At 43.4% G+C, this 72,089-nt stretch overlaps 1 protein-coding gene across 2 annotated transcripts; it reads right to left on the bottom strand.

The window, feature by feature from the left end:
- Positions 1-14,219: 14,219 nt before the first annotated feature.
- dvl3b (dishevelled segment polarity protein 3b) lies at positions 14,220-69,896 on the bottom strand. 2 transcript variants are annotated; one of them, XM_031797895.1, is made up of 15 exons: positions 69,397-69,896; positions 42,870-42,939; positions 37,714-37,841; positions 36,841-36,980; positions 28,189-28,333; positions 27,690-27,783; positions 27,502-27,571; positions 26,559-26,698; positions 24,618-24,694; positions 23,604-23,671; positions 23,251-23,400; positions 22,580-22,711; positions 22,292-22,459; positions 20,414-20,629; positions 14,220-15,456 (listed from the first exon to the last, which is right to left on the bottom strand). In XM_031797895.1, the coding sequence occupies exons 1-15, from the start codon at positions 69,555-69,557 to the stop codon at positions 15,035-15,037; spliced, it is 2,181 nt and encodes a 726-aa protein (XP_031653755.1). In that variant the 5' UTR covers positions 69,558-69,896; the 3' UTR covers positions 14,220-15,034. The 2 variants fall into 2 exon arrangements, with proteins under 2 accessions (XP_031653755.1, XP_031653756.1); XM_031797896.1 differs by having other exon boundaries at positions 23,323-23,400; positions 69,397-69,888.
- Between the last annotated feature and the right edge of the window lie 2,193 nt (positions 69,897-72,089).

Below are 72,089 nucleotides of genomic sequence, written 5' to 3'. Positions count from 1 at the left end.
GGCCTTCCTAAGCCAGGATTCAGACACGGTTAGGACATCGGGAGGAGGCTTCTGATGTTAACATGCATGAAACCAAGGCTTTTACGGTTACAGAAGTCAACAAATGAGAGCACCTGGGAAGTGGGAGTGGAGCTAGGCGCTGCAGGGCCTGGATTAACCTATACATCACCAGAGGAACAGAGGAGGAGTAGGATAAGGGTATGGCTAAAGGCTATAAGAACTGGTTGTCTAGTGCGTTCAGAACAGAAAGTAAAAGGAGCAGGTTTTTGGTCTCTAGGGGCACCATTTAAACCAGGTGAGGTCACCGCATGTGTGGGAGGTAGAACAAAAGAGCTAGCTAAGGCATATTGAGCAGGGCTGGAGGCTCTACAGTGAAATAAGACAATCATTAACCAAAACAGCAATGGCCAGTGCATATTGACATTTGGGAGAGGCTGAAAGTCCTGCTCCTCCTTCCCTCGTCTACCAGCAAGCTCCTTGCGCAGTGGAAAATGCTGTACCTAATCGGAAGGAAGATGGGCCCGGTGACCTACGAGGTGCTGCACTCAGACAAGGGTAAGAAGAAGCAAACCGAGCATGTGAACCTCCTCAAGGCCTGGGAGGAGAAAGAGGAACTCTCCAAGGGAAAGTCCTTTCTGGTCCGCAGAGTAGAAGAAGAGGATGGGGTCACAGAGGCATGGAAAGGACGAGCAGAGGTCATACTGGCTCACCTAGAAGAAAACAAGCAAGATGAGCTGAAGCAGCTGTTTGGCAAGTATCCTGCCCTCTCCAGTCAGAGACCAGGAAGAATCAGAGTCCTGGAACATTTCATCCGTTTGAAGCCTGGCCAGAACCCTGTCCGACAGCATCCTTACAGTGTGCCTGAAAGACTGGTAGCCCTCAAGGAAGAGGTCCACACCATGATTGAGATGGATGTTGTCGAGCCATCGTCAAGTGAATGGAACAGTGAATTGTCATTGTCCCAAAGATGGATGGCGCTTTGCATGACTGCATGGACTTCCGTAAGGTGAATGCCATCTCCCAGTTTGATGCCTACCCCATGCCCCGCATTGACGACTTACTGGGGAGAATAGGTAGAGCTCATTACATCACTACATTGGATCTCTGCAAAGGGCACTGGCAGGTGCCCCTGGACAAACAAGGTTATGCCGTTTGGCCTTCAACAAGGTCCTCAAAGACTGACAATTGCTGTGCTGCTTACTTGGACGATGTGGTGATCTACAGCAACTCGGACGAGGAGCTCATACAGCATCTTAGCAGAGTCCTGGTTAAGATCCATGATGCAGGCCTCACGCTTAACCTCCTGAAGTGTGAGTGGGCGAAAGAGGAGGCAAAGTACCTGTGTTACCTGCTGGGTAAAGGTGAAGTTCGGCCTCAGGTGGACAAAGTAGAGTCCATCAGGAACAGCCCTCAACCCAGAACCAAGACACAGGTGAATTACTTCCTAGGTCTGGCAGGGTGGTGCAGTTCGGGAACATGCAGTTCGCTCTGATGAGAGGGGTCTGGCCTGTTTTTACTGCAGGCAGCAAGGGCACAAAGCTTCAGTGTGTCCACTACGTAAATCCAAACGCTAAGGTTACTGTTATGTGCCCAGAGAGGGGGATGGTGTTCAGAATAGACAGAGTGGGGAAGGGTCAGTCTTGGTACCTGTAAAAGTGAATGGTAAAAGTCTTAGAGCAATGATTGACACCGGCAGTTCCCTGTTGTTGATCACAGAATGTAATGCACCTGTTAATGATATTGATTGCGGTCACCAGACACTGATCCAATGTGTCCATGGTGAACAGTCACAGCATCCCACCACTGCCACCATATGTCACGTAGAGTGGGCCAGAAAGCTAAACTGAAAAACCTAACCTCTATCAAATAAAAAGATGGTGGAGCCGCAGAAGTACTTCTGTGCAAGGGTGTTTATTTACAGAGTGAATCCGGAAGAAAAACAACAGTACTGCCATCCAAAGTATCCATTATGGGGACATCCTAAAAACATTGCTGCCCCCATCACCAGCTCAATCCCAAAATGGCTCCCATTTAAACTGAAAGAGAGGCTCCTTTTGTAGGGGAAGCCCCTCCCATCAGAACATAATCAGCACTAATTATTTAAGCAATTATGTCACGCCTTGGTCTTAGTATTTTGTGTTTTCTTTAATTATTTGTTCAGGCCAGGGTGTGACATGGGTTATTGTGTTGTCGTATTGTTTTTTTTTGTAGGCATTGGGATAGTGGTTGATTAGGGGTGTGTCGAGTGTAGGCTTGGCTGCCTGAGGCGGTTCTCGATCAGAGTCAGGTGCTTCTCGTTGCCTCTGATTGGGAACCGTATTTAGGTAGCCTGAGTTCGCTTTGTATTTCGTGGGTGATTGTTCCTGTCTCTGTGTAGTGTTCACCAGATAGGCTGTAATAAGTTTCACGTTCCGTTTGTTGTTTTTGTATTTATTAGTTATTTCATGTATCGTCACTTTTTCTTCATTAAAGACATGAGTAACCACCGCGCTGCATTTTGGTCCGACTCTCTTTCAACAAACGAAGAACGCCGATACAGAATCACCCACCACACACGGACCGAGCAGCGTGGTAACAGGCAGCGACGGCAGGAGCAGCGAAAGGAGGACGTTATGGACAGCAATGGAATGGAGTATACGACGTGGGAAGAAATCGACAGGTGGGCGGCCGACCCAGAGAGAGTGCAGGAGCCCGCCTGGGATTCGCTAGATCAGTGCGAAGAAGGCTATAGGCGAATGGAGTTGGAGAAACAGACACGGCGGCGCAGAGCGAAACTCGAGAGTCACCCCAAAAAATGTATTGGGGGGGGGGGGCTCAGAGGGAGAGTGGCTGAGTCAGGAGATGGACCTGAGCCAACTCTCCTTGTTTATCGTGAGGAGCCAAGGAGGAGACCAGAACCAGAGCCGGTGTTAGAGGTGAGCGAAGCAGAGACTGTGAAGGAGTTAATGGGGAAAGTGGAGTGGAGAGTAATGAGGGAGTTGCTAGCTTGGTGCTATAGATACCATATTCGTCCGACGGATCGTGTCGGGGATTTGATGGCACCTGAGTTAGCGCTCCATACTCGTCCTGAGGTGCGTGTTAGTCGGCTGGTGAAGTTGGTGCCAGCCTCACGCACCAGGCCTCCTGTGCACATCCCTAGCCTTGCACATCCTGTGCCACCTCCACACTCCAGTCCTCCGGTAGCAGCTCCCCGCATGCATCAGGCCTACAGTGCGCCTCGCCTCTCCTGCACTGTCGGAGTCTCCCGCCTCTCCAGCGCTGTCGGAGCCTTTCTCCTCTCCTGCGCTACCGGAGCCTCCTGTCTGTTCAGCGCTTCCATAGCCTTCCTTCCCTCCTGCGCTGTCGGAGTCTCCCGTCTGTTCAGCGCTATCAGAGCCTTTCTCCTCTACAGCGCTGCCGGAGCCTCCTGCCTGTTCGGAGCAGCTTGGCTGCATAGGCTTGGCTGCCTGAGGCGGTTCTCGATCAGAGTCAGGTGCTTCTTGTTGCCTCTGATTGGGAACCGTATTTAGGTAGCCTGAGTTCGCTTTGTATTTCATGGGTGATTGTTCCGGTCTCTGTGTAGTGTTCACCAGATAGGCTGTAATAAGTTTCACGTTCCGTTTGTTGTTTTTATATTTATTAGTTATTTCATGTATCGTCACTTTTTCTTCATTAAAGACATGAGTAACCACCACGCTGCATTTCGGTCCGACTCTCTTTCAACAAACGAAGAACGCCGTTACAAATTACCTATTAAAAGTATTTTCCATTTTCCATTCAGCTAAACATACTAAAGTTTATACATTGAAACACATTTTTCATGACACAATATACCAATATAACATTTACAAAATCACATCACTACTGACATGGTGTCTTTCAATATGCCCATTTATATTAACGAGCCTTTCGGGACAGGCACTACAAAGTCAGCCCGATTGCCTTAACTCGGGTGCTTATCCCAGCATACCTGGATAAGAGATGGAGCGAGAGGAACAGAAACAAACAAACAAACAACGTGCTCATCCATAACATTGATAAGTAGTAAACGTTGCTTAAATTTAACATGAATGCTTGTCTGTATATTCCTTATACCAAAATCTGTTACTGACGGGAGGTAAGTGTGAAATGTATGTACTAAGATAGGAACGTTAACTTGTGTGTCGACCCACATTGTTAACGTAGCTGATAACGGAGCAGGGAGGCGCGATGAACGTGTGTGCGTTAGTGTACGAGATGCTGCCGGCGGCCAGTGACTGACTTCTCCGTCACACTAGGGTATGGCAGGATGTGAATACAGTGGAGGTAAACCTAGGCATTGAGTGATGATGAGAGAAGTTTTGTCTCTAGAGGCACAAGGTGAGGTCACCGCGTGTGTGGGGGGTGGAACAAAAGTGCTAGCTAAGGCATATTGCGCAGAGCTGGAGGCTCTACAGTGAAATAAGACAATTATCACTAACTAAAACCGCAATGGCCAAGGCATATTGACATTAGGGAGAGGCATGTGTAGCCGAGTGATCATAGGGACCAGTGAGTAGCTAGGCGAGCTGGAGACACGGCGATTCAGACAGCTAGCGGGCCGGGGATAGCAGAAGGGACTTAGGGGGATGTCGTACGGAAGAGTCTGTTGTAGCCCCCTCGGACGGTTACGACCTTCAAATGTAATATTTGACACTTTTTCTGTGTAACAATGTTTTAACTCAACCCAAATGTAGAACATCATATGGCAAAACCGCATGATGTGTGATAGCCTAAGATAGCTGAAGTGTGTCAGTGAATGTGAATGTCTATTGATTTGCTCTGGCACTGCCTGATAGACAGATCTGTGTTATTAATACCACTTAAGACAGACTGTCATATGCACGCATGCTTTGTTTTTCTCAGATTGCAATTTGTATGTGCACATCAAGTTCAATTTTAGTCTGATGTTTGGACTCTGAAACAATACAAATAAATTATAATAATTATTATAAGTTATAATAATCAATCCTATCTTAATATTTATCCGTTATTTTACCAGGTAAGTTGACTGAGAACACATTCTCATTTGCAGCAACGACCTGGGGAATAGTTACAGGGGAGAGGAGGGGGATGAATGTGCCAATTGTAAACTGGGGATTATTAGGTGACCGTGATGGTTTGAGGGCCAGATTGGGAATTTAGCCAGTACACCAGGGTTAATAACCCTACTCTTACAATAAGTGCCATGGGATCTTTAATGACCTCAGAGAGTCAGGACACCCGTTTAACGTCCCATCCGAAAGACGGCACCCTACACAGGGCAGTGTCCCCAATCATTGCCCTGCGGCATTGGGATATATTTTTTTAGACCAGAGGAAAGAGTGCCTCCTATTGGCCCTCCAACACCACTTCCAGCAGCATCTAGTCTCCCATCCAGGAACTGACCAGGACCAACTCTGCTTAGCTTCAGAAGCAAGCCAGCAGTGGTATGCAGGCTGGTAATCTTATGAAATCTCATCTTGTGAAATAATACATATTTAGACAATATGGCTTTGTTTCAATGTGCTATTTAAAAATGCGTCCTGCTATAAATGACGTAAGGTTTCATAAATCCTTCACAAATACTAATTAAATGTGTTACAAATCATGTATAACCGTATATCAAATCAAATCTTATTTGTCACGTGCACCGAATACAACAGGTGTAGACCCTACAGTGAAATGCTGAATACAACAGGTGTAGACCTCCCATGAAATGCTGAATACAACAGGTGTAGACCTTACTGTGAAATGCTGAATACAACAGGTGTAGTAGACCTTACAGTGAAATGCTTAATACAACAGGTGTATACTTTACAGTGAAATGCTGAATACAACAGGTGTAGTAGACCTTACAGTGAAATGCTGAATACAACAGGTGTAGACCTTACAGGGAAATGCTTACTTACAAGCCCTTAACCAACAATGCTTTAAGAAGTTAAGGCCCAACTTTTCCTTATTTGGTGCACAGTCAATATTGGACCTGCGCTCAACTTTCACCAAAGCGCTGCAGAATTATACACTCTAAAGTGCAGTTATGTACAGAAAAAAACATTGGTGAGGGCTTTCTAAAATCCGTTGAGCTCAAAAATGAGCTCAGGTGCATCCAGTTTCCATTGATCATCCTTGAGATGTTTGATTGGAATCCACTTGTGGTAAATGCAATTGTTTGGACATAATTTGGATAGACACACACCTGTCTACATAAGGTCCCACAGTTGACATTGCATGTCAGAGCAAAAACCAAGCCATGAGATCGAGGAAATGTCTGTAGAACTCCGAGACAGGATTGGGTCGAGGCACCGATCTGGGGAAAGGTACCAAAACATTTCTGCAGCATTGAACATCCCCTAGAACCTTGTGACCTGTATCATTTTAAAATGGAAGACGTTTGGAACCACCAATACTCTTCCTAGAGCTGTCCACCCAGCCAAACTGAGCAATTGGGGGAGAAGGGCCTTGTTCAGGGAGGTGACCAAGAACTCAATGGTCACTCTGACAGAGTTCCAGAGTTCATTGGTGGAGATGGGTGTCCTTCTGGAAGGTTCTCCTATCTCTGCAGCACTCCACGAATCAGGCCTTTATGGTAGAGCGGCAAGAAACCTGACAGAGCTTGAGAGGATCAGCAGGGAAGAATGGGAGAAACTCCCCAAATACAGTTGTGCCAAGCATGTAGCATCATACCCAAGAAGACTCAATGCTGTAATTGCTGCCAAAGGTGCTTCAACAAAGTACTGAGTAAAGGGTCTGAATACTTATGTAAATGTTATATTTCAGATTTGTATTTATTTATAAATGAGCCAAAATTCTAAAAAACTGTTTTTGCTTTTTCGTTATGGGTTATTGTGTGTAAATTTATGAGGGATTTGTTTTTTTAAGTACCTATTTTTAATTTATTTATTTATTTATTTTTATTTATTTTACCTTTATTTAACCAGGTAGGCAAGTTGAGAACAAGTTCTCATTTACAATTGCGACCTGGCCAAGATAAAGCAAAGCAGTTCGACAGATAAAACGACACAGAGTTACACATGGAGTAAAAACAAACATACAGTCAATAATGCAGTATAAACAAGTCTATATACAATGTGAGCAAATGAGGTGAGAAGGGAGGTAAAGGCAAAAAGGCCAAGATGGCAAAGTAAATACAATATAGCAAGTAAAATACTGGAATGGTAGTTTTGCAATGGAAGAATGTGCAAAGTAGAAATAAAAAAATAATGGGGTGCAAAGGAGCAAAATAAATAAATAAATTAAAATTAAATACAGTTGGGAAAGAGGTAGTTGTTTGGGCTAAATTATAGGTGGGCTATGTACAGGTGCAGTAATCTGTGAGCTGCTCTGACAGTTGGTGCTTAAAGCTAGTGAGGGAGATAAGTGTTTCCAGTTTCAGAGATTTTTGTAGTTCGTTCCAGTCATTGGCAGCAGAGAACTGGAAGGAGAGGCGGCCAAAGAAAGAATTGGTTTTGGGGGTGACTAGAGAGATATACCTGCTGGAGCGTGTGCTACAGGTGGGAGATGCTATGGTGACCAGCGAGCTGAGATAAGGGGGGACTTTACCTAGCAGTGTCTTGTAGATGACATGGAGCCAGTGGGTTTGGCGACGAGTATGAAGCGAGGGCCAGCCAACGAGAGCGTACAGGTCGCAATGGTGGGTAGTATATGGGGCTTTGGTGATAAAACGGATTGCACTGTGATAGACTGCATCCAATTTGTTGAGTAGGGTATTGGAGGCTATTTTGTAAATGACATCGCCAAAGTCGAGGATTGGTAGGATGGTCAGTTTTACAAGGGTATGTTTGGCAGCATGAGTGAAGGATGCTTTGTTGCGAAATAGGAAGCCAATTCTAGATTTAACTTTGGATTGGAGATGTTTGATATGGGTCTGGAAGGAGAGTTTACAATCTAACCAGACACCTAAGTATTTGTAGTTGTCCACGTATTCTAAGTCAGAGCCGTCCAGAGTAGTGATGTTGGACAGGCGGGTAGGTGCAGGCAGCGATCGGTTGAAGAGCATGCATTTAGTTTTACTTGCATTCAAGAGCAATTGGAGGCCACGGAAGGAGAGTTGTATGGCATTGAAGCTTGCCTGGAGGGTTGTTAACACAGTGTCCAGAGAAGGGCCGGAAGTATACAGAATGGTGTCGTCTGCGTAGAGGTGGATCAGGGACTCACCAGCAGCAAGAGCAACCTCATTGATGTATACAGAGAAGAGAGTCGGTCCAAGAATTGAACCCTGTGGCACCCCCATAGAGACTGCCAGAGGTCCGGACAGCAGACCCTCCGATTTGACACACTGAACTCTATCAGAGAAGTAGTTGGTGAACCAGGCGAGGCAATCATTTGAGAAACCAAGGCTGTCGAGTCTGCCGATGAGGATATGGTGATTGACAGAGTCGAAAGCCTTGGCCAGATCAATGAATACGGCTGCACAGTAATGTTTCTTATCGATGGCGGTTAAGATATCGTTTAGGACCTTGAGCGTGGCTGAGGTGCACCCATGACCAGCTCTGAAACCAGATTGCATAGCAGAGAAGGTATGGTGAGATTCGAAATGGTCGGTAATCTGTTTGTTGACTTGGCTTTCGAAGACCTTAGAAAGGCACGGTAGGATAGATATAGGTCTGTAGCAGTTTGGGTCAAGAGTGTCCCCCCCTTTGAAGAGGGGGATGACCGCAGCTGCTTTCCAATCTTTGGGAATCTCAGACGACACGAAAGAGAGGTTGAACAGGCTAGTAATAGGGGTGGCAACAATTTCGGCAGATAATTTTAGAAAGAAAGGGTCCAGATTGTCTAGCCCGGCTGATTTGTAGGGGTCCAGATTTTGCAGCTCTTTCAGAACATCAGCTGAATGGATTTGGGAGAAGGAGAAATGGGGAAGGCTTGGGCGAGTTGCTGTTGGGGGTGCAGTGCTGTTGTCCGGGGTAGGAGTAGCCAGGTGGAAAGCATGGCCAGCCGTAGAAATAAGGCTTAATAAGGCTGTAACGTAACAAAATGTGGAAAAAGTCAAGGGGTCTGAATAATTTCCGAAGGCACTGTACATCTACGTCTCATAGCCACATCATGTGATTTGTAAATGAAAGAGGAACATCTCCCCATTTAGCGTTTCTGGCACAGTACAGAAATGCCCTTATCCAGATGGTGTGACACAGGCATTTACTAACAGACCTGCTAACTTTCTTTGCTACTTTTAAGGTTGTAACCAACATGCAGTACATCGAGCTGGCAGCGAGGTAAGAACCATTCTTCCGCCAGCTCTCTATTCACTTTTAAAACTTCAAGTTTTTTATTCATTAAAGGAAATACATGATTTAAACTTGTCTTTAATATTTATTTGTTCAGCTGTTAGTAATAATTCCCTAAGTGTTAGTACATTCGTGTTAACATCAGAAAGCCTTTATGTATGTGTTATCAATGACAAAAGGTGTGTGACTTTATAGTAAGTACAGCGTCCTATGATACGAGGCATTTATGTATATGTAATGACCAAAGGTGTCTGACTTTATAGTAAGTACAGCGTCCTATTATACAAGGCATTTATGTATATGTAATGACCAAAGGTGTCTGACTTTATAGTAAGTACAGCGTCCTATTATACAAGGCATTTATGTATATGTAATGACCAAAGGTGTCTGACTTTATAGTAAGTACAGCGTCCTATGATACGAGGTAGCCAACTAACATTAGGTAGCTAACTAACAACATACCAGTACATACTGCTGTAATCATATGCTATACGGTTCGTAAGGACAGCGTAGCTAACAAATTGTCAGCCAATATAATGTGTAAGGTAACTTATTTGAAAAGTTATTACTTTATTACATTGCTCAACATTTTCTTAACGTCTGTCATAGTTAGTTAAAGCAATGAATCTGTAGCCGCTCTCATTGTACTTCAACTGCATATTTTCCACCATTTTCTTCAAATATAGAAACGATGTGAAGCCACACCCATTTTCTGAAGAATTGCATTACAGGCCCTAAAGTATGGGAATAGTGTCCATGTCACGCCCTTTTCTTTATTATTTTGGTTAGGTCAGGGTGTGACATGGGTGATGTATGTGTCTTTCCACCTGTCTAGGGGTTTTGTATGTCTATGGGTGTTTTACTAGTCTAGGTGTTATGTATGTCTATGGTTGCCTAGATTGGTTCTCAATTAGAGGCAGCTGTTTATCGTTGTCTCTGATTGGGAACCATATTTAGGCAGCCATATTCCTAGGGTATTTCATGGGTTATTGTCTATGGTTAGTTGCCTGTGTCTGCACTTGTTTATATATAGCTTTGCGTTTGTTTTGTAAGTTTGTTTAAGTGTTCTTTGTTTCATTAAATAAGAAGATGTATTCATCTCACGCTGCGCCTTGGTCTCATCCATACAAAGAAAGTGACAGTCCACTGCGTGTATACTTCATATTTTGGCAAATTTAGTACGACATCTGGGAACTTTTGGCATACTAACTATATCCATACTATGACCAATAAGCATACTATATACTCAATTCACATCACAAATAGTATGGTTAGTGCAGTTAGTTAGCGTATTCGAACACAGCTATAGTGAAGTCAGCACATCCCTAATTCATAGGACAAGCTCCTTACAGAAAAAGAGCCCAGACAAAGTGGTTTTGAGCGATGCAAGTAAATAAACGGACCCTGTGAAGGGTGTTTAGGGTTGTACAGTTATGTTTAGTTTGAGGTTCCAAAAATATTCCATTTTCTTAACCCATCTGTAAATGAAAGCGTAGGTTTCAAGTATCATGCTAGCTAGGCTTGGGTGTTAGTCTGGGAGAAGTTACAGAGGAGACGGGTGGGACGAAAGTAACATAACGTTAATTGATGACCTGGAATAAAATGTTTAAAAAAACATTTAAGGACAGGCCATCCTATAGTTCATATTGCTTTTATAATGTTAGCAAAATATCAAAGTGACAGAATGTTTGAAAATGAATGCCTTAATCAATTGACATGATGGACCAGCTTATCACAAGCTTTTATGGACAGGTTAGTGGTTAAAAAAATATAACTTTATGATTCTGGGGGTCAATTACCTTGTGTCAAGCCATGGAAATGTGATGAGCATGATGAGAATAAAAACATTTATTCTATCAAGACATGAGGTGCACGCATGACATGGACAGCTGGAGCACCTGCTTGGTAGGGCTAAGCATGACATGGACAGCTGGAGCACCTGCTTGGTGGGGCTAAGCATGACATGGACAGTTGGAGCACCTGATTGGTAGGGCTAAGCATGACATGGACAGCTGGAGCACCTGATTGGTAGGGCTTAGCATGAATAGTTATTGAAAATGGTGAAATACATCTACTACATTCCCATTGAAGTGAGATGAGAAAACCGTGGTTAATATAGCTCTTATGTAATGTATTTGTCTGATGAATATTGTAAGGCAAAATATTGTGGTTGCGCAATGTTGTGTTGTTGACGCATGGTTCATTTTCATAAATTTAGAACCTATAGCATACAGTAGGGCAAAAAAAGTATTTAGTCAACCACCAATTTTGCAAGTTCTCCCACTTAAAAAGATGAGAGAGGCCTGTAATTTTCATAATAGGTACACTTCAACTATGACAGACAAAATGAGAAAAAAAATCCAGAAAATCACATTGTAGGATTTTTAATGAATTTATTTGCAAATTATGGTGGAAAATAAGTATTTGGTCACCTACAAACAAGCAAGATTTCTGGCTCTCACAGACCTGTAACTTCTTCTTAAAGAGACTCCTCTGTCCTCCACCCGTTACCCGTATTAATGGCACCTGTTTGAACTTGTTATCAGTATAAAAGACACCTGTCCACAACCTTAAACAGTCACACTCCAAACTCCACTATGGCCAAGACCAAAGAGCTGTCAAAGGACACCAGAAACAAAATTGTAGACCTGCACCAGGCTGGGAAGACTGAATCTGCAATAGGTAAGCAGCTTGATTTGAAGAAATCCACTGTGGGAGCAATTATTAGGACATTTTGTTTAGGTCAGGGTGTGACTAGGGTGGGCAATCTAGTTTTCCTATTTCTTTGTTTGGCCTGGTATGGTTCCCAATCAGAGGCAGCTGTCTATCGTTGTCTCTTATTGGGGATCTTACTTAGGCAGCCTCTTTCCCACCTTAGTTTGTGGGATCTTGATTTTGTATAGTTACTGTGTAGCTTGCAGAACGTTACGTTCATTTATTTTTTGGTGTTCATCTAATAAAGAAAGATGTACGCTTACCACCCTGCACCTTGGTCTCCTCATTCAAATGACGAGCGTAACATGACACTATAAGTGTAAGGGTTTTCCTCCTCTTCGTCTGAAGAGGAGGTGTAGCAAGGATCGGATCAAGATGCAGCGTGGTAATGTATTTAATGAAGACAAAATAAGACAAAATGAACACTAGAACAAAAACAATAAATGATGACGTGAATTACAAAAACCAAAACAGTACCGTGTGGTGAAAACCAGACACGGAAACAATCACCCACAAACCCCAACACAAAACAAGCTACCTAAATATGGTTCCCAATCAGAGACAATGACTAACACCTGCCTCTGATTGAAACAGCCAAACTAGACACACAACATAGAATGCCCACCCAGCTCACGTCCTGACCAACACTAAAACAAGGAAAACACAACAGAACTATGGTCGGAACGTGACAATAAGTGATAAAAAAAAAAATGCTGATACAGAATAAAGTTATCACAGGATATGATCAGATGATAAATTGGCTTTATTCAGTGCCAAATGCATGGATCAAGAATTACATCCAAATTCAGGATAGGAATCTTGTTTTTTAAAAGGTTGGTGCCATTGAATTTCTCCCAAAATGTAAGTTTTAGCTAAATAAAATTCCCCTTAAATTATCCAATTTCCATAAGCAAGTGTTACTATCCTGGTTATGTATGCAACAAAAGTTAAACATTCATCTTCTGCTACCATTTCTGTCAAGCTGTCTATGCATAGTTTGATGCATATGTTATATAAATCCAACATATGCACCACACAGAATGCACTGCGACTGCCTTGGCAATGCAATGGCAAGACAAACGCATAATGTACTTCTGGTGTACCAAAATGCAAAGACAGTGTTGGTGTGACCTAGGTGTTATATTTTGACACGAGGCATTAGTTCTATTTTTGAAGCGTGACGTGCTGCTAGTCCCGTCTCTCCCATCTCCTCATTGGTTTTTAGTTGCATATACCCACGTGGGTGATTGAAAGATGAACTGAGATCCACACTCCAGTCCAGTTGGTGGTGGTATGCACCTTAACGTTTCGCCATATAAAGTCCACAGAAGAAGAAAACTGAAGTAGGAGTGATCAAGATAAAAATTAAATAATAATAATTACTAGAAACTAACTAGGATTCCCCTTTCATCTGTGGATTACTTGAGAACACACGATTTTGTGACTCAAAATGGGTCAAAATTCTACAAAGATCCAGGAAAAAGGACATTGTATATTTCAGTTAAAATAACCCAATGTTTATATCTCAGGACAAATTAGCTAGCAACAGAAGGCTAGCTAGCTAAATGGCCATCAACGTTTCATGTATTTCGACCTGTCCCCAAATTAATATAGTTGGGTCAGAGTTTGTTTTGATATTTCAACCTGCGTGTCCTGATCGCATCTGGTGTGGGGGGACAAAATCAACATGCGTACGATGGCGCACGCATGCGCGTGCCTGGTCTAGTCAGCATGTAAGAATAGGGCTCGAAATGGATGTTGATGATGAAAAAGACAATAACATATCGCAATGTACCAAGAGAGATATGGAGAAAGAGATGGAAAGAGATTGGGGCAACATGCTTCTCAAATTTCCTTTACTAAAATGCTGGATGTCACAAAATGCCCCTGTGTCATGCAGGGTTGGGGTGATGGGATCAAGTCAGGAAGTAAATTGAAATTCCCATTCCCATTTTTTCCTCAGAGGAGCTTTGATTTCAGTTTACTTTCAGAATTGAAAAGGAATTGACTCCAACCCTGGTGTCGTGTAATATATTGGTGCAAGGTTCAGCTCGTATACGCTTCATCTTCCAGTATTAATTGCACTGATTGGTTAGAGCGTTATCTGAGATTATGATCACAATTAACATGACTGCTACTGAGTGTAAAGCAATGAGAAGTACTTTACACCCTCTTAATACCTTTTCATCTATGCTCTCTAACCTTCTCCATCTCTCTCCCTGTCTACATAACTTTTGTGGAGAAACTCAACATAGAAAGATACAAAAATACCTGAGACAGTTTCATTTTCTATGTTTTATTTCGGACGTTAATTTGAGTCAGCTCAGAGAACACTCAGGAAGAGTAACACCAACATCCTTAACACATTCATGGGACCTGGGACATGTTCATGAGGCATCAAATGGAAGAAAATAGACAAACAGGGAGGGACTACCTGAACCTATTTCTCCAATAAGAAAGGCAAATGTTTGTTTTCTGTTGCTAAATGTTTTTTAACCGTTGCATGCCCTAATGAACACAACCCTGTCCACAGTATAAAATTAGGACAATTTTTTTCAGAATAGTAATTTAATAGAATCTCTATGGTCCACAGTCTCTCTCTATCGCTCTCTCTCTCTTTCTGAGCCTTCTCCCATCTAGTATGGACTGTGTTGATTTTTAAAGAGGGTTTGCAATGGAGGGTCCACAGAGATTTGAACACAGTTGAATGGGACACATGTAGAGGAAAAGGGAGAAAATGACAAAAAGAAAACATTCAATTCCAACAACATATTCACTCACTCATATACACACACAGGCACACACACTCAAACTGATGTGGAAAAGAACACATGAACAAAATTGTCTATTTAATGGGGATCAAGAGGAGAGAGAGCTGCATCCACACCGATTTTCTTCACTGAAGAAAGTACAGGCGCCACAACACTGGCGACAGACACAGAAGGAGAGCTATGCAGTTACAACCATATCCCTCTCAGCACCACCGGTCTTTCTCTTAGCCTCTACCTCCTTTCCTCCTACTCCACCACCTCCTTCCTCTCCGTACCAGGACGTCCAGAATCCCTGCAGTAAGGATCCGCCCTCTGGATAACACATCACATGACATCAACGAAAAACTCACTGGGGTTGCCCATGGCCATGCGGAATGATTGTCGTGAGGCGGTGAGTTCAGGGGGCACGGAGGCTAGGTCTCGGCCCGGGGGCGACCCAGGGGGGGCCGTGATGGGGAGGGAGGGCGGCGTCTGGGCTGGCAGGCCGGGGGGTCCGTACACCAGGCTACCGCTGTGGGAATGGGTGCTGTGGACACTGTGGGCCAAGCTGATCAGGCTGTGCATGCTGTGCTCGTTAGGGGGCACCGCCACTGAGCGATCACTGGGGGCATTTTCCTTCCTCAGCTCTGATTCGCTGCCACTCCCTGTGTGGCCTGTGGACTTGGACTCGCCAGCACCAGCGCCTGCCCTCCCAGCAGCCTCTTCCTTCTTACTGCCACTGCAGTTGGACCCGCTGCTACGACTCTCTGCAAAGGAGAGAGAGAAAGGTTGAGAGTTAAAGGTGCATAGTCTACACAGAGTATTAAGGTGTGTACACTGCATTCAGAAAGTATTCAGACCTGGTAACTTTTTCTTCATCAATGTACACACAGTACCCCATAATGACAAAGCGAAAAACGTTTTTTAGAAAATTTAACGTGTTTGCAAATAAAAAAAAACCAGATACCTTATTTACACAAGTATTCAGACCCTTTGCTATGAGACTCGATATTGAGCTCAGATGCATCTGCTTTCCATTGATCATCCTTGAGATGTTTCTACAACTTGGAGTCCACCTGTGGTAAATTCAATTGATTGGACATGATTTGGAAAGGTATAAACCTGTCTATATAAGGTCCCACAGTTGGAAAAAAAACAAGCCATGAGGTCGAAGGAATTGTCCGTAGAGCTCCAAGACAGGATTGTGTCGAGACACAGATCTGGGGAAGGGTACCAACAAATCTCTGCAGCATTGAAGGTCCCTAAGAACTCAGTGGCCTCCATCATTCTTAAATGGAAGAAGTTTGGAGCCACCAAGACTCTTCCTACAGCTGGCCGCCTGGCCAAACTGAGCAGTCAGGGGCGAAGGGCCTTGGTCAGGGAGGTGACCAAAAAAACAATGGTCACTCAGAGCTCCAGAGTTCCTCTGTGGAGATGGGAGAACCTTCCAGAAGGACAACCATCTCTGCAGTACTTCACCATTCAGGCCTTTATGGTAGAGTGGCCAGCCGGAAGAAAATCCTCAGCAAAAGTGCTTAATCAGATGACTGTTATTTATTTTATCAACTAACTATGTTTAATTGTTATCTGATTAAATTAATCATGTAACAATTTATTCCTTATGAGTTTGGGGCACCACGGGAAAAGTTGTTTAATGAGTTACTATCTCCCGACTTAAACTCTAAAGATATACAGATATCTCTTACATCAATAACAGTCACTTATTAATCATTATTACCTCATATCAGTCTCATTTTGAACGTAGCATAGTCCTTGATATCTGCAAGAACCCTAACCTTATTGATGAATCAGCAATACACAAATGATTTATTTACTAACTAACTCAATAATAACACAGAATACATAAACACACACACGGTATCGGTTATTGATTACTAACGTAATACAATGAAAACAGGTCCCTAGTGGATCAACAAAAGCATGGCCGTTTGGTTATAAAAGATGGAGGGATGGAAAGAGAGGGAAAGAGAGAGACAAAGAGAGTCAACAATCGTTGTTACATTTGGAAGCTACGCTCACGGAAATACGAATACTTAGCACCCTAACCACCGCTCATTCGGATTTTGAAATGCAATATATATTTATGCGTAGCTGTCTATCTCTGTTTAACTAGATGGGTCCTATGGTGAAGTTGTCGAGGGATGTAAGACTCTGATTTATCCACTAGAGGTCACAATGTCCTTTGTAGAGCTTCTCTGGTAGTGGAGTGTTTTTTTAGACAGATACATCAGATGTACCAATGGTTGTCATAGAGCCGTGGTTCCCAAACTTTTTATAGTCCCCTACCCCAAACATTCACCAGGGTCAGCCACACACACAGTTTGCCATCAGTGTAAGCCTGCCACACACACACACACTATACGATACAGTTATTAAACATAAGAATGAGTGTGATTTTTTTGTCACAACCCGGCTCGTGGGAAGTGACAAAGAGCTCTTATAGGACCAGGGCACAAATAATAATAATATAATAATAATAATAATAATGAATAATTTTGCTCTTTATTTAACCATCTTATATATAAAATCTTATTTGTTCATCGAAAATTATGAATAACTCACCACAGGTTATGAGAAGGGTGTGCTTAATAGGATGCACATAACTCTGTAATGTTGGGTTGTATTGGAGAGAGTCTGTCTTAAATCATTTCCCACACACAGTCTGTGCCTGTATTTAGTTTTCATGCTAGTGAGGGCCGAGAATCCACTCTCACACATAGGTATGTGGATGCAAAGTGCATCAGTGTCTTAACAACGCGATTTACCAAGGCAAAGATACTCTGAGCACAGCCCTATCCAAATATCTAGCAGTGGCTTCTGTACTTCTTAAGGCTAGGTAGCAGTATTTTGACGTCCGGATGAAAAGCACGCCCAAAGTAAACTGCCTGTTACTCAGGCCCAGAAGCTAGGATATGGGATATAATTGGTAGATTTGGATTGAAAACACTCCAAAGTTTCTAAAACTGTTAAGATAATGTCTGTGAGTATAACAGAACGGTAGGCGAAACCCCGAGGACAAACCAGCCAGGGAAAATGAAATCTGAGGTCATAGGATTTCCCAATTGGTTTCTATGGGAAGCCCTATTTATGAGGAACCTGGTTGCAGTTCCTATGGCTTCCACTAGATGTCAACAATCTTTAGAAATTGGTCAATGTTTTTCTTTTGAGAAATGAAGAAGTAGTGCTATTCATTCCATGTGTCACTCTGAAGGTCCCTACTATTTTGGTTCGCGTGAACAGGAATTGGAAACAGATTATCCCGTCTTAAACTGTATTGATTATTTACATTTTAGGATACCTGAGGTTGGATTAGTAACGTTGTTTGAAATGTTTGGACCAAGTTTACAGGTAACTTATTAGATCATTTGTAGTCATGTTGGGCGAGTTGTAACCAGTGTATTTCTGAATCAAACGCACCAAATAAATGGACATTTTGGGGATATAAAGAAGGAATTTATCGAACAAAATGACCATTCATCGTGTCAACGATACATTTGGGATTGCATAAAAGAAGAAGATCTTCAAAGGTAAGGCATTTATTATATCGTTATTTCTGACTATTGTGTCGCACCTGCCTGGTTGAAAAATGATTTTCATGTGTTTCAATGTGGGGCGCTGTCCTCAGATAATCGCATGGTCTGCTTTTGCCGTAAGGCCTTTTTGAAATCTAACACAGCGGCTGGATTAACAAGAAGTTAAGCTTTATTGTGTTGTATTACACAGATATTTTCGTGAATGTTGAATATGAATATTCTTGTTGTTTGAATTTGGTGCTCTGCAATTTCACTGGATGTTGTCAAATCGATCCCGCTAAAGGGATTGGCGCGTGACAAAGTGAACCATTTTCACTGTAGTGTCCAAAACGTCTTTCAAGCTGTCAGGCATTCCCTTGGCAGCAAGAGCCTCTCGGTGGATGCTGCAGTGTACCCAAGTGGCGTCGGGAGCAACTGCTTGCAAGCGCGTTACCACTCTACCATGTCTCCCTGTCATGGCGTTTGCGCCATCAGTACAGATAACAACACATCTTGACCACTAAAGTCCATTTGATGTCACAAAGCTGTCCAGTACTTAAAAAAGATCCTCTCATGTTGTCCTGGTTTCCAGTGGTTCGCAGAAGAGGATGTCTTTCTTAATTGACCCCCCATAAACCTAACGGACATTTACCAGGAGCTGTGCCAGGCCGGCCCTGTCTGTTGACTCATCCAGCTGTAATGCATATAATTCACTGGCTTGTATGTGAAGCAGTAATTGACATTTACATATATTTAAGATATTGACATACATGTAATTCATTAACAGGGGTCTGGCTTTATAGTAAGTACAGCATCCTATGATACAAGGCATTTATGTAATAAATTACAATGGGTCTGACTCCAAGGAATGAGTGTTACACTGAGGCCTGTACTCTGGAGCGGGATCGATTTGGAGGTGGAGGGTCCGTCATTGTCTGGGGCGTGTGTCAGCATAATCGGACTGAGCTTGTCGTCATTGCAGGCAATCTCAACGCTGTGCGTTACAGGGAAGGCATCCTCTTCCCTCATGTGGTACCCTTCCTGCAGGCTCATCCTGACATGAACTCCCAGCATGATAATGCCACCAGCCATACTGCTCGTTCTGTGCGTGGTTTCCTGTAAGACAGGAATGTCAGTGTTCTGCCATGGCCAGTGAAGAGCACGGATCGGAGGGTGAGGGCTAGGGCCATTCCCCTAAGAAATGTCTGGGAAATGGCAGGTGTCTTGGTGGAAGAGTGGGGTAACATCTCACAGCAAGAACTGGCAAATCTGGTACACTGCAGTACTTAATGCAGCTGGTGGCCACACCAGATACTGACTGTTACTTTTGATTTTCAGTCCCCTCCCCCTTTGTCTGACTATCTGTCAGCCACTGCCAGGTGATCTGGCACCTTTGATCATCACCAAGGAGAGAGAGTCATGAAACCACTTGGAGTTTGCCAAAAGGCACCTAAAGACTCTCAGACCAGGAAACCTGGCACCATCCTTACGGTGAAGCATGGTGGTGGCAGCATCATGCTGTGGGAATATTTTTCAGCGGAAGGGACTGGGCAAACTGAGCAAAGTACAGAGAAATCCTTGATGAAAACCTGCTTAGGACCTCAGACTGGGGTGAAAGTGAACCTTCTAGTAGGACAACGACCCTAAGTACACAGCCAAGAAAACGCACCAGTGGCTTCCGGACAAGTCTCTGAATATCCTTGAGTGGCCCAGCCAGAGCATAGACTTGAACCCGATCGAACATCTCTGGAGAGACCTGAAAATAGCTGTGCAGCAAGCTCACCATCCAACCTGACAGAGCTTGAGAGGATTTACAGAGAAAAATGGGGGAAACTCCCAAATACAGGTGTGCCAAGCTTGTAGCGTCAAATCTAAAAGGACTCGAGGCTGTAATCACTGCCAAAGGTGCTTCTACAATGTACAGAGTAAAGGGTCTGTAAACTTATGCAAATGTGATGTTTCCGTTTTTCAATTTTTTTATTATACATTTGCAAATAATTTGAGAAACCTCTTTTTCTTTGTACTTATGGGGTCCTTATTGTGTGTAGATTTATGAGGAAAAACAATGAATCCATTTTAGAATAAGGCTGAAATGTAACAAAATGTGGAAAAAGTCAGTCCAGTCATTTGGTTTGCCTTTCTGTGTGTGTCTCTCTGTTAGTTTGCGTGTATGTGTAGCGGAGCATCTCACCTTCGCTGTGCTGGCTGCCTGCACTCCCCCCCCTTCCAGGTTGGCTTTGGGGAGGCTCGTGCAGAGGGTGTGGGTTGTAGGGCTGTGGGATGGGGTACTGGTAAGGGAAGGCCAGGGGCCAGGGGGCAGCCCCAGGGTGGGGCAGGGGAGCAAGGGTGTCTTGGTCAGACGCCCCACTCGACCAATCGTGGTCTCCAAGTGAGAGGTTAGCCATATCTGAGAGAGAGGGGAGGAGAGGAGAGAAAATGGGAGGAGAGGAAGGGAGAGAGTGGAGGAGAAGGGGAAGGAGTGGAAAGGGACAAATGTGTTAAAGAAGAAAGAGAAAAGGAGAGGTGTAGAGTCATAAAGAAAGCTATCTTGTGGAAGACAAAGGGATAATAAGACTCATTGCCACAGAGGTCGGAGGGTCTGCTGTCCGGACCTCTGGCAGTCTCTATGGGGGTGCCACAGGGTTCAATTCGTGGACCGACTCTCTTCTCTGTATACATCAATGAGGTCGCTCTTGCTGCTGGTGAGTCTCTGATCCACCTCTACGCAGACGACACCATTCTGTATACTTCTGGCCCTTCTTTGGACACTGTGTTAACAACCCTCCAGGCAAGCTTCAATGCCATACAACTCTCCTTCCGTGGCCTCCAATTGCTCTTAAATACAAGTAAAACTAAATGCATGCTCTTCAACCGATCGCTACCTGCACCTACCCGCCTGTGCAACATCACTACTCTGGACGGCTCTGACTTAGAATACGTGGACAACTACAAATACTTAGGTGTCTGGTTAGACTGTAAACTCTCCTTCCAGACCCATATCAAACATCTCCAATCCAAAGTTAAATCTAGAATTGGCTTCCTATTTCGCAACAAAGCATCCTTCACTCATGCTGCCAAACATACCCTTGTAAAACTGACCATCCTACCAATCCTCGACTTTGGCGACGTCATTTACAAAATAGCCTCCAATACCCTACTCAACAAATTGGATGCAGTCTATCACAGTGCAATCCGTTTTGTCACCAAAGCCCCATATACTACCCACCATTGCGACCTGTACGCTCTCGTTGGCTGGCCCTAGCTTCATACTCGTCGCCAAACCCACTGGCTCCATCTACAAGACCCTGCTAGGTAAAATCCCCCCTTATCTCAGCTCGCTGGTCACCATAGCATCTCCCATCTGTAGCACACGCTCCAGCAGGTATATCTCTCTAGTCACCCCCAAAACCAATTCTTTCTTTGGCCGCCTCTCCTTCCAGTTCTCTGCTGCCAATGACTGGAACGAACTACAAAAATCTCTGAAACTGGAAACACTTATCTCCCTCACTAGCTTTAAGCACCAACTGTCAGAGCAGCTCACAGATTACTGCACCTGTACATAGCCCACCTATAATTTAGCCCAAACAACTACCTCTTTCCCAACTGTATTTAATTTATTTATTTATTTTGCTCCTTTGCACCCCATTATTTTTATTTCTACTTTGCACATTCTTCCATTGCAAAACTACCACTCCAGTGTTTTACTTGCTATATTGTATTTACTTTGCCACCATGGCCTTTTTTGCCTTTACCTCCTTTCTCACCTCATTTGCTCACATCGTATATAGACTTGTTTATACTGTATTATTGACTGTATGTTTGTTTTACTCCATGTGTAACTCTGTGTCGTTGTATCTGTCGAACTGCTTTGCTTTATCTTGGCCAGGTCGCAATTGTAAATGAGAACTTGTTCTCAACTTGCCTACCTGGTTAAATAAAGGTGAAATAAAATAAATAAATAAAGGTGGAAGACAGTGATAATAAGACTCATTGCCACAGAGGTCTCCGAAGATGGAGAGGTGAAGAGTCATAAAGAAAGCTATCTTGTGGAAGAGATAATAAGACTCACTGCCACAGAGGTCTCCGAAGATGTAGTAGCACTGCTCAGAGAAGGTGATCTTGTTGACGGTGTGCCGGATGTAGCCGGCCTTCAGCAGGTTGCTGGCGTACTTCCTGGCCTCACGGCGGTCAGTGAAGCCCTCCATGTGATGGTAGAGCCAGTCCACCACGTCCGAGCCTGGGACAGAGACAGACAGATGGAGCGAGTGAGAGAGACCTTAACAATAGTCCCTATGAAAGCGAGACAATACAGACAGAAGAGAGAGTGAAGAGTAAAGAGTAAAGAGAGAAAGAATACCTATGAAGGCGGACGGGATTGTGATCTTGAGCCACATCCTGTCTCGCACCTCCAGGCCAGACTCTGGATTGGCCATCGCTTTGGCGATTGCTGCCATGTCGCTGTGAATGGATAAATGAAAGTCATCGAGCCCTGGGAGGGAAAGCAGGAAAGAGCAACAGTCAGATAGCTGCAGCAGTGAAACAACCCAGCAGGCAAAACTGTAAAAAACTGGTTGAAATGACATCCTAACAACATTATTTCAACCAGTTTCTGGTTCTAATAATAATTTCACCCAGTCTTGCCCACTGGGAAACACCAAGGGAGCCATTCATTCAGCAGCAAGCGGGAAATGAAGTAAGCAGAAGTGGCAGTCGTGCAGCAACCCACTAGGGAAAATGTATTGACAAGATGGCAGGATTGACTTTTCTGTCATCAGGGTCAGGTTATACGGACTAAAATAGGACACATTTTTCTACGCGTCTTTTTAGAGACCAGAAAAATACGTGTTTGCCTGGTTGTAATCTGGGACGTTGCTTCGACCAGAAAACAACCCAAATTATGTTATTTTCTACCAGATGTCTTGATGTCGTCACCACCAGATTTCGACCACAAACTTTTGTCATTGGGTTGTCCCATGCCAACTCTTGCCCGCTGGGGATGGTGGAGAGGGAAAGGGATGGGTGACTTACGCTCAGTCTCAGGGATGGAGCTTGTGATGGAGGAGCTGGTGGAGGTGATGGTGGTCAAAGAAGGGCTCATACCATACACTGGGTACGCCCCCGTCATTGCTGCGGTGTGGGACACCCAGGCAGCAGGGTCTATGGGACGGATCGGCTCACCTACACAGAGAAAGAGTTGTTTTGTCTCTGTGGAACATGGTAAAACACATTTACATCGATTCCCCCCCCCCCCCATAAAAGCAAATGAAATGTAAAATCTTAGAGGTGACATTTGATCCTCCCAAGAGGAAAATATATCCATCTGAGGAAGTTTTTACAAAGTCATTACGTCTAATTACATGATGCTGTGTGTGAGTACTCACTTCTCGGCAGTGTGAAGCATCCTCGAGGGTTAGGATCCCAGCACTTAGCCACAGTCAGAGTAATAGGGCTGTCAACATTTACACACGGCAAACACTCAGTGTACACACAGTTTATACACAGTTTATACACACACAAACCAGCAGCAATGTGTGATACTCAGTACGTATCAGTGTGTAGGTTTCAGTGTGTGTGAGACTGCTCCTTACCCTGGTTTATTCACAATCTCCCTCAGTACTCTGACTGCATCATCACTGTGTGATCCTCAGCACATATCAGTTTGTGTGAGACTGCTCCTTACCCTTGTTTATACACAATCTCCCTCAGTACTCTTACTGCATCAGCACTGTGTGATACTCTGTACGTATCAGTGTGTAGGTTTCAGTGTGTGTGAGACTGCTCCTTACCCTGGTTTATTCACAATCTCCCTCAGTACTCTTGACTGCATCATCACTGTGTGATACTCAGTAGGTTTCAGTGTGTGAGAGACTGCTCCTTACCCTGGTTTATTCACAATCTCCCTCAGTACTCTTACTGCATCAGCACTGTGTGATCCTCAGTACGTATCAGTGTGTAGGTTTCAGTGTGTGAGAGACTGCTCCTTACCCTGGTTTATGCACACTCTCCCTCAGTACTCTTACTGCATCAGCACTGTGTGATCCTCAGTACGTATCAGTGTGTAGGTTTCAGTGTGTGAGAGACTGCTCCTTACCCTGGTTTATGCACAATCTCCCTCAGTACTCTTACTGCATCATCACTGTGTGATACTCAGTACGTATCAGTGTGTAGGTTTCAGTGTGTGAGAGACTGCTCCTTACCCTGGTTTATGCACAATCTCCCTCAGTACTCTGACTGCATCATCACTGTGTGATCCTCAGTAGGTTTCAGTGTGTGTGAGACTGCTCCTTACCCTGGTTTAGGCACAATCTCCCTCAGTACTCTTACTGCATCAGCACTGTGTGATCCTCAGTACGTATCAGTGTGTAGGTTTCAGTGTGTGAGAGACTGCTCCTTACCCTGGTTTATGCACAATCTCCCTCAGTACTCTTACTGCATCATCATTGCTCATGTTTTCAAAGTTAATGTCGTTCACCTGGAGAAGAGGGTATGAGAGACAGGGTGATGTAGAAAAGGGAGAGAAAGAAACCAGGAAATCCTACCAACCAAGTCCAATTAAAGACCCCAAAACCATTCCTCCTATTGTCACTTTCTTGACACTTATAAATACTTTAAAGCACGACTTAAGTCATTTTTGGGGGTTTCTGTACTTCACTATTTATATTTTTAGAACATTTTACTTTTTACTCCATACATTTTCCCTGACACCCAAAAGTACCCAAAAGATTTTGAATTCTTAGCAGGACAGGAAAATGGTACAATTAACACACTTATCAAGAGAACATCCCTCAAAATCCCTACTGCCACTGATCTGGCGGACTCACTTAATTTGTAAATGATGTCTGAGTTCTGGAGTGTGCCTCAGAAATTACAGCCCAAATAAATGCGTCACAGAGTTCAAGTAACAGACACATCTCAACATCAACTGTTCAGAGGAGACTGTGTGAATCAGGCCTTCATGATCAAATTGCTGCAAAGAAACCACTACTAAAGGACACCAATAAGAAGAGACTTGGGGGCTACTGAGTGGCGCAGTGCTAGCTGTGGCACTAGAGATGCTGGGTTTGAGTCCAGGCTCTATCGCAGCCAGCCGCAACCGTGAGACCCATGGAGTGGTGCACAATTGGCCCAGCGTCATCTGGGTTAGGAGAGGGTTTGGCTGACAGTGATGTGCTTGTCCCATCGTGCACTTGCGACTCCTGTGGCTGGCTGGGCGCAGATGCACGCTGAAACGGTCACCAGGTGCACAGTGTTTCCTCCGACACATTTGTGATGCTGGCTTCCGGATTAAGTGGCCATCATGTCAAGATGCAGTGCAGCTTGGTTAGGTTGTGTTTCGGAGGACGCACGGCTCTCGACCTTCGCCTCTCCTGAGTCCATACGGGAGTTGCAGCAATGAGACAAGACTGTAACTACCAATTGGATACCACGAAATTGGGGAGAAAAGGGGGTAAAGGTAAAAAATGTTTTAAAAAAGACAACAAAAAAAGAATAAGAGACTTGCTTGGGCCAAGAAACACGAGCAATAGACATTAGACTGGTGGAAATGTTTCCTTTGGTCTGCAGTCCAAATTGGAGAATTTTTGTTCCAACCGCCGTGTCTTTCTGAGATGCTGTGTGGGTGAATGGATGATCTCTGTATGTGTATTTCCCACCATAAAGCATGGAGGAGGAGGTGTGATGGTGCTTTGCTAGTGACACTGTCTGATTTATTTAGAATTCAAGGCACACTTAACCAGCATGGCTACCACAGCATCCTGCAGAAATACGCCATCCCATCTGGTTTGGGCTTATTGGGACTATCATTTGTTTTTCAACAAGACAATGAGTGATGGCGTGCTGCATCAGATGACCTGGCTTCACAATCCCCCGAGCTCAAGCAAATTGAGATGGTTTGGGATGAGTCGGACCACAGAGTGAAGGAAAAGCAGCCAACAAATGTTCAGCATATGTAGGAACTCCTTCAAGACTGTTGGAAAATCATTCCAGGTGAAGCTGGTTGAGAGAATGCCAAGAGTGTGCAAAGCTGTCAGTCAACAAGACAAAGGGTGGCAATTTGAAGAATATCAAATATAAAATATATTTGGATTTGTTTAACACTTTTTTGGTAACTACATGATTCCATATGTTATTTAAATATAATTTCAGCAATTACATTAACTTTTGATACTTATGTATATTTAAATCAAATACTTTTAGACTTTTACTCAAGTAGTATTTTACTGGATCACTTTCAATTTTAAGTAAGTCATTTTCTATTAAGGTATCTTTACTTTTACTCAAGTATGACAATTGGGTACTTTTTCCACCACTGTTAAACACAAACGCTCAACAAACACCTGCAACAGCATGTCTCCAGGCTCGATGCGTCCATCGGCGGCCACCGCCCCTCCCTTCATGATAGAGCCGATGTAGATTCCTCCATCTCCTTTCTCGTTACTCTGACCCACAATACTGATGCCCAGGAAGTTATACTTCTCTGCATGAAGGGAGGGAGGAGGAGGAGAGGAGGAAGGAAGAGTAATGACAAGAGAAAGAAAGAGTGTTGAACAAAACAAAGGATACCTTCCCTACAGATGTAAACCAATAGCCAGAGTGAAGGATACACATGAATCCCTCTGAAAGGGGAGTCTTTGGCCTCAGATGTAAACCAATAGCCAGAGTGAAGGATACATATGAATCCCTCTTTGAAAAGGGAGTCTTTGGCCTCTGATGTAAACCAATACCCAGAGTGAAGGATCCATATGAATCCCTCTGAAAGGGGAGTCTTTGGCCTCTGATGTAAACCAGTAGCCAGAGTGAAGGATACATATGAATCCCTCTTTGAAAAGGGAGTCTTTGGCCTCTGATGTAAACCAATAGCCAGAGTGAAGGATACATATGAATCCCTCTGAAAGGGGAGTCTTTGGCCTCAGATGTAAACCAATAGCCAGAGTGAAGGATACATATGAATCCCTCTTTGAAAAGGGAGTCTTTGGCCTCTGATGTAAACCAATAGCCAGAGTGAAGGATACATATGAATCCCTCTTTGAAAAGGGAGTCTTTGGCCTCTGGGCTCGTATACACAAAGATCTCAGAGAAGTTCCGATCTACTGGTTGAATCAACGTTAGTTGACAACTCAACCAAATGTAAATCCAAATTAGACGTTGAACTGACTTCTGTGCCCAGTGGGTGGTCTCTGAATCTTGAAGTCAATCCATAAATCACCAATGATATATAAAATATCATATAGACGTAAAGTTATATACATCACACAGATATAGATGAACAGTACTACTCACCCATATTTAAAGTGACAGTGATGATGTTCAGTGACATGGTGGAATCTGTGACGCTGCTGAAAGAGGACGACTGGACAGAAAGAGGGGGAGGAGTAGAGGAATGACTGAAAGAGATAGAGGTGAGGACATGCACAAGGACCACTGAACACAAAGCAAACTGGCATCTGTGTGGTCTGTGTGTGTCTTACCCTCTCCATCCGTGGCGCTTTGGGTTTCCGCCGCCGCCGCCGATGTCGTCTCATGAGCCTCGACGAAGTGCTCTGCTCCGTGGAGCCACTGAACCTGCGGGTGATGACATCTCAGCGGCGATACAACTCACTGTGGTGTCATGACACACAATGCACACTCATCTGCCAGTGGTTGATTGGCCACATGTGACTCCATCCATTTGAGCCAATCTTAGACGTGGCCATTGAGCTCAAAGGGAAAAGCAACAGTCTTTTGTATGGCTTTTCTAGAGCATATGATTTGTGGGCACTTGAATAAGATTGTCATCGTCTTCGTATTTAAGGGATGTTCCACTCAAATTACAACTTAACCCGATTTTTCCATTTATCATACTGGCTGTAGTTGTTTTGGGATATTTAGTCCCCTCACTGAGATAATTAAAAGCCATTTTTCTGTTGATCCATGTGTGTGTTTGTGTGCGTTTGTTTGTGTGTGTGTGTGTGTGTGTGTGGTGCTCACCGACTAGATGCATCATCGTCTTCAGAGTTGAAAAAGCTTGTTGTCTCCAGCTCAGAACTCATCAGCGTGGATGAGCTCTCGTACCCCGCCAGCTCCGGTCGCCGCGTCTCCCGCTCTGGACGCGTGTGACCATTCAACCTGCCACCTGAGGAGGACGCCAGGGAAGTGGAAGAGAGGAAAAGTCAACCGAATAGTGTTCAGAAGAAACAAATCGGAAGAACAGAGACATGGGAAGGGAATACCTGAATGCAAATTTTCATTTTCAAAACACCCATTTTTTGTAAGCAAAATGTTTTGCTATGGTATGCTCTAATAAGAGTATGAATACTAATCATTATGAATACTACATAATTACCTTTTCATACTATGTGCCAACCGAACTGTGCTGGTTCCGATATTTTATTTTCCCACTGTGCTTTTCAGCACGGTTCAACTACGGTGTAACCAGGCAACCTCGGCTTGGCTTCGCTTGGCCCAGCTAGGTTCAGAATATACAGTGCATTCAGAAAGTATTCAGACCTCTTGACTTTTTCCACATTTTGTTACGTTACAGCCTTATTCTAAAAACATTTATTTCTCATCAATCGACACACAATACCCCATAATGACAAAGCGAAAACAGGTTTTTAGAAATTCCTTATTTACATAATTATTCAGACCCTTTGCTATGAGACTCAAAATTGAGCTGCGGTGCATCCTGTTTCCATTGATCATCCTTGAGATGTTTCAACAACTTGATTGGAGTCCACCTGGAGAAAATTCTATTGTTCAGACATGATTTGGAAAGGTACACACCTGTCTATATAAGGTCCCACAGTTAACAATTCATGTCAGAGCAAAAACCAAGCCATGAGATCGAAGGAATTGTCCGTAGAGCTCAGAGACAGGATTGTGTTGATGCACAGATCTGGGGAAGGGTACCAAACATTTCTGGAGCATTGAAGGTCCCCAAGAACACAGCAGCCTCCATCATTCTTAAATGGAAGAGGTTTGGAACCACCAAGACTCTTCTTAGAGCTGGCCGCCCGGCCAAACTGAGCAATCAGGGAAGAAGGGCCTTGGTCAGGGAGGTGACCAAGAACCCGATGGTCACTCTGACAGAGCTCCAGGGTTCCTCTGTGGAGATGGGAGAACCTTCAAAAAGGACAACCATCTCTGCAGCACTCCACCAATCAGGCCTTTATGGTAGTGGCCAGATGGAAGTCACTCCTCAGTAAAATGCACATGAGAGCCCAAATTGAGTTTGCCAAAAGGCACCTAAAGGACACACAGACCATGAGAAACAAGATTATCTGGTGTGATGAAACTATGATTGAACTCTTTGGTCTGAATGCCAAGCATCACGTCTGGAAGAAACCTGGCACCATCCCTACGGTGAAGCATGGTGGTGGCAGCATCATGTTGTGGGGATGTTTGTCAGCGGCAGGGACTGGGAGACTTGTCAGAATCAGGGGAAGATGAACGGGGCAAAGTACAGTGAGATCCTTCATGAAAACCTGCTCTAGAACGCTCAAGACCTGGTGTGAAGGTTCACCATCCAACAGGACAACGACAGGTGTGCCAAGCTTGTAGCATCATACCCAAGAAGACTCAAGGCTGTAATCGCTGCCAAAGGTGCTTCAACAAAGTACTGAGTAAAGGGTCTGAATACTTATGTAAATGTGATATTTCAGTGTTTTATTTGAATGCATTTGCAAACATTTCTAAAAACCTGTTTTTGCTTTGTCATTATGAGGTATTGTGTGTTAATTGATGAGGGAAAAAAACAATTGAATTCATTCATTCAAGGTGGAAAAGGTCAAGGGGTCTGAACACTTTCCCACTGTAGTGTACATATTTTTTATTCCTAACATCCTCTCTCTTCGTCGACTCCTTCTCAGTGTCAGAGAGAATCATACAGGGCATTGGAGGAGAAGACCCCCCCCCCCCCCCCCCCCCCCCCCCGACATTTTGATAAGTAGGCGAGGAGAGAGGATGCAAGGGAATCAAGGTGATTTTGAGGTCCACCCATTGACTCTTTGGGTTTGGGTGCACTAAAAATAGTGGACTGGACCTTTGGCATCAAATTAACACACATGGGCACCCATAATTCAAACCCTGCCATTAGGCACAGATCTAGGATCAGGTTACTCCCCCTACGTCCTTTAAGGGAGAATTCAAAAAATGACTAGATCAGCATCCATGGGCAATTTCCTCCTATTCCTCCAATAATGGCTGCATTATATGTTATGACTCCTATGCAGTTAGTCAATTTATATATCATTAACTTCATAATACAACACAAAGTAAGGTATGAATCAATTGAATTCTTAATGACATCTCTATGGACCCACCTTGGTGGTTCAAAGGTATGCATTTTGTATGCAAAATGCATGTATGCATTTTGGGGTACATCGAAACAGAATAGGCAGTATTGGGATGCACTCTTGTCACATGGTACCCTACATGTTAACGACACCAAATTTCACACAGAACAAGGCACTCAGTGGGCAAGTTTCTTTTGCCATATAGTCATCCCAGCAGCCTATTTTCAAGATGGCCATTAACTTCAATGGGGAGGAACTGTATTGATTTTGCATGACCATAACTGAATAAGTAATTGCTGTAATAAGACAGAAAATGGCTTCAAATATTTGTTACAATGAGGGTAACACAAAATCGGCCCAAGTATGTAACCTTCTAGCAAAATATTACCAGAATAGTAGTAAAAATATGCCAAAAAAGCAGTCTGAATTGCAGAATTTTGCAGCCATTTCAAATATTTGACATTAAAACACTTAGAAAATGTTTTAGAAGCATTCACTGATGTCTATTTATAAAAAATTATATATGATTCTATAAATTGTGTTAACATCAAGAAATGTGATGTAAAACCTGCCCAGTACATTGCACCCTATATAAAATCCCAGCAAAGAGGTACAGGTAACCCATTTTTGCAAAATGCCTTCATAATGAGTGCACCAAACTTTACATGAAGCTGGGAAATGTCTAAACAATGATGCCTAGCTATTGGTTATTTATTCATTGGGTACACATTTTCCAATATGGCCATCAACAGGCTCTATTGGTTTTAATTGGATTGGTCTGACATTTCCACAACTCACAATAGGTGGAATACTCCCTAATGATAATACCAAAAATATTATAGTTATGGAGATAATGCAACCAATTCAGCCAGGTTTGCAAAATACTGTATATAATCTTAGTAAAATTCCGATCATAATTTTTCCCCCAAAAATGCCAAAAACGCTATTCATATAACTGTTTATGATCCGTATTTGGATCTCTTATTTCTATATTTTATTTTGAAAACAATTAAAACTGTATCTATAATATTCCTAAAGGGATCTTTCACTCCTTTGAAGTGATTTTAATGATATACAATATTGAATCCTGTCATATACACTAGATTCCAACATAACATTCTAACAAACTGCCTTACGATGAGGGCATCAACTTACATAGCTGGTAAAGTATTAAAGCTTTCGGTTTACAACCTTTATAGATTGTGTCGAGTTAGTTACACTATTTATGGAAGAAATTGTATATTTAAGCAATATACCATAGCTAAGGGCTGTTCTTACGCACAACGCAATGCCTGGAAACAGCCCTTAGCTTTGGTATATTGGCAATATACCACAAACCCCCAAGGTGCATTATTGCTATTAGAAATTGATTACCAACTTAAATAGAGCAGTAAAAATAAATGTCTTGTCATACCCGTGGTATACAGTCTGATATACCACGGCTGTCAGACAATCAGCATTCAGGGCTCGAACCAACCAGTTTATAATGTAGTATAGGGCAGGGGTAGGGAAGCCTGGCCCTGGAGTGCCGCTGGCACTTCATGTTTTTGATATAACCGACCTGGAAGACCAGTTGTGTTGAATTTAGGCAATCACTGAACTGATCAATTACAAACATTATGGATATACTGACAAGATTCATGTCTCTCCACTGTAACAATGGGAGTCGTTGTCCACAAAGCGGCATGGCAGTCTGTCTAGCTCCCGCTCATCAGGGGCGCAACTTTCACTGGGGACGGGGAGGACATGTCTGAATTTGCATTTTTTTGTCCCTGCAGTTTTATCATCGGAATATGATGCAAAACGAGGCAACGGTTTGCTTTAGGACCATGCGGGGATGCCTCCGAGCGGTCGAGTAGGCTGTTTGAAGTGTTTATCTGACTGGATTAAAACTAAATGCCCCTCCCCCCACCACACACTTCTTAAACAAAAGTTGCGCCCCTGCATCTCATTATTGTAATCCTTTTTAAAATATTCGATGAGGGTTGTTGACGTCAACCAGCTGTATTCAATGGAGAGAGATGCTTTGCTACTCGCCTCATGCCATGAATATGCCTAGCCATCTCGAGACAACTCCGATATGAAATGTTTTTTTTCTCAAAGTTGCTGGGATGACATGTGTCCTACTTATATCAGGGCACTCGTATCAACTTAAGCATTACAAAACTTCCATTTGATCAAATAAACCTCACATAGCAAATAAGCCATTCATTTTGACCTCCACACAAAAACTCCTTGAAAGAAACACCAAATGCTGGAGGGAGACAGATTTTCTATCGAGTTGGGCCTCTTCCTCTTCCTCTCTGTCAATTAGCTAAGCTGGTCAGGTGTAGTGCCTAGTTGGAACAAAATCCAGCAGTACCTGTGGTACTCCAGGAACAGAGTTGCTTAACATTGGTATAGGGCCTACTGAATTGTATTGGTTAGTGGCTGCTGAGGTGAGGGTTGTCGAGGGCATCAGCAATAGCTCAATTGCTAAAAGATTGGATTTTTTCTAATCACTAATTGCATAATTTCAATCAAATGGGGCTGAGTCACTGGCTTACTGGTGTTCTTCCATGCCGTCCCTAGGAGGGGTGCGTCACTTGAGTGGGTTGAGTCACTGACGTGATCTTCCTGTCCGGGTTAGCGCCCCCCCTTGGGTTGTGCCGTGGCGGAGATCTTTGTGGGCTATACTCAGCCTTGTCTCAGGATGCTAAGTTGGTGATTGAAGATATCCCTCTAGTGGTGTGGGGGCTGTGCTTTGGCAAAAGTGGGTGGGGTTATTTCCTGCCTGTTTGGCCCTGTCCGGGGGTATCGTCGGACGGGGCCAGAATGTCTCCCGACCCCTCCTGTCTCAGCCTCCAGTATTTATGCTGCAGTAGTTTATGTGTCGGGGGGCTGGGGTCAGTTTGTTATATCTGGAGTACTTCTCCTGTCCTATCCGGTGTCCTGTGTGAATTTAAGTATGCTCTCTCTAATTCTCTCTTTCTCTCTTTCTCTCTTTCTTTCTAGGACCTGAGCCCTAGGACAATGCCTCAGGACTACCTGACATGATGACTCCTTGCTGTCCCCAGTCCACCTGGCTGTGCTGCTGCTCCAGTTTCAACTGTTCTGCCTGTGGCTATGGAACCCTGACCTGTTCACCGGACATGCTACCTGTTCCAGACCTGTTCTTTTCAACTCTCTAGAGACAGCCGGAGCGGTAGAGATACTGACATTTCCTCCTGAGGTGCTGACCTGTTGCACCCTCGACAACCACTGTGATTATTCATATTTGACCCTGCTGGTCATCTATGAACATTTGAACATCTTGGCCATGTTCTGTTATAATCTCCACCCGGCACAGCAAGAAGAGGACTGGCCACCTGTCACGGGTGAGCGCTACTGGAGGAGAAGTCAGGTGCAGGAGAGCAGAGAGTTGTGAACAGGCGCACACTTTATTTAGACAGGAGCAAACAGCAGACGGATGCTACTGATTCAAAACCTCCAGCAAAAATGTCAAAAGTGCAAAGCGCGAAAACAGTCACAAAAGCTGGAGTTTACCAAATAAACATACTCCGTGAAATAAACACGGATCATGGAAACCCAGCCTGGCGCAACACATAAAACACGTAACACAAAACAATTCCACACAAAGACATGGGGGGGGACAGAGGAATATACAGCAGTGTAATTAAGGAATTTAAACCAGGTGTGTAGGGAACAAGACAAAACAAATGGAACAATGAAAAATGGAGCGGCGATGGCTAGAAGGCCGGTGACGTCGAACGCCGAACGTGGAAGTCGTGACACCACCCCTCATAGCCTGGTTCCTCTCTTGGTTTATTCCTAGGTTCTGGCCTTTCTAGGGAGTTTTTCCTAGCCACCGTAATTCTACACCTGCATTGCTTGCTGTTTGGGGTTTTAGGCTGGGTTTCTGTACAGCACTTTGTGACTTCAGCTGATGTAAGAAGGGCTTTATAAATACATTTGATTGATTTGTAGGTCATTCTCCCTGACCTCCATAACAGGTAGATTTATTACATTATTTAAATAAAGAGTGGGAGCATGCTTTTGGTGTCTTATGGTACCCTGTAGGTTTTCTACGGTCTGAGAGTTAAAAAAAAAACAAGAAACGGGAAGAGCCAGGGAGAAAATACGACTCTTTCAGATCTTGAAAGGAACGAAGCCCTTGCAGGTTGAAAATATCCTTAAAAATAGACCAATGAGCGAATGTAAAGGACATAGAGCCAGATAAAATAAAATTGTTATTCCAAATAGGAGATAACTCGTGAAAATTACAGGTTTTGCACAGATAATTATTGACTTGGAAACAAACCGTCAATAAATATTTTCCCCCAATAGATCCCATAAAAAGATTAGGCAGTTTTTGCTTTATCCCAGAAGGAAGGTCCTGAATTCAAATTAAGTGGGACTTGCCCTCCTCTATTATTTCCCAGTACGACCAAAGAAAACAAATACAGTTGAAGTCGGAAGTTTACATACACTTAGGTTGGAGTCATTAAAACTTGTATATCAACCACTCCACAAATTTCTTGTTAACAAACTATAGTTTTAGCAAGTTGGTTAGGACATCTACTTTGTGCATGACACAAGTAATTTTTCCAACAATTGTTTACAGACAGATAATTTCACTTATAATACTTATAACATACACTAAGTTGACTGTGCCTTTAAACAGCTTGGAAAATCCAGAAAATGATGTCATGGCTTTAGAAGCTTCTGATTGACATAATTTGAGTCAATTGAAGGTGCACCTGTGGATGTATTTGAAGGCATACCTTCAAACTCAGTGCCTCTTTGCTTGACATCATGGGAAAATCAAAAGAAATCAGCCAAGACCTCAGAAAAAACAGTGTAGTCTGGTCCATCTTTGGGAGTAATTTCCAAATGCCTGAAGATACCACGTTCATCTGTACAAACAATAGTGCGCAGGTATAAACACTGTGGGACCACGCTGCTGCCATACCGCTCAGGAAGGAGACGCGTTCTGTCTCCTAGAGATTAATGTACTTTGGTGCAAAAAGTGAAAATCAATCCCAGAACAACAGCAAAGAACCATGTGAAGATGCTGGAGGAAACAGGTACAAAAGTATCTATATCCACAGTAAAACAAGTCCTATATCGACATAACCTGAAAGGCCACTCAGCAAGGAAGAAGCCACTGCTCCAAAACCACCATAAAAAAGACAGACTACGGTTTGCAACTGCACATGGAGACAAAGATCGTACTTTTTGGAGAAATGCCTCCTGGTCTGATGAAACAAAAATAGAATGGCCATAATGACCGTTGTTATGTTTGGAGGAAAAAGGGGGAGGCCTGCAAGCCGAAGAACACCATCCCAACTGTGAAGCACAGGGGTGGCAGCATCATGTTGTGGGGGTGCTTTGCTGCAGGAGGGACTGGTGCACTTCACAAAATAGATGGCATTATGAGGCAGGAAAATGATGTGGATATATTGAAGAAACATCTCAAGACATCAGTCTGGAAGTTAAAGCTTGGTTGCAAATGAGTCTTCCAAATGGACAATGACGCCAAACATACTTCCAAAGTTGTGGACAAGCCCTGACCTCAATTCGACAGAAAATTGGTGGGAAGATCTGAAGAAGCCTGTGCGAGCAAGGAGGCCTACAACCCTGACTCAGTTACACCAGCTCTGTCAGGAGGAATAGGCCAAAATTCACCCAACTTATTGTGGGAAGCTTTTGGAAGGCTACCCATAACGTTTGACCCAAGTTAAACAATTTAAAGACAATGCTACCAAATACTAATTGAGTGTGATGAAAGAAATAAAAGCTGAAATAAATCACTCTACTATTATTCTGACATTTCACATTCTCTAAATAAAGTGGTGATCCTAACTGACCTAAGACAGGGAATTTTTACTAGGATTAAATGTCAGGAATTGTGAAAAACTGATTTTAAATGTAAAGGTGTATGTAAACTTCTGACTTCAGCTGTATGTGGTTCTGCTACTTGTAACATTGTTGTTTCACTGATGAGTCAGCCTAGTTAAATCATTAGATGTGATACCAATTTGCATGGTTTTTAAGATGAGATTCACCCAATAGAATGTTATTTTGTTGTTTCAATGAGCATGTGAACTTCCCAACTTTTCTCAACATTCTTTTTTCAGCCAGCGAACATTCTATTGCATCGACTCCCATACAACAAGATATATAAAAGGTGTTAAAAACATAGAAAGCGGTTATCATATATCAATTTGATCAGGGGCTTGTGGGGAACAATTTAATACCATCAAACCTTTGCCACACCAAATTGGACACATGTTTCTGCTGGCCCATGGACTATAAGTGGGATAGGCTGTGACATGAAGGCAGATGGACAGACACTAAGACTTACCATGGTCATGAGTGTCTTTCTCTTTCCTTCGCGGCCTCTCCCTCTCCCTGCCCCGGTCTCTCTCCCGCTCCCTCTCTCTCTCTAGCAACACGACTGACTCAGTCTCTGTCTCGTTGTCCTGAATGCCGGCAGCGTTCGCACTGATGGGCAGGTTAAATAAAAAGTCAAAGGAGGCGTAAAAGAGATGAAAGAGAAAGAAAATAAATGAATTCAAAGAGAAGGGATTATATTATATATCACAACGGTCTGACAGACACACAAAGGCAAGTCTTTGTTGCAGACCCATGCCGTTTAAGTGTCAAGTGCTGCTATCAGAATGTCTGTATGTTTTAGTGTCGGCCTCACCAGAGAGGAGCTAGCTGCAAAGAGAACTGAGCGCCTGTCTGTCTGTAACTGCTGCATGCATGTGCACACCATGTATGTGTGGTTATGTACATGAATGCATACGTGTGTGTTTGTACATGCATACCCAGACACACACGCACATATGTGTGTATTATGCATGAGGATGAGAATATGGGTGTGTACATTTGAGCGCTGCAGTGGGCAAAATGGCATTAACCAGTTCTGACCAGCAGAGGGAAAGGGGCGTTCTCTCTGTGTGTGTGTATGTTGTGGGTGTCTGATTAAGACCTTCCCAGCTGGCTGATTTAATTTTGACCCCGAGTTCCCAGGGCAGAGAGAGACACAGACAGAAAGATAATAGATATGATTTCAATAAAATACAAAAATCACACACAGAGACACAGAAACACACACACAGTATTTAGCTCTACACCTCACCATAGCTAAGTCAAGGCCACTTGGTTAGGTTAGATGGTCAACTAGAGTCACACACACGCATACACAGACACACACTTTGCAGATACTGACTGAAAAGAGGGGGGTCTTGAGTCTCCGATGCCACCGGTCCTCTCCAAATGGGGTGGCAGCTCTGCCTGGCTATCTGCACACACAGAACCTCCATCGGAACCCCCATGAGAACCATCTGCTGACACCAACTGGGGGAGAGAGAGAGAGAGAATGACAGAGAAAGTATTATTATTGCTTGTGCTTACTTTGGCACTGTAAGTGCTTTAACATTCCATGTCCAAAAAGTATATTGAATTGAGAGAGAGAACGTGAATGAGTGAGTGAGATAATGATGGCGAGAGAGAGAGGCGAAGGGGGCTTAGACAAACCTCAAGTAAAACCCTATTCCCTCTTATATTGCACTACTTTATACCAGAGTCCTATGTTTGTCATTATACTACTAACTTTATTCTCTGTCTAGGGCTTTATTGAAAAGTAGTGTTCTATAAGAGGAACCGGGGAATCCTTCGAGACACAGACACAGTGAGACACATACAGATAGTGAGTAACAAAGTCAGTCATGATTTTGAGTATAAGTGTGTATGCGTGACAGTCTGTCGGAATTGTAAATGTGCTTATTGACTAGGTGGACACAAGACAGACACACATGCAGTCCTCCATTGACAAACACACACACACACACACACACACATGCCCTTGTTTATTTGGAATGCCCCCCCCTTTCTCAGATTCAATCAGTAAGGCCCAGGATATTTCAGGAGCATCCTGTGATTCCAGTTAGCTAATCTAATCAGCTGGGGATGTAGGGAGAAGTGTTCTGGTCTGCCTCCTAAGCATCCACCAACATAGTGCAGATTTGCAGATTTGCACACTCTTGACATTCTCTCAACCAGCTTCATGAGGTAGTCACCTGGAATGCATTTCAATTAACAGGTTTTAAAAAATGTACTTGGCCGCAAGTGGATCTTCCAGCAAGACAATAACCCCAAGCACATATCAAAATCAACAAAGAAATGGTTCATCAATATTTTTCAATGGCCATCTCAGTCTTAGAACTTCAACACCATTGAAAACCTCAGGTTGGAATTGAAGGTGGGCAGTCCATTATCGCAGTTGAAGTATATCAAGGATATGGAAATATTATGTATGGAGGAATAGTCTAAGATCCCTCCCACGGTGTTCTCCAATCTCATAAAACTTTTCAGTTGTTGGCACACGCAGTGATGTGGGCTGGTGTGGATATAATGCCAGGGCCAATTTCTTTTTTTAAATTTTACCTTTATTTAACTAGGCAAGTCAGTTAAGAACAAATTCTTAATTTCAATGACAGCCTAGGAACAGTGGGTTAACTGCCTGTTCAGGGGCAGAATGACAGATTTGTACCTTGTCAGCTCAGGGGTTTGAACTTGCAACCTTCCAGTTACTAGTCCAACGCTCTAACCACTAGGCTACCCTGCCACCTTGTCCCACTCCCCTGACTTTGACATTAGGGTATTTTGTGTAAATCGCTGACAAAAAAATTAAAATTTCATCCATTTTAATCCCACTTTGTAAAGCAAGAAAACGTGGAAAAAGTCAAGTGGTGTGAATATTTTCTGAAGGCACTGTAGTTTCTGTTCAGATACACACCTCACATTTCACCATGCAATAAGCTTACATATCGGCATTACCAGTACTGTATCCCCTTAAGGTTGCCCATTCAAGCCCCAAGCTACAGCCTCTCTGCCTATCTAACAGGCCAACCTAAATCTCTTGGCAAATGGTCCAGCATTGGCTGCCACACTTTAGGACAGATGTATACATTTTTTCCTTTCATCCTAGTGCCACTTTTTGTGATAGGAAAAACCTTAAAACTCTCCCGATTCCACTGTGTAATCGTTTTCTTTATCTAGAGCAGTGTTTCCCAACCCTGGTCCTCGAGTACACCCAACAGTACACATTTTTGGTGTAACCCTGGACAAGCACACCTGATTCAACTTGTCAACTAATCATCAAGCCCTCAATGAGCTGAATGAGGTTGATTTGTCTAGGGCTACAATGAAAATGTGTACTGTTGGGGTACTCAAGAACCAGGGTTGGGAAACACTGACCTAGAGTACAGACCAGTGTTCTAAAGTTTGGGAAATGCATATTGCTTCACTGCTTCCTCAGCTTGCCTTATATAGAAAAGAGGAGAAGGGAAAAGAGAGGAGAAGGGAAGGGAGGAGAGGAAGTAGAGCGAGGGGAGTGGCATCTGCAACAAGGGAAGCTAATGAGGTCCATCCAACCACACACTCAAAATACTGTGTTCAATCCTGAACAGGGAGTCTAGCCAGCTCAGTGATGGTCATGACCAGAGCTCGATCAAAAATGTAGCCTGATTCAGCCTCACCTCAGTGTCCAGACCCTCTTAGACGCTGATCCTGCGTCAGTTTTGCATTTTTCAGGCAGGGGAAAGGCAGAGTGCAGAAAAGAGGGAAGGAGTCAGTAGATCAGGCCAAATACACTACATGGCCAAAAGTATGTGGACAGCTGCTCGTCGACCATCTCACACATTGGCTGTGTGCTTAGGGTTGTTGTCCTGTTGCAAGGTGAACCTTTGTCCCAGTCTGAGGTCCTGAGCACTCTGGAGCAGGTTTTCATCAAGGATCTCTCTGTATTATACTCCGTTCATCTTTCCCTCGATCCTGACTAGTCTCCCAATCCCTGCAACTGAAAAACATCTACACAGCATGATGCTGCCACCACCATGCTTCACCGTAGGGATGGTGCCAGGTTTCCTCCAGACATGACGCTTGGCATTCAGGTCAAAGAGTTCAATCTTGGTTTCATCAGACCAGATAATCTTATTTCTCAAAGACTGATAGTCTTTAGGTGCCTTTTGGCAACCTCCAAGCGGGCTGTCATGTGCCTTTTACTGAGGAGTGTCTTCCGTCTGGCCACGCTACCATAAAGGCCTGATTGGTGGAGTGCTGCAGAGATGGTTGTCCTTCTGGAAAGTTCTCCCATCTCCACAGAGGAACTCTGGAGCTCTGTCAGAGTTGCCATCTGGCCCGTCTCCACCGATTGCTCAGGTTTGGCCGGGCGGCCAGCTCTAGGAAGAGTCTTGGTGGTTCCACTCTTCTTCCATTTAAGAATGATGGAGGCCACTGTGTTCTTGGGGACCTTCAATGCTGCAGAATTGTTTTGTGCTTTGACACAATCCTGTCTTGGAGCTCTATGGAAAATTCCTTCAACCTCAATGGCTTGATTTATGCTCTGACATGCATTGTTAACTGTGTTACCTTATATAGACAGGTGTGTGCCTTTCCAAATCACGTCCAATCAATTGAATTTACCACAGGTGGTAAATCAAGTTGTGGAAACATCAAGGATGATCAATGGAAACAGGATGCATCTGGGCTCGAGTCTCATAGCAAAGGGCCTGAATACTTATGCAAATAAGGTACTTCTGTTTTTAATACATTTGCAAAAAACTTTTCGCATTGTCATAATGGGGTATTGTGTGTAGATTTGAGAGACAAATATTTAATCCATTTTAGAATAAGGCTGTAATGTTTAAAAAAAATGCCGGTCAATCGGTCTGAATACTTCCCCAATGCACTGTATGTGTATGTGCTTATGAATGTGAGATGAGTAGATACATTCTAGCGGTTTATAAAGACTTTAGCTTGTCTCGTTCTTTCTACGTAAGTGTTCTCTTGAAATCATATTCCTTGAGTTTCAGCCCAGCCTGCCTAGGCTACAGTGCATTCAGAAAGTATTCAGACCACTTGACTTTTTCCACATGTTGGTACTTTACAGCCTTATTCTAAAATTTATTAAATTGTTTTTTTCTCTCCCATCAATCTATACACTACCCCATAATGACAAAGCAAAAACAGCTTTTTAGAATTTGCTGAAATCTTCAAAGTAGACACCCTTTGTCTTGATGACTGCTTTGCACAGTCTTTGCATTCTCTCAACCAGCTTCATGATGTAGTCATCTGGAATGCATTTCAATTAACAGGTGTACCTTGTTAAAAGTTCATTTGTGGAATGTCTTTCCTTAATGCCTTTGAGCCAAACAGTTGTGTTGTGACAAGGTAGGGGTGGTATACAGGAGATTGCCTATTTGGTAAAAGACCAAGTCCATATTATGGCAAGAACAGCTCAAATAAGTAAAGAGAAATGACAGTACATTAATAAGACATGAAGGTCAGTCAATACGGAAAATGTCAAGAACTTTCAAAGTTTCTTCAAGTGCAGTCGCAAAAACCATTAAGCACTATGAAGAAACTGGCTCTCATAAGTACCGCCACAGGAAAGGAAGACTCAAATGTACTTCTGCTGCAGAGCATAAGCTAGTTTCCAGCCTGTAAAGAAGGTATCTGTTTTTTAATACATTTGCAAACATTTAGAAAAACCTGTTTTTGATTTGTCATTATGGGGTATTGTGTATAGATTGATTGCTGAGGAGGGAAACATGTATTTAATCCATTTTAGAAGAAGGCTGTAACGTAACAAAATGTGGAAAAAGTCAAGGGGTCTGAATACTTTCTGAAGCACTGTAGCTGGTCTTGGCTGAGTCATTCCATCTCAGACAGCGATGGACTTTGGTTTCTAGAGCACAACCGAGAGTACACAAAGGAATGACAAAAACCAACCAACTACACACACAGCTCTCAAATGCACACACAAAAGCATCATCACACACAGTTGCAAACACACAGCAGGACAGACACACAGACACACAGCTCCCAAATGAGCGAACCATCTGAAGCCAAAACAGATCCCACCAAAACCCAATTAAACAAGTGTGTTAGCTGTTGCCTAGCTAGTAAACAGTCACACACACACATATACACACACACATTGCTCATCTCATTCCATAATTCCACACATGCATCCTATCAAGTAGTGTTTTACAGCTGAATTCTGATAATAATTGTGAGTTATACCGTCATATAACCTTTACATAGAGTAACACCACGGTGTGATGCATTTCAAAAGTTTTAGGAGTGTTAACATACACAGGCCTCTCTCTTCCAGACCTCCTGATGAGGGACGCCTGCATACAGAGGGTTCATGCAGACATACGGAGAGATAGAGGGAGCAAGAGAGACCGAGAGACCGATGGAGAGAGAACGAAGAACCGGGCTGTGGTTGAAATGAGTGAGAGAGAAACACGGAACTGCGGTGGAATTGAGAGAGGACATAGGTGATGACGGTGATAAACATGAAGAACTGTTGCTCACCCATGACACGACCCGGCCGTTGAAACAGGGAAGTTTGGCATTGTCGTCTGAGATCTCCTCCTTCACCACCCTGAGGGAGTCAAAAATCCACCGGGTTACACACGTCACAACATTAAAGGCAACCTATATATAAACTATACAGTGGGTTCCGAAATTATTGACACATTTGATAAAGATGAGCAAAAAAGAATGTATACCTAATAAACTGGCCACTAAGTGTGTGTGTGTGTGTGTGTGTGTGTGTGTGTGTGTGTGTGTGTGTGTGTGTGTGTGTGTGTGTGTGTGTGTGTGTGTGTGTGTGTGTGTGTGTGTGTGTGTGTGTGTATATATATACAGTGCCTTGCGAAAGTATTCGGCCCCCTTGAACTTTGCGACCTTTTGCCACATTTCAGGCTTCAAACATAAAGATATAAAACAGTATTTTTTGTGAAGAATCAACAACAAGTGGGACACAATCATGAAGTGGAACGACATTTATTGGATATTTCAAACTTTTTTAACAAATCAAAAACTGAAAAATTGGGCGTGCAAAATTATTCAGCCCCTTTACTTTCAGTGCAGCAAACTCTCTCCAGAAGTTCAGTGAGGATCTCTGAATGATCCAATGTTGACCTAAATGACTAATGATGATAAATACAATCCACCTGTGTGTAATCAAGTCTCCGTATAAATGCACCTGCACTGTGATAGTCTCAGAGGTCCGTTAAAAGCGCAGAGAGCATCATGAAGAACAAGGAACACACCAGGCAGGTCCGAGATACTGTTGTGAAGAAGTTTAAAGCCGGATTTGGATACAAAAAGATTTCCCAAGCTTTAAACATCCCAAGGAGCACTGTGCAAGCGATAATATTGAAATGGAAGGAGTATCAGACCACTGCAAATCTACCAAGACCTGGCCGTCCCTCTAAACTTTCAGCTCATACAAGGAGAAGACTGATCAGAGATGCAGCCAAGAGGCCCATGATCACTCTGGATGAACTGCAGAGATCTACAGCTGAGGTGGGAGACTCTGTCCATAGGACAACAATCAGTTGTATATTGCACAAATCTGGCCTTTATGGAAGAGTGGCAAGAAGAAAGCCATTTCTTAAAGATATCCATAAAAAGTGTTGTTTAAAGTTTGCCACAAGCCACCTGGGAGACACACCAAACATGTGGAAGAAGGTGCTCTGGTCAGATGAAACCAAAATTGAACTTTTTGGCAACAATGCAAAACGTTATGTTTGGCGTAAAAGCAACACCGCTCATCACCCTGAACACGCCATCCCCAGTGTCAAACATGGTGGTGGCAGCATCATGGTTTGGGCCTGCTTTTCTTCAGCAGGGACAGGGAAGATGGTTAAAATTGATGGGAAGATGGATGGAGCCAAATACAGGACCATTCTGGAAGAAAACCTGATGGAGTCTGCAAAAGACCTGAGAGACTGGGACGGAGATTTGTCTTCCAACAAGACAATGATCCAAAACATAAAGCAAAATCTACAATGGAATGGTTCAAAAATAAACATATCCAGGTGTTAGAATGGCCAAGTCAAAGTCCAGACCTGAATCCAATCGAGAATCTGTGGAAAGAACTGCAAACTGCTGTTCACAAATGCTCTCCATCCAACCTCACTGAGCTCGAGCTGTTTTGCAAGGAGGAATGGGAAAAAAATTCTGTCTCTCGATGTGCATAACTGATAGACATATACCCCAAGCGACTTACAGCTGTAATCACAGCAAAAGGTGGCGCTACAAAGTATTAACTTAAAGGGGATGAATAATTTTGCACGCCCAATTTTTCAGTTTTTGATTTGTTAAAAACGTTTGAAATATCCAATAAATGTCGTTCCACTTCATCCCACTTGTTGTTGATTCTTCACAAAAAAATACAGTTTTATATCTTTATGTTGAAGCCTGAAATGTGGCAAAAGGTCGCAAAGTTCAAGGGGGCCGAATACTTTCGCAAGGCACTGTATATATATATAATATATATAACACCGTCAGGACGTTTGGCATTTGCCAGAGAACACCAAGATTGGCAAATTCGCCACTGGCGCCCTGTGCTCTTCACAGATGAAAGCAGGTTCACACTGAGCACATGTGACAGACGTGACAGTCTGGAGACGCCGTGGAGAACGTTCTGCTGCCTGCAACATCCTCCAGCATGACCGGTTTGGCGGTGGGTCAGTCATGGTGTGGGGTGGCATTTCTTTGGGGGGCCGCACAGTCCTCCATGTGCTCGCCAGAGGCAGCCTGACTGCCATTAGGTACCGAGATGAGATCCTCAGACCCTTGTGAGACCATATGCTGGTGTGGTTGGCCCTGGGTTCCTCCTAATGCAAGACAATGCTAGTCTCATGTGGCTGGAGTGTGTCAGCAGTTCCTGCAAGAGGAAGGCATTGATGCTATGGACTGGCCCGCCTGTTCCCCAGACCTGAATCCAATTGAGCACATCTGGGACATCATGTCTCGCTCCATCCACCAACGCCACGTTGCACCACAGACTGTCCAGGAGTTGGCGGATGCTTTAGTCCAGGTCTGGGAGGAGATCCCTCAGGAGACCATCCACCGCCTCATCAGGAGCATGCCCAGGCGTTGTAGGGAGGTCATACAGGCACGTGGAGGCCACACACACTACTGAGCCTCATTTTGACTTGTTTTAAGGACATTACATCAAAGTTGGATCAGCCTGTAGTGTGGTTTTCCACTCATCATGAGTGTGATAAATTTGATTTCCATTGATCATTTTTGTGTGATTTTGTTGTCAGCACATTCAACTATGTAAAGAAAAAGGTATTTAATAAGAATATTTCATTCATTCAGATCTAGGATGTGTTATTTTAGTGTTCCCTTTATTTTTTTGAGCAGTATATATATATATATATATATATATATATATATATATACACACACACACTCAGTGGCCAGTTTATTAGGTACACAACCTTGTTCACAAAAATGGTTCACTCCTACAGAGAGTGAGTCACGTGGCCGTTGATATATAAAGCAGGCAGACAGGCGTTGAGGAATTCAGTTACTGTTCAATTGAACGTTACAAATGGGCAAAACGAGTGACCTAAGCAACTTTGAGCGTGGCATGATCGCCGTTGCCAGGCGCGCCGGATCTAATATCTCAGAAATGGCCGGCCTGCTGGGATTTTTATGCACGACTGTGTCTATGGTTTACCGAGAAAGCTGCGGCAAACAAAAAGCATTCAGTCAGCGACAGTGTATGGGCAACAACAGCTCATTGATGCTCGAGTTCGAAGGAGAATGGCAAGAATCGTGCAAGCTGACAGGAAGGCCACAGACAGACAAATAACAGTGCAGTACAACAGTGGTGTGCAGAGCAGCATTTCAGAACACACAACTCGTCAGTCCTTGTTACAGACGGGCTAACATTGCCTGGTACATGACAACGAGTTCAGTTTTCTTGAGTGGCCTACGCAGTCCCCAGACCTCAACCCAATAGAGCATCTTTGGGATGAAATGGAACGGGCTGTGGAATGTTTCCGACACCTTGAAGAATGCCCAGAGAATTCAGACTGTTCTGGAGTCAAAGGGGGGTTCGACACAATACTAGATGGGTTTACTTAATAAACTATACAGTGGGTTCCCAAAATTATTGACACATTTGATAAAGATGAGCAAAAAGGAATGTATAAAATTAACTATTCAAATACTGAGCTATATTGGTAAATTCTATTATTGCTCAGAGAAAGAGACTTTGTTTAACAAGTAATACAAATATTTTTCCTATCAAAAAGGAAGGAGTCAAAATTATTGACACGTAGCAGTAAGTCGTCCTGTCCTGTCGTGTCCCTGTATTTATCGTTTCTTTTTCGTTTTTTACATATTTTTACATATTTTCTCCACATATCTCTTTGAAAACATTTTGCTAAACCCTAAGCTTCCAAATACTCTCCTGCAACCCGACTCACCCAATGTAGCTTTTTTTCCTAAATTCCTAAAGTATTTATATTTACTTCGGGACCCCTCAACTGAAGCTAGCCAGCTAACCAGCGGGTATGCTAGCGGTCTTCAGCTAACCGGTCATCAGCTAACCTGTAGTTCGGAAAGCTCTCGCCTGTTCGTACAACGCGACTCTAACCAGAGCATAACGGACCTATTTATTTTTCATCCCCGGATTCATCCCCGGATTCCCACCGCAAACGGAACATCTTTCAGCTGGATTGTTCAGCAACTAGCTATCTAGCTAAACCGCAACCCCGGATTACTCCTGGCTAGCGTTTCCACCTACTTAGCTTGAAGCTAGCCCGGCCGTAGCACCTGTGCTACCACCGTAGCATACTCCTGAGCTACAATACCCGGGCCCACGACCGGTCTATCGATGTCATCGCATGAAGAGGAATAAACAGACTCACCCCATCGCGACGTCCCCCAAAGGCTAACTCTCTAGCCCTCACTATCTCCCTGCTTGCTAATTCGGCCTGCTAACTGCTAGCTTGTCCAGCTCCGGTCCGCTAACTGCTACCTTGTCTAGCCCGGGCCTACAAACTGTTAGCTTGTTAGCACAAGCCTGCTAACCGCCTGAATCGCCGCATCCCAAACGCTCACCGGACCCATATTTACTTTCTATCTCTTTTGACTTTTAATTTGTTTATACCTTCCGGAAACCTGCCTCACCCAATGTGATACGGAATCGCTATTATTTTTTTATTTTTAGAACACACTCAAGAACCTCCAGAAGCTAACCAGCTAACTAGCTACAAGCTATTTAGTCATTGTTAGTTTTTTTTTACCTGGATAACACTCGCCAGTCCAGCTTCCCTGCCCCATCCACCGCTGCCCCCTGGACACTGATCTCTTGGCTACATAGCTGATGCACGCTGGACTGTCCATTAATCATGGTACTCCATTCTGCTTGTTTGTTTTATCTGTTGGCCCCGTTGCCTAGTCTACGCCATTTTACCTGCTGTTGTTGTGCTAGCTGATTAGCTGTTGTCTCACCTACTGTTTTAGCTAGCTTTCCCAATTCAACACCTGTGATTACTGCATGCCTCGCTGTATGTTTCTCTCAAATGTCAATATGCCTTGTATACTGTTGTTCAGGTTAGTTATCATTGTTTTAGTTCACAATGGAGCCCCTAGTTCCACTCTTCATGCCCCTGATAACTCCTTTGTCCCACCTCCCACACATGCGGTGACCTCACCCATTACTACCAGCATGTCCAGAGATACAACCTCTCTCATCATCACCCAGTGCCTGGGCTTACCTCCGCTGTACCCGCACCCCACCATACCCCTGTCTGCGCATTATGCCCTGAATATATTCTACCATGCCCAGAAACCTGCTCCTCTTATTCTCTGTCTCCAACGCTCTAGGCGACCAGTTTTGATAGCCTTTAGCCGCACCCTCATACTACTCCTTCTCTGTTCCGCGGGTGATGTGGAGGTAAACCCAGGCCCTGCATGTCCCCAGGCACCCTCATTTGTTGACTTCTGTGATCGAAAAAGCCTTGGTTTCATGCATGTCAACATCAGAAGCCTCCTCCCTAAGTTTGTTTTACTCACTGCTTTAGCACACTCTGCTAACCCTGATGTCCTTGCTGTGTCTGAATCCTGGCTCAGGAAGGCCACCAAAAATTCAGAGATTTCCATACCCAACTATAACATCTTCCGTCAAGATAGAACTGCCAAAGGGGGAGGAGTTGCAGTTTACTGCAGAGATAGCCTGCAAAGTAATGTCATACTTTCCAGGTCCATACCCAAACAGTTCGAACTACTAATTTTGAAAATTACTCTCTCCAGAAATAAGTCTCTCACGGTTGCCGCCTGCTACCGACCCCCCTCAGCTCCCAGCTGTGCCCTGTACACCATTTGTGAATTGATCGCCCCCCATCTAGCTTCAGAGTTTGTTCTGTTAGGTGACCTAAACTGGGATATGCTTAACACCCCGCCAGTCCTACAATCTAAGCTAGATGCCCTCAATCTCACACAAATCATCAAGGAACCCACCAGGTACAACCCTAACTCTGTAAACAAGGGCACCCTCATAGACGTCATCCTGACCAACTGGCCCTCCAAATACACCTCCGCTGTCTTCAACCAGGATCTCAGCGATCACTGCCTCATTGCCTGTATCCGCTACGGAGCCGCAGTCAAACGACCACCCCTCATCACTGTCAAACGCTCCCTAAAACACTTCTGTGAGCAGGCCTTTCTAATCGACCTGGCCCGGGTATCCTGGAAGGACATTGACCTCATCCCGTCAGTTGAGGATGCCTGGTCATTCTTTAAAAGTAACTTCCTCACCATTTTAGATAAGCATGCTCCGTTCAAAAAATGCAGAACTAAGAACAGATACAGCCCTTGGTTCACCCCAGACCTGACTGCCCTCGACCAGCACAAAAACATCCTGTGGCGGACTGCAATAGCATCGAATAGTCCCCGTGATATGCAACTGTTCAGGGAAGTCCGGAACCAATACACGCAGTCAGTCAGGAAAGCTAAGGCCAGCTTCTTCAGGCAGAAGTTTGCATCCTGTAGCTCCAACTCCAAAAAGTTCTGGGACACTGTGAAGTCCATGGAGAACAAGAGCACCTCCTCCCAGCTGCCCACTGCACTGAGGCTAGGTAACACGGTCACCACTGATAAATCCATGATTATCGAAAACTTCAATAAGTATTTCTCAACGGCTGGCCATGCCTTCCGCCTGGCTACTTCAACCTCGGCCAACAGCTCCGCCCCCCCCGCAGCTCCTCGCCCAAGCCTCTCCAGGTTCTCCTTTAACCAAATCCAGATAGCAGATGTTCTGAAAGAGCTGCAAAACCTGGACCCGTACAAATCAGCTGGGCTTGACAATCTGGACCCTCTATTTATGAAACTATCTGCCACCATTGTCGCAACCCCTATTACCAGCCTGTTCAACCTCTCTTTCATATCGTCTGAGATCCCCAAGGATTGGAAAGCTGCCGCAGTCATCCCCCTCTTCAAAGGGGGAGACACCCTGGACCCAAACTGTTACAGACCTATATCCATCCTGCCCTGCCTATCTAAGGTCTTCGAAAGCCAAGTCAACAAACAGGTCACTGACCATCTCGAATCCCACCGTACCTTCTCCGCTGTGCAATCTGGTTTCCGAGCCGGTCATGGGTGCACCTCAGCCACACTCAAGGTACTAAAAGACAGTACTGTGCAGCCGTCTTCATCGACCTTGCCAAGGCTTTCGACTCTGTCAATCACCATATTCTTATCGGCAGACTCAGGAGCCTCGGTTTTTCGGATGACTGCCTTGCCCGGTTCACCAATTACTTTGCAGACAGAGTTCAGTGCGTCAAATCGGAGGGCATGCTGTCTGGTCCTCTGGCAGTCTCTATGGGGGTGCCACAGGGTTCAATTCATGGGCCGACTCTTTTCTCTGTGTATATCAATGATGTTGCTCTTGCTGCGGGCGATTCCCTGATCCACCTCTACGCAGACGACACCATTCTATATACTTTCGGCCCGTCTTTGGACACTGCTATCTAACCTCCAAACAAGCTTCAATGCCATTCAACACTCCTTCCGTGGCCTCCAACTGCTCTTAAACGCTAGTAAAACCAAATGCATGCTTTTCAACCGGTCGCTGCCTGCACCCGACTAGCATCACCACCCTGGATGGTTCCGACCTAGAATATGTGGACGTCTATAAGTACCTAGGTGTCTGGCTAGACTGCAAACTCTCCTTCCAGACTCATATCAAACATCTCCAATCGAAAATTAAATCAAGAGTCGGCTTTCTATTCCGCAACAAAGCCTCCTTCACTCACGCCGCCAAGCTTACCCTAGTAAAACTGACTATCCTACCGATCCTCGACTTCGGCGATGTCATCTACAAAATGGCTTCCAACACTCTACTCAGCAAACTGGATGCAGTTTATCACAGTGCCATCCGTTTTGTCACTAAAGCACCTTATACCACCCACCACTGCGAGTTGTATGCTCTAGTCGGCTGGCCCTCGCTACATATTCGTCGCCAGACCCACTGGCTCCAGGTCATCTACAAGTCCATGCTAGGTAAAGCTCCGCCTTATCTCAGCTCACTGGTCACGATGGCAACACCCATCCGTAGCACGCGCTCCAGCAGGTGTATCTCACTGATCATCCCTAAAGCCAACACCTCATTTGGCCGCCTTTCGTTCCAGTACTCTGCTGCCTGTGACTGGAACGAATTGCAAAAATCGCTGAAGTTGGAGACTTTTATCTCCCTCACCAACTTCAAACATCAGCTATCTGAGCAGCTAACCGATCGCTGCAGCTGTACATAGTCTATTGGTAAATAGCCCACCCTTTTTCACCTACCTCATCCCCATACTGTTTTATTTATTTACTTTTCTGCTCTTTTGCACACCAATATCTCTACCTGTACATGACCATCTGATCATTCATCACTCCAGTGTTAATCTGCAAAATTGTAATTATTTGCCTACCTCCTCATGCCTTCTGCACACATTGTATATAGACTCCCCCTTTGTTTTCTACTGTGTTATTGACTTGTTAATTGTTTACTCCATGTGTAACTCTTTGTTGTCTGCTCACACTGCTATGCTTTATCTTGGCCAGGTCGCAGTTGCAAAGGAGAACTTGTTCTCAACTAGCCTACCTGGTTAAATAAAGGTTAAATAAATAAATAAAAAGTAGTCAATACCTGAACTTGCGAGGATAATGGCACTGAGACTTTTTCAGTGACATTATCCTCGCAAGGTGTCATATTGAAAGGTATTGAAAACAGAACTTCCGGTTCCGGTGGCATGCCACATAACTATGAGTTAACTGACATATTTTCAAATAATTGTCAACATATAACACCACATTAAGGTGTGGGACGTTCACTGTATTACAAGGAGCAACAGTAGCTCTGTTTCACTCCAGCAGGTAGCATAATCTGTCCATTCACAGTTCACCTGTGGGAAACATGGCAGCTATCAACACCCGATAACAGAAAGAGTTGGCCGCTACTATCAGAAAATTACCTCTGCCCTCGACTCGCAATTATATCCGGTAAATTAATATCTTGCACTGCTTACTTCTAAAGTGGATAACGACTCAACTAAAGGGGAAAGTTTGGAGACAGCGGCCAATGTGACATAGGGGGACTCCATGACCTGCAAACAACACAAACTAACCCTTTACAGCCTGAGCGAAATGATCCATTTCTTGCTGGATCATGAGCCCTGCGTGCATTAATGAGCTCTGCGTGCATTAATGAGCTCTGCGTGCATAATTTGTTGGTGTAAAACCATATATGAAAACATGATACATAATTTGAAAGCTGAGAAACAGCCCTTTCAAATTATATGACATCCCCATCAGTAACATTGTAATCAGTCAAAGAAATAACACCTGTGAAAATATGTTATATGAAAATCAATACTTTCCCCCCCCCCAACCAACTGCCATTTACACAACTTTCTAATGAAGATAGAGAAAACCTTATTGAGTCTTCCTTGTTTTGTAATGATTGAACATCTGCAATCAGAATAGAAATACCTTTTACTGTGAACACGTTACAGCTGTTTTAGTGACCGATCGCATTTTCTATGTAATGTTCCTTGATCAGACACTTTATCTGGATAGTATATTAAATAAAAATCTGCACCAAAAATAATTACAAATAGCATTTAGTCTTACATTTGACAAAGACAAACAAGTACTATAATATTAATAAAATATGAACTTTATTGAAAGAATTAAGGTTAGGGGAATACATTGTTTCATTCACACCTGTAAAAAAAAAAAAAGGTACAAGTTATCTCCATCATAGCCATAACGTTACAGTATATACAACATTCATCTCAGGGATATTGCAATCAACATTGATCTAACCGAGGAGCGACGCTGGGCAGCATCTTAGACCTGGAGGGTGGGGGAGGGGGACAGGCATCAGTTGGCATGGAAACAAGCATTTCTATAACTTCCGTAAACCAGTGTGAGCACAGTGGTCAATCTATTTTATTCAACATCAATATGGAGCATAATCTTTAATATTTGCATCATGTGTCTGGACATACTGAGCCATCTGCTCATGGGATGCCTTCCTCAAGTTCTCAGTCTGTTTGACAGCCAGACCTCTGCCATGACCCAGCTCCTGTAGTAGAGAGATTTATTCCTAAGGCAACAAAGAGGGAATTCTTGCATGAAATTGATGAGTACCTTCGGGGGCTGCCCTACACTCCTCTGTCAGCTCAGTGTAGGCCAATGCCAGGTTCAGCCTGAACAGGAGGAACAATAGTTTATCATCTTTCAATGCTAGGGATGCGTTCCAAATGATACCCTATTTCTTAGATGGGGCATCAGTGTAGACATCTCTAATAGTAACCGGATTCAAACTACCTGGAGTGCCTCAACCTAAAACAATTTTGGTCCTCTGCTATGCATAACCGCTTGCCCTCACATTCAGGTGCTACTCAAACAAACCACATCCTATTCTCCTTTCTATCTATCCTGTAACAACACCAACATATTCTAAAGTAGTCCTCCAGTACATTGAAGTTTCATTCTTTCTGTTCAGCCTAATGTTAGTGTGGTGCCATTTAGCCAACTCCTATGTATAGCCAACTTCGATGGTAACATGGCATGACAACATTCATACAATAGGATAAACAGATCTTAGTCAAGGCTAACCAAATGTTGATTCTCTGCCAGTCAATGTTCAACTTTCTGTCCTGTCCTGTGTGTGTGTTCTGTTACCCTGGCTTATTGTATTGTGCTCACTTGGGCAGTGAGGGTGCGTCCTGTGAGGGTGTGTCCTGTGAGGGTGTGATTGTCCCTCAGCCCTTTCTTCAGGATCAGCATGTTGTCCAATCTCTGCCTGTCCTTGTCACCGTGGGGACAGCTTCTACAGTGTCCTCCTCACAAAGGTCTGAGAGCTGACAGTCCACCACACTGTCCTACAGAAAGAGAGAATTTAAAAATCATAGACCTACGACAGAGAGATAGGAGATATAAAAAATGTCTGTCTCTCGATGTGCAAAACTGATAGAGATATACCCCAAGCGACTTACAGCTGTAATCGCAGCAAAAGGTGGCGCTACAAAGTATTAACTTAAGGGGGCTGAATAATTTTGCACGCCCAATTTTTCAGTTTTTGATTTGTTAAAAAAGTTTGAAATATCCAATAAATGTCGTTCCACTTCATGATTGTGTCCCACTTGTTGATTCTTCACAAAAAAATACAGTTTTATATCTTTATGTTTGAAGCCTGAAATGTGGCAAAAAGTCGCAAAGTTCAAGGGGGCCGAATACTTTCGCAAGGCACTGTACATCCATACATACGCATGGGAAGTATTCAGACCCCTTCCCCTTTTCCACATTTTGTTACGTAACAGACTTTTCTTAAATGGATTCAATTTAAAAACTCCTCATCAATCTACACACAGTGCTCCATAATGACAAAGCAGAAACATGTTTTTAGATTTTATGGCAAATACCTTATTTACATCAGTATTCAGACCCTTTGCTATGAGCCTCTCAATTGAGCTCATGTGCATCCTGTTTCCATTGATCATCCTTGAGATGTTTCTACAACTTGATTGGAGTCCACCTGTGGGACAATCCATTGATTGGACATGATTTGGAAAGGCACACACCTATCTACAGTTGAAGTCAGAAGTTTACATACACTTGCAGTCATTAAAACTCATTAATATTAATAATATCCTGTTGGGGCTAGGGGGTACAAGGAGTTCCCTAAAGGGAACACCCCCCCCCCCCCATTCAGCTGAAAACAAATTTCTTTAGAAATATTTAACTTTCACACATTAACAAGTCCAATACAACAAATGAAAGATAAACATCTTGTTAATCTACCCATCGTGTCCGATTTTTAAAATGTTTTACAGCGAAAACACCATATATATTTATGTTAGATGACCACCAAATTCAAAAACACACACAGCGATTTCATAGACACAAAAGCATAAATATAGATCAAATGAATCACTAACCTTTGATTATCGCCATCAGATGACACTCATAGGACATCATGTTATACATGTATTGTGTGTTTTGTTCGATAATGTGCATATATCTATATATATAAAAAACATCTCAGTTTACATTGACGTGTTAAGTGCAGTAATGTTTTGAATCCAAAACATCCGGTGATTTTGCAGAAATACTCACAATAAACATTGATAAAAGATGCAAGTGTCATTCACAGAATTAAAGATAAACGTATCCTCTATGCAACCGCTATGTCAGATTTTTTAAAAACTTTATGGAAAAAGAATAATCTGAGAATGACACTCAGAACCCAAAGAAATAGCCGCCATTTTGGTGTCAACAGAAGCTAAAAAAACACTATAAATATTCACTTACCTTTGAATATCTTCATCAGACGGCAGTTCCAGGAATCCCAGTTCGACAATAATAAATGACTGATTTGTTCCATAAAGTTCCAAAAAACCCATAATTTAGCCACTTGTTGTGAGCTTGTTCAGCCCAGCATTCAATCCTCAAAAAGCACGAGCAATTCCTCCAGACAAAAACTTTAAAAGTTCCGTTACAGGTCGTAGAAACAAGTCAAATGATGTATGCAATCCATATTTAGGATGTTTTAAACATTAAATCAGCAATAAGGTTCCAACCGGAGAATTTCATTGTCTGAAGAAAGGCATTGGAATGCAAGAACACTCTCTCGTGATCGCGCGCAATGAGACCACCGAAACTGAGAATTTCAATGTCTGAAGAAAGGCATTTGAATGCAAGAACACTCTCTCGTGACCGCGCGCAATGAGACCACCGAGTCAAAGAGCTATTTGAGCCCCTCCTTTATAGTAGAATCATACAACCAGAATCTAAAGACGGTGACATCTTGTGGAAGCCCTAGGAAGTGCATGCTCATCCATATCTAAGATGGACATCAAATGGCACTGTTTTCAAAATTGAGTTCACACTTCCTGTTTGGATTTCTTCTCAGGTTTTTGTCTGCCATATGAGTTCTGTTATACTCACTGGTGGTTCTCTAGTAAACTGGTTCTCTAGTAAATTGGTAGGAATGTCTCATCTTATGTTCAAGAAGGGCCTTTTTCCCTTTATTCAGATTACACCGGCCCAATTTCGATTGTTTGAAAAGGAACAAATGTTTTAAACAAGCCTTAGAAAGTTGGTTGCAATTTCAGTTTAATCCACCTGAAAAGACAGAACAAATAATACAACAAATATTGTGGTTAAATTCAAATATACTTATTGATAAAAAAAACTGTATTTTTTGAATAAATTTGAAAAAAAATGTATAATTTTGTGAATGATATCATAAATAGGACTGGTGGAGGTATGTCACACATGCAGCTAACACAGACATATGGAAATGTCTGCTCTACCCAAAAATACAACCAATTAATTGCAGCATTACCACAAAAATGGAAGAGGCAAGTAGAAGGGGAAAAAGTAAGGAACTTGTATGTCGGCCCTGTATTAAAGAACATAAATGGTTAAAGAAAAATAAACGATCTAATGACTCTGCCTCCTCACAGCAGAATCTGCAGAGCTGGGAAGATTGTATCTCGCATATACAGTGGGGCAAAAAAAGTATTTAGTCAGCCACCAATTGTGCAAGTTCTCCCACTTAAAAATATGAGAGGCCTGTAATTTTCATTGTTATGTTTAGAGAAAAAAGGGGGAGGCCTGCAAGCAGAAGAATACCATCCCCAACCGTGAAGCACAGGGGTGGCAGCATCATGTTGTGGGGGTGCTTTGCTGCAGAAGGGACTGGTGCACTACACAAAATAGATGGCATCAGGTGGTAGGAAAATTATGTGGATATACGGAAGCATCATCTCAAGACATCAGTCAGGAAGTTAAACCTTGGTCGCATATGGGTCTTCCAAATGGACAAAGACCCCAAGCATACTTCCAAAGTCGTGGCAAAATGGCTTAAGGACAACAAAGTCAAGGTATTGGAATGGCCATCACAAAGCCCTGACCTCAATCCTATAGAAAATCTGCGGGCAGAACTGAAAAAGCGTGTGTGCGCAAGGAGGCCTACAAACCGGAATCAGTTACACCAGCTCTGTCAGGAGGAATGGGCCAAAATTCACCCAACTTATTGTGGGAAGCTTGTGGAAGGATACCCGAAACAATTAAAAGGCAACCAAATACTAATTGAGTGTATGTAAACTTCTGACCCACTGGGAATATGATGAAAGAAATAAAAGCTGAAAAAAAATCATTCTCTCTAGTATTATTCTGACATTTCACATTGTTAAAATAAAGTGGTGATCCTAACTGACCTAAGACAGCAAATTTTTACTAGGATTAAATGTCAGGAATTGTAAAATAAAAAATAAGTTTAAATGTATTTGGCTAATGTTTATGTAAACTTCCAACTTCAACTGTATTTATTTACTTATTTTACCTTTATTTAACTAGGCAAGTCAGTTAAGAACAAATTCTTATTTTCAATGACGGCCTAGGAGCATTGGGTTAACTGCCTGTTCAGGGGCAGAACGACAGATTTGTACCTTGTCAGCTCAGGGGTTTGAACTTGCAACCTTGAACTTGCACTTGCAACCTTCCGGTTACTAGTCCAACACTCTAACCACTAGGCTACCCTGCCGTCCTACAGCTGAAAGTGCTTGTCAGAGCAAAAACCAAGCCATGAGATCTAAGGAATTGTCCGTATAGCTCCAAGACAGGAATGTGTCAAGGCACAGCTCTGGGGAAAGGTACAAAACATTTCTACAGCATTGAAGGTCCCCAAGAACACAGTGGAAACCATCATTCTTAAATGGAAGAAGTTTGGAACCACCAAGATCCTTCCTAGAGCTGGCCGCCCGGCCAAACTGAGCAATCAGGGGAGAAGGGCCTTGGTCAGGGAGGTGACCAAGTACCCGATGGTCACTCTGACAGAGCTCTAGAGTTCCTTTGTGGAGATGGAAGAATCTTCCAGAAGGACAACCATCTCTGCAATACTCCACGAATCAGGCCTTTATGGTAGAGTGGCCAGACGGGAGCCACTCCTCAGTAAAAGGCACATGACAGCCCGCTTGGAGTTTGCTAAAAAGGCACCTAAAGGACTCTCAGACCATGAGAAACAATATTCTCTGGTCTGATGAAACCAAGATTGAACTCTTTGGCCTGAATGCCAAGCGTCACGTCTGGGGGAAACCTGGCATCATCCCTATAGTGCATGGTGGTGGCAGCATCATGCTGTGGGGATAGTTTTCAGCGGCAGAGACTGGGAGACCAGTCAGGATCAAGGGAAAGATTAACAGAGCAAAGTACAGAGAGATCCTTGCTCCAGAGTGCTAAGGACCTCAGACTGGGGCAAAGGTTCACCATCCAACAGGACAACAACCCTAAGCACACAGCCAAGACAACGCAGGAGTGGTTTCAGGACATGTCTCTGAATGTCCTTGAGTAGCCCAGCCAGAGCCCGAACTTGAATCCGAATGAACATATCTGGAGAGACCTGAAAATAGCTGTACAGTGACACTCCTCACCCAACCTGACAGAGCTTGAGTGGATCGGCAGAGCAGAATGGGAGAAACTCCCCAAATACAGGTTTGCCAAGCTTGTAGTGTCATACCCAAGAAGATTTGAGGCTGTAATCTCTGCCAAATGTGCTTCAACAAAGTACTGAGTAAAGGGTCTGAATACTTATGTAAATGTGATATTTAATTATTTATTTGCAAAAAAACTGTTATTGCTGTGTCATTACGGGGTATTGGGTAGATTAATGAAAAAATACACTACCGGTCAAAAGTTTTAGAACACCTTCTCATTCAAGGGTTTTTCTTTATTTTTACTATTTTCTACATTGTATAATAATAGTGAAGACATCAAAACTATTAACACATATGGAATCATGTAGTAAGCAAAAAAGTTCAACTCATCAAAATATACTTCTTCAAATAGCCACCCTTTGCCTTGATGACAGCTTTGCACACACTTGGCATTCTCTCAACCGGCTTCACCTGGAATTATTTAATCCATTTTAGAATGGCTGTAACGTAAACATTTTTGGAAAAAGTCAAGGGGTCTGAATATTTTCCGAATGCACTCAATGTTAAGAAAAAGTGTGTGTGAATATCCCTAACCTTTCCAACAGACAAAGAGCTATGAATGGATCAGAGGTTCACCAATCAGGGCCTTGATTGGCTCGGCAACAGTAACAAGAGGTGATGTGTAATGAATTTTTCTTTGTACACATGTTCTGTGTATGTTTGGTGGGACGTTGATGGAAAATTCTGCTAACTCACAGAAAACTTAACAATGTTTTTTCAACGTTCCGATGAAACAGGCACTATGTGTGAAATAAGGAATTTAAATGATATGAGAGGAATATTAATTGATATGAATTAAAATATTGTATCAGAAACTAAAAACTAAAACTAAAAAAAAACTAAAAACTAACTAGTGCAGTTGCCCTCGCAAGGTGAGGTAAATGAGATGGTTTTTTGTGTTTTTTATTTATTTTTTACATACATTTATATACATATTTTTTTTTATTTCACCTTTATTTAGCCAGGTAGGCTAGTTGAGAACAAGTTCTCATTTACATCTGCGACCTGGCCAAAATAAAGCAAAGCTGTGCGACACAAACAACAACACAGGGTTACACATGGAGTAAACAAACATACAGTGTGTGAAAATGGAGTGAGGGGGTAAAGCAATAAATAGGCCATAGTAGCAAGTAATTACAATTCAAGAAGGTATTGACAAAAGGGATGTCAACAATTTAGACAGAGCTGGTCATGGGTGCACCTCAGCCACGCTCAAGGTCCTAAACGATATCATAACCCCCATCGACAAGAGACATTACTGTGCAGCTCTATTCATCGACCTGGCCAAGGCTTTTGACTCTGTCAATCACCACATTCTTATCGGCAAACTCAACAACCTTGGTTTCTCAAAAGACTGTCTCGCCTGGTTCATCAACTACTTCTCAGACAGAGTTCAGTGTGTCAAATCGGAGGGCCTGTTGTCCGGACCTCTGGCAGTCTCCTAGGTGGATGCCACAGGGTTCAAGCTGCTGGTGATTCTCTGATCCACCTCTACGCAGACGACACCATTCTGTATACTTCTGGTCCTTCTTTGGACACTGTGCTAAGAAACCTCCAGACAAGCTTCAATGCCATACAACTCTCCTTCCGTGGACTCCAACTGCTCTGAAATGCTAGTAAAACTAAGTGTATGCTCTTCATCTGATCACTGCCCGCCCATCCAGCATCACTACTCCGGTTCTGACATGTGGACAACTACAAATACCTAGGTGTCTGGCTAGACTGTAAACTCTCCTTCCAGACTCACATTAAGCATCTCCAATCCAAAATTAAATCTAGAATCGGCTTCCTCTTTCGTAACAAAGCATCCTTCACTCATGCTGCCAAACATACCCTCGTAAAACTGACTATCTTACCGATCCTCGATTTCGGCGATGGCATTTACAAAATAGCCTCCAAAACTCTACTCAACAAATTGGATGCCATCCGTTTCGTCACCAAAGCCCCATATACTATCCACCACTCCGACCTGTACGCTCTCGTTGGCTGGCCCTCGCTTCATACTCGTCGTCAAACCCACTGGCTCCAGGTCATGTACAAGTATCTGCTAGGTAAAGCCCCACCTTATCTCAGCTCACTGGTCACCATAGCAGCACCCACCCGTAGCACGCGCTCCAGCAGGTATATTTCACTGTTCACCGCCAAAGCCAATTCCTCTTTTGGCTGCCTTTCCTTCCAGTTCTCTGCTGCCAATGACTGGAATGAACTGCAAAAATCACTGAAGCTGGAGACTCATATCTCCCTCACTAACTTTAAGCACCAACTGTCAGAGCAGCTCACAGATCACTGCACCTGTACATAGATGGGCTATCTACCTCATCCCCATACTGTATCTATTTATTTAGGGTAGCCTAGTGGTTAGAGCGTTGGACTAGTAATCGAAAGGTTGCAAGTTCGAATCCCCGAGCTGACAAGGTACAAATCTGTCGTTCTGCCCCTGAACAGTCAGTTAACCCACTGTTCCTAGGCCATCATTGAAAATAAGAATTTGTTCTTAACTGACTTGCCTGGTTAAATAAAGGTAAAATAAAAATAAATAAATGTATCTTGCTCCTTTGCACCCCAGTATCTCTACTTGCACATTCATCTTCATCTTCAGTTTTATCTCTGAATGGCACACCTACACAATCCATTCTGAATTCTTTCAAGTCTTAAAAATGATCCTTTAACCTGCCTCCTCCCCATTCATCTACACTGACTGAAGTGGATTTAACAAGTGATATCAATATGGGATCATAATTTTCACCTGGTCAGTCTGTCATGTTTTATCCTCAGTGAATATTTCCACACTATGAGGTTGGAATAGTAGTGCGAAAATGATAATGCCCTTTTAGTGTAAGAGCTTTTCGAAAAGACTGACATTTCAGCCTCTTTTGATGGGATGGAGTTTTGGCCTGCCTGGTGACACACCAGATGTTAAAGGAGTTAATAGACCAATAAGAAAGAGAGTTCCAAATCTCTCTGTCAATAACAGATAGTTTTCCCCTCTCAACTAGTTTTCCCCTCCTAGCAAAATTCTTGCTTGAGAAATTGCTCTTTGCTAAGAAGCTATTTTTGTTCATTTTTGAGCATTTTAATTGAAAACAAATATTTCACAGTAAGGTACTTAACTGTTACAGAGAAATGATTTGATATTGAGATAAAAACATCTGCATTGGACCTTTAATACCAACAAATGTGCCTGTATAATAATAAAATAACAAAGGCATAAAGTAAAGAGTGGATGTGTGGGGCAATTTTTTTTTTTTAAGTGGTTGTGTGGGGCAAATAAATACATGAAATGACAACAGCCAGATGAAAACAATACACTACAGGCTCTACAATATCACACATTTTTCTCAGTGCGTCTCTCTCAACACAAAAAGTTGCTCACGCCACTAGCCCCTCCCCAGCTGCTCCCTGAAAAAGTGCTGACCTCAAGTGAACCTTGTTGCCATAGAAACCACCAAGAGGAAGGGGACAGACAGACAGACAGACAGACAGACAGACAGACAGACAGACAGACAGACAGACAGACAGACAGACAGACAGACAGACAGACAGACAGACAGACAGACAGACAGACAGACAGACAGACAGACAGACAGACAGACAGACAGACAGACAGACAGAAACAGCGAGAGAGACAGACAGACAGACAGACAGACAGACAGACAGACAGACAGACAGACAGACAGACAGACAGACAGACAGACAGAAACAGCGAGAGAGACAGACAGACAGACAGACAGACAGACAGACAGACAGACAGACAGACAGACAGACAGACAGACAGACAGACAGACAGACAGACAGACAGACAGACAGACGTTTAGAGCGTTGTTAGAGGTGAAGAGCATAACATATGGAAAATAAAAAATAAGCATAGAAAGAAATATGCCATAGAAACCACCAAGAGGAAGGGGACAGACAGACAGACAGACAGACAGAAACAGCGAGAGAGACAGACAGACAGACAGACAGAAACAGCGAGAGAGACAGACAGACAGACAGACAGACAGACAGACAGGCAGACAGACAGACAGACAGACAGACAGACAGACAGACAGACAGACAGACAGACAGACAGACAGACAGACAGACAGACAGACAGAAACAGCGAGACAGAAACAGCGAGACAGACAGACAGACAGACAGACAGACAGACAAACAGACGTTTAGAGCGTTGTTAGAGGTGAAGAGCATAACATATGGAAAATAAAAAATAAGCATAGAAAGAAATATGACTGGTTTAATACATCACTTAAAATGTCTTCCTTTACACAAACATTTACCCATGAGTACAAACACAAGCAGACAATCATGAGCAGTGAGTAGACATTTACCTTACGTATACCTGACCTAGTTTTGTCCTGCTCCTGAGCCATGTTTGGATGTGTGTAAAGATACTGGACAGATTTTTAATTTGATGACTGCTGTGCCGCAGCGAATTTTCCTGCGCTGCATGAAATGCTAACTTCTACTGTATTTAAGGTTTAAAAAGGATTCTGGTAGTTTGGAATTTCCACTTAAAAATGTCAGACTTGATTTTCCCTAATGAAAAATGTATTAGCCCCTAGACAAATGTCCATTAGTTATTATCCGCCTAATAACTGTAATCAAATTCACATTGGTTGTTGCTGCAGGATTACATTCCTGCTGTGAGAACCTGTTCACATGAAGATAGCACATCTGTATTTTCTTTTCATGAGTAAGAGAAGTCACGCACACACAAAGACACACTAGTAATCTGTCAGGAACTCTCCTCTATCATACACACACACCTGGCGATGCATTCAGACACAAAGATGCTTTGAATAATGACTTTACCATTTGTCCTGGCGGACGAAGAGCCAGAGAGAAGAGGAGGAGTCTCCTGTTCCCTGTCGCTGTGTGTGTGTGTGTGTGTGTGTGTGTGTGTGTGTGTGTGTGTGTGTGTGTGTGTGTGTGTGTGTGTGTGTGTGTGTGTGTGTGTGTAATGCGGAAACTCAGGGGTTGAGTCCTAAATGGCACCCTATACCCTACATAGTTCACTACTTTTGAGGGCTCTGATCAAATGTAGTGCACTATGAAAGGAATACGGTGCCATTTAGGATGCATAGTGTGGCAGTCCCAAGCCCTACGGCTGATTTTATTAAGCACATTAAAAACAATAATAATCTCTCTCACTCTCTCTTTCTGCATCTCAATCCATCACTCCCTCTACTTCTCTTACTCTTCTAAGCATCAAATCAAATGTATTTATACAGCCGTTCTTACATCAGCTGATATCTCAAAGTGCTGTACAGAAACCCAGCCTAAAACCCCAGTAAGTTTCGATTGCGGGGCAAGTCCAAAAGATATGAGAGTGGTCCTCCCTCAATAGACCACATTCTCTCCAACAAGGGTGTAGGGAGCCAGTCTGTTTTGATTTCAGTTTAGGTGTTATGAAGAAACGTATAACATTCTTCCAACAGAATTCTCTCCATGACCTTGAGTTGGTGGAGCTTTGTTGAGTCTCTAATATGTTCAACCATGTTTCATCAGTTATTTCAATGTTAAGTTCCTCCTCCCATTTCTTTTTAATATAGTTTGTAGAATGTTTCTTTAAGGATTGAATACCCAAGTAGAGATTTGAAATAGTTTTTTTGTTACTCCCCAAGATGTATGCGTTAGTGAATACTTGGATTAATATTAGAGGTGCTCGAGGGTTAGTCACTTTTATCTCCCTTATGAAATAGTGTCAAACTTGTAGATATCTGCAAAAATCTTGTTTATCTAAGCCATGTTTTTTACTTGGGTCCTGGAAGTTATCTAGGTTCCCATTCCTTATAATTGTACTGAATGATGTGATGCCTTTCTGCATCCACTGTTTAAGCTCATGCATCCTTGTTCCAAAGACACCAACAGTAGCTCATTCATCCTTGTTCCAAAGACACCTACAGTACTACATGCATGCTTGTTCCAAAGACACCAACAGTAGCTCATTCATCCTTGTTCCAAAGACACCTACAGTAGCTCATGCATCCTTGTTCCAAAGACACCTACAGTAGCTCATTCATCCTTGTTCCAAGGACACCTACAGTAGCTCATGCATCCTTGTTCCAAGGACACCTACAGTAGCTCATTCATCCTTGTTCCAAAGATACCTACAATAGCTCATTCATCATTGTTCCAAAGACACCTACAGTAGCTCATTCATCATTGTTCCAAAGACACCTACAGTAGCTCATTCATCCTTGTTCCAAAGACACCTACAGTAGCTCATTCATCCTTGTTCCAAAGACACCTACAGTAGCTCATGCATCCTTGTTCCAAAGACACCTACAGTAGTACATGCATCCTTGTTCCAAAGACAAATACAGTAGCTCATGCATCCTTGTTCCAAGGACACCTACAGTAGATCTTGCATCCTTGTTCCAAAGACACCTACAGTAGCTCATGCATTCTTGTTCCAAAGACACCTACAGTAGCTCATTCATCCTCGTTCCAAAGACACCTACAGTAGCTCATTCATCCTTGTTCCAAAGACACCTACAGTAGCTCATGCATCCTTGTTCCAAAGACACCTACAGTAGTACATGCATCCTTGTTCCAAAGACAAATACAGTAGCTCATGCATCCTTGTTCCAAGGACACCTACAGTAGATCTTGCATCCTTGTTCCAAAGACACCTACAGTAGCTCATTCGTCCTCGTTCCAAAGACACCTACAGTAGCTCATTCATCCTTGTTCCAAAGACACCTACAGTAGCTCATGCATCCTTGTTCCAAAGACACCTACAGTAGCTCATGCATCCCTGTTCCAAAGACAAATACAGTAGCTCATGCATCCTTGTTCCAAGGACACCTACAGTAGCTCATTCATCCTTGTTCCAAAGACAAATACAGTAGCTCATGCATCCTATTTTGCATTGGGTGGCCCCAGCAGGAATCGAAAATACGATCCTGGCTTTGCAAGCGCCATGTTTTATCAACTGAGCCTCACAGGACAGCATAATATGGGTTGTTGGACTGGTTAATCTATCCAGGCCTGCAGGTGCAGACTACTCCACTGATGTGGAAAAGCAGTGAAGCACTCCCTGATCAGATTTACTACGGACAAATAAGACGGATGCTGTTCTGGACACACACGGATGGAGGGAGGGAGGAGGGAAGAGCTATGAAAAAGAGGGAGGATGAAAAAGAGGGACAGGAGGGATGGAAAAGAGAGCAGGAGGGAAGGGACAGAGGTGAAAGGGGGGAGGGAGGGTAATAATCTCTGAGGTTCAGAGTCTGAATCCTTTTTTCTTCCCAGCCATAAACACAAATAGGACAGAGAGACCGATTAAAAAACCACAGGAGGCCAGACACAAACACAGAGACAAAGACAGCAAATCTATTCCCCAGTACATGCGCACACATCTAATATGCAAATAGTCTCAAGTCGACAGAGAAGAGGGGAAGACAGGAAAATAAAACAGGAAGAAGGGAGGAAAGTAGGTCAGCTTCCTAAGAGACAGAGCGAGCACTCTGCTCCACTACACACACACACAGTATCCACTACTATAGAAACAGATGTACCCGGTTGGGGGTCTAGAGCGGTAGGGTGAGGTTCTAGTGGTCCACACCAGGCTTTTGTTTACATACATTTTTGTATTTATTTAACATACCATCCTCCAATGCATCCTTCAGTCCTTCCTTAAAGTCATCACTATTCTAACACGATTGGATAGGTGAGCGCAAGGATATCACTCCATAGCCTCCACCAATCCGCCCATGCCCGTAAGGTCAGTGATTACTGCAAGGAAGGGAGGAATAGCACATCAAATAATTCTGACTGATCAGCTACAGGTCTGCAGCAGAAGCAGCACCAAACTTGAAATGTGTTGTTTCAAATGTGAAATGGCTGTTTTCACATGTTGAGCTTTAATTTAACGTGAAACCATATTTTCACATGTATTAAATAGAATTGACACCACCTTTTCTCATGTGAGGAGAATAACATGTTGTTTTCACCTCACACGTGAATTGTAGTTTGACATGTGAAATCACAAGTTCACATGTGAAAATCTAACTTTCTAATGTGGAATTGTATGTTCACATGTGGGGGTGAAATAGTGTTATTCCCCTCACATGTGAAAAGGTGGTGTTAACATGTTGCAGTAGCAATGTTCCCACATGTGGAACTGCAATTCTTTAATGCCGTTCTGTAAAAAGGTTATCTGAGTAATAATTCAAGTGCATTATTTTGATTTCTGAGCCACTTCGTTATTATTGTATTCCTCCATGGTGTTACATTGATATACATGTACAGTGCATTTGGAAAGTATTCAGACCCCTTTGACTTTTTACACATTTTGTTATGTTACATCCTTATTCTAAAATTGATTCAATTGTTTTTTTCCCCTCATCAATCTACACACAATACCCCATAATGACAAAGCAAATTTATTTAAAAAAATAAAAAACTGAAATATAACACTTACATAAGTATTCAGACCCTTTACTCAGTTCTTTGCTGAAGCACCTTTGCCAATGATTACAGCCTTGAGTCTACTTGGGTATGATGTTACAAGCTTGGCACACATGTATTTGGGGAGTTTCTCCCATTCTTCTCTGCAGATCCTCTCAAGCTCTGTCAGGTTGGACGGGGAGTGTCGCTGCACAGCTATTTTCAGGTCTCTCCAGAAATGTTCGATCAGGTTCAAGTCCGGGCTCTGGCTGGGCCCCTGAAGGACATTCAAAGACTTGTCCCGAAGCCACTCCTGCGTTGTCTTGGCTGTGTGCTTTGGGTCATTGTCCTGTTGAAGGTGAACCTTTGCCCCAGTCTGAGGTCCTGAGCGCTCGGGAGCAGGTTTTCATCAAGGATCTCTCTGTACTTTGCTCCGCTCATCTTTCCCTCGATCCTGACTAGTCTCCCAGTCCCTGCCGCTGAAAAACATCCCCACAGCATGATGCTGCCACCACCATGCTTCATCGTAGGGATGGTGCCAGGTTTCCTTCAGACGTGACGCTTGGCATTTCAGGTCAAAGAGTTCAATCTTGTTTCTCATGGTCTGAGTACTTTAGGTGCCTTTTGGCAAACTCCAAGCGGGCTGTCATGTGCCTTTTACTGAGGAATGGCTTCCGTCTGGCCACTCTACCATAAAGGCCTGATTGGTGGAGTGCTGCAGAGATGGTTGTCCTTCTGGAAGGTTCTCCCATCTCCACAGAGGAACTCTGGAGCTCTGTCAGAGTGACCACTGGGTTCTTGGTCACCTCCCTGACCAAGGCCCTTCTACCCCTGTTGCTCAGTTTGGCTCAATTTTGAGTCTCAGAGCAAAGGGTCGGAAAACGTATGTAAGAAAGGTATCTGTTTTACATTTTTAATACATTTCCAAAAAGTCTAAAAACCTGTTTTTGCTTTGTCATTATGGGTTATTGTGTGTAGATTGATGAGGATTTTTATTTTATTTCATCTGTTTTATTTCATCCATTTTATTTCATCCATTAAGGCTGTAACGTAACAAAATGTGGAAAAAGTCAAGGGGTCTGAACACAATCCGAATGCAGTGTACACTGCTGGGCAGAAGGAGGATGAAACCATACCACTTGCTGACCACACTTTGTCTAGCCTGTGTGTATGTTTGGTATCAACCATGAATAGGGTAATCCCAATCCCGGTCCACAATATTTCCAGGTCCAGCTTTCTAGATAGCCATAAGCACAGATCACAAAATGTATTTTATCTTTCTCCAACACATTCAAGCTAAGCTCTCTCTCTCTCACACACACACACACACACACACACACACACACACACCACAGATCACAAAATGTATTTTATCTTTCTCCAACACATTCAAGCTAAGCTCTCTCTCTCTCACACACACACACACACACACACACACACACACACACACACACACACACACACACAGTAATGACGGTTGAATTTATGAGGGCAAGGAGATTAACCTAATTTTCTATTGATCACAAAAGGGAAACCTTCTCCATGGTCCCTTTCCAGTCTCCATTTTCAAGAATGGAGCCTCCATTTTCAAGAAAAACTAAGGCATTGGGAATGGACATTATCAAGTTCATCCTCTTCCAAGCATTTTGTTTTGACAACTGTTAAATCAGTCTCTACAGAGCACGGAACAGTAAAATCCACCAGCTCAGACCGAGACAATACCCTCAGTAAATCAGATTATGGAGAGAACTAGGATGTCCACTAGATAGCACAGTCAAGGTCAAAATTCTTAAAACTTAATGAAAACAAAAATCTGCTTTTTAGTATTAAGGTTAGGCTTAGGCATAAGGTTAGCACTGTGGTTAAGGTTAGGTTTACAATCACATTTGAAGAAAATTGTAGAATAGGCGGAGTTTATGACTTTGTGGCTGTGGTAACTAGTGACCACCGAGGACTACTGTCTAGTGCGCATGATGGAAACTATCGAATTTTGGAAAATTCCAAGCACAAAGTTTCGTTATTTCGTCAAATCCTTTTTACGCTCAAAAATTATCACAACGGACGGCCGCTCTTCTGAGAAGACGCAAAGCCGTGCGCTTTAGTAACTCACCATTAAAAGCTGTTTTTCCCTCTAGCCTCCCCAAAGCATAGTGTGTTTTTTAGGGGGTGGGAGGGGAGACTTGGAAACCATCAACACTTCTTATGTGGCATTAACAGAAAAGCAAGCGTTTGGAACAACTCCGTCCCTCATAAAAACATCTGACTTCCAACCGCACCCCCCACCCAGTATCCTCAGTGATGCCAATAACTGGAGTCCTCCATTTCCAAAATGGACGCTCTTGATATATGAAATAAACTACAATCTATCCCATTTGATCAGATCGGATTACATATTTGTAGTCTATTCAAAACACTGATGGGAAAGCTATTTACTGTATTTTAGCAATGCGTAAAAGCGCTCTAAAAGTCCTAGGCTATCAAGTGACATTGACAGGAGAGGCGGGGCGCAGGGAATGCGTACGGGAATGTAAAATCTCAGTGTCTATCCAACAGTATCAATAACAGGAAAAATAAATACACCACTTCTACACCCCATATTTATATGGAAGAGCAGCAAAGTAAGTTACTTTGCACAATGGTCTTACCCGAAATCATCGTCCATAGATTTAAAGAAAAATGTATAGTTGGGTTTATTGAGGGCATTTTTGAAGTCGGCAAGAGTAACCCTGTCGGCAGCGATGGGCAACTTGACCAGGTAGGGAGTTTCCTGGTCGTCCAGATGATAGATAATTTTGGTCTCCCCCATGGCGAACCGCTGGGGAGGGTAAATCCGGGTACATCCAGCCCGGTTTCCGCGTTCTCCCTCCCTGGCGCTGGATATTCCAGTGTCTCCTCTAGCCTGTTTCCCGGCTGTTGTCAACTCTTCGCTCCACTTCGTGAGACGGACCCTGCACGACGCCAAATGCGGACAGATGTGTCCAAATAAAACACGTAAAAACGTGGTATTATTTTTGTCCGTTGCAGTCTCACATCACAAAATAACGTAATTGGGTTCATTTGCCCCTGTCATGAGCCTCGGATTGCGCTCCACATCGGCGGACACCGACACCCTGCTCATTGTAACATCTGTCCGCCGATGTGGGACAATAGCCCCTCCTATCGACATTCCAATGAAACTCCCTCTAGAGGACTGGGAATGAAATGAACAAGACATTTCATTTGAACTCTGGAAGATGTAGGAAAATACGGACAGATTTGTATCACGTAGACTATAAGGAAACACGTCTTAGCCTACAAGTAACGGCCATTCGTCTGTCTGTTGTTAGATCATATGCAATGTGTTTGGTGTCAATGCATAGTTTAGGTTGGCATCCCTCTCATCATTATAGACCAGGGCCCTTGCCCGATAGCACGGAACATGTATCGAGTGTTTTAAACACACCGTTCCAACAACAGCCGAGGATGTAACGTTCGTTTCCCAAAACACCACGGAGAGAGAACCTTTGCTAAGTGCGTCTTTGGAGCATGTGTCGATACTGAAAATGATCGAAAGAAATCCAGCGCTGCTCTCAGATAAATGTTCTATATTAAAATCTTTCCATATAAAAAATATATATTTCACAATACTGACGACGGATCAGTTACTATAGAACAGTAGGGATGCGTGGGTAAAATCACTGGGGAAGCCAAGCCCCCCCAAAAAGCCATATTACATCAACCTATGTGTTGTGATAATTGCCTCGTTTGATCTATAACCCTATGCCTTGTGACCGTGATATATACACTACATGCTCTTCGAACATCTCGTTCCAAAATCATAGGCAATAATATGTAACAAACAGTTACATGACCTACAGCATGGTCAAGCAAGTTAATGCTTCTGACATTTTCGGACCACTAAACGACTATTGATTTAGAACCAGAGAGTTACCGCAAGAGGCAAAGAAAACAGGAGCTGCCTCCACTATTCCAGCACCATTTCAACTTCAACATCATAAACTCACCAATGCTTAGTCTAATACATTGACACCAAAAAGATAACAACAACTATTTAGTCCAATCAGCATAAGCTAAATATGATGTAGCTGTCCATGGTTCTGATTTCTGTGTGTGTTGTCTCTCCATATCCCAGTCTGCTGTCCCCACATGCTTCAAGATGTCCATCATGACTATCGCCCTGTAGCACTCACCTCTGTCATCATTAAGTGCTTTGAGAGACTAGTCAAGGATCATATCACCTCTACCTTACCTGATACCCTAGACCCACTCCAATTTTCTTACCGCCCCAATAGATCCACAGACGATGCAATCGCCATCACGCTGCACACTGCCCTGTCCCATCTGGAGAAGAGGAATACCTATGTAAGAATGCTGTTTATTGACTATAGCTCAGCATTCAACACCATAGTCATCTCCAAGCTCATCATTAAGCTCGAGGCCCTGGGTCTGAACCCCACCCTGTACAACTGGGTCCTGGACTCCCTTACGGGTCGCCCCCAGGTGGTGTAGGTAGGAAACATCACCTTCACTCCGCTGATCCTCAACACTGGGGCCCCACAAGGTTGCGCGCCCAGCCCCCTCCTGTACTCCCTGTTCACCCATGACTGCGTGGCCATGCAAGCCTCCAACTCAATCATCAAGATTGCAGACGACACAACCGTAGTTGGCTTGATAGTAGTAGTAGGCTTTATTACCAACGATGACGAGACAGCGTACAGGGAGGAGGTGAGGCCACTCGGAGTATGGTGTCTGGAAAACAACCTCTCACTCAACGTCAACAAAATAAAGGAGATGATCGTGAACTTCAGGAAACAGCAGAGGGTGCACCCCCCTATCTACATCGACGGGACCACAGTGGAGAAGGTGGAAAGTTTCAAGTTCCTTGGCGTACACATCACTGACAAACTGAAATGGACCACACAGACAGTGTGGTGAAGAAGGTGCAACAGAGCCTCTTCAACCTCAGCAGGCTAAATAAATTTGTCTTGTCACCTAAAACCCTCAAACTTTTACAGAAGCACAATTGAAATCATCCATTCGGAATGTATCACCACCTGGTACGGCAACTACACAGCCCGCAACCGCAGGGCTCTCCAGAGGGTGGTGTGGTCTGCATAACGCATTACCGGGGGCAAATTACATGCCCTCCAGGACACCTACAGCACCCAATGTCACAGGAAGGCCAAAAAGATCATCAAGGATATCAACCACCCGAGCCACTGCCTGTTCACCCCACTATCATCCAGAAGGCGAGGTCAGTACAGGTGCATCAAATCTGGGACCCGAGAGACTGAAAAACAGCTTCTATCTCAAGGCCATCAGACTGCTACACAGCCAT

The sequence above is a fragment of the Oncorhynchus kisutch genome, linkage group LG19 (genome assembly GCF_002021735.2).
Source record: "Oncorhynchus kisutch isolate 150728-3 linkage group LG19, Okis_V2, whole genome shotgun sequence".
Taxonomy (NCBI): Eukaryota; Metazoa; Chordata; class Actinopteri; order Salmoniformes; family Salmonidae; genus Oncorhynchus; species Oncorhynchus kisutch.
The sequence above is the reverse complement of the archived record's forward strand: the minus strand, read 5'-3'. Positions and strand labels throughout refer to the sequence as shown.

Excerpts from the sequence above, each read along its gene's own strand:
- dvl3b (XM_031797895.1), bottom strand. The coding sequence starts at position 69,557 with ATGGGGGAGACCAAAATTATCTATCATCTGGACGACCAGGAAACTCCC. Across the intron at positions 36,981-37,713 it reads TCAAGACCCCCCTCTTTTCA|TGCGAACGCTGCCGGCATTC; the intron begins GTCAGTATCTGC and ends CCTGCCCATCAG. Across the intron at positions 20,630-22,291 it reads CTTCGGAGACCTCTGTGGCA|ATATGGCTAACCTCTCACTT; the intron begins GTGAGTCTTATT and ends CCTCTCTCTCAG.